Here is a 72,089-nt window from a genome sequence, read left to right as displayed (position 1 = left end):
ATCAAAACACACCACTTTCTCACCCACTATTCTTGGCATCTATGTTATGAAATATGTAATTTCTGGACAGGTCTGTTAAACAACACATATTCCTGGATTATTAAAATGCATAAAGAATAAAATGTCATAGCGAATATAATTTCCCAGAATAAAACTTACAAAATTCAGGTTATCTACATGCCACACATTGGGGGAAAACCTGTAGGATTCCAGGTTGTAAACTATATGTGGTGAGAGAGAGGACATTAACAGTAAGCCCATAAATGAATCCCAGCTCTGCAAAGGATTGCAGATTTCAGGCGAGTTAGACTCTTCCAGCATCTATGACTTTATTTATAAAATAAGATAAAAATAATGTGGTTCCTGGGAAGGAAGTATGAGTTGATTACACACAAGCTACAGAGCATCATGAGTGGAAAATGAGATATAGAATTATATAATTCTATTTTGTTATCACTATTAGCCTTTCTCTATTATTAAGCAATTAGTACAATATTATCATTTTTATTGAATTTCACTTACTGTAATGGTTAAAAATATTCTGAATAAAGTGATTTGCCAAATGTTTGCAGACTTCTCCAAGGATTAGAGGGGGTTATATTTCTTTTTAAGATCTTCTTGTGTATTTACAAACTTTCTATGAAAAATATGCAGCATTTATAATCATAACAAATGTTTTTTAAAGGAGTTGGGGATCGATACTCTGTGGTTCATATTCTTGTATCCATAAAATACATGCTCATGAATTTTACATTATAAATGGCTTCCAGTAAAGAATAACTTTCCTTCATTTTTATCTGGGAATATCACTGTATAAATGTTCCCTTTCTAGTTAAAATACACACTGAATTTATGTTATTTGAAATGTAATCTATTCTAAATAACAAAAGCACTTACCATGTGTAATAATCTTACACTTCTATGTTGGAAACAAACTTTACAATTTCTGGTATGGGGGGAGGAGTGAAGGAAGGGATAGTAGGAGAAATACAAAGGAGGGGTAACAATGTTCAACAAGAAATGTACTCATTACCTTACGTAACTGTAACCCCCCTGTGCAGCATCTTTACAATAAAATAAAATTTAAAAAACTTACACATTAAGGGCTACTGCCATTTCTTCTACAAAGAGACTATAAAGTTACTAAGAGGTCACTGATCTGATCAGAAAAACTGGGGATTTGAACTCACAAAAAGTAAACTCAGAGTCTGTGTTTTCAGCCCCCTGTGGTGGCCAGGCTCTCTGAGTTTGGGTGCTGTGTGACACTGTCACTACTTCATATCTGTCAGCGTCCTTGGTCCTGACCCTCTTTTGTTAAAAGTGTTCATGGACTCGAGAAGCACAGTATCTTGTGACTGGGTTTCTGTATAACCCATCTTCTCTCAGTTCTCACGGCGATGCTGCACCGCCATTGTATGAAGAGCTAGCTCTGTCGCAGCTAATTGATGGCTAAGTTATAGAGAGTTTTCCATTAGTACAGGGTGTGTCTGAGTGAATAAATGTCTGGGTGAATATGTGTGTGCGTTAAGCAAAATAATAGTGAAAAGATGTAGGAAAATTATTGACAACTCGAAATTCTGAAATCAGGGAAACTGAGGGATAGTAATTATCTATAAAACATGACCAGACATCATATGTGTGTAAGGTGGAAAATTTAGCCTTGCTATAATCTTACATTCTTTCCCAAATAGCTTACACACATATCCCAAGTGTTTTGGAACTTAATGGTCAAAATAATAGTCAACAGCAAATTTGATATTTGCACAAAGTCAAGTAATCTATCATCTATGTAAAATCATGTTCAGCATTTATTCTCTCCTTATAAGGCAGCTCCATAGATGAAAGCTAGTACCACTTCTGGACGCAGGTAAATAAACTGATGTTTTGCAGGGAAGAGTATGAGTTCTCTCTGTAACATGACAGAATCAGAGGAAAACAGAAGGCTACAATGACAGGCTTTCCTTGTTCATCATCTGTTCAATAACAAGAACAACTGCTTGTGCAGAAATCTTACAAGGAGTGGCTACTGTATGCCTATACTTAGTGATCTCTGAGGTCCTATGACAATGAAGTTGCACACACACACACACACATGCATACTCATATGCACACATGCATACTCATATGCACACATGCATGTACAACTGTCCTTATGTGCACATACACGCACATCTCTACATGCATAAGTAGATATACATGTATAGATCTACATATATATGCATATATCACACGAGATGTAGATATATGTGATAGATGTATATATGTTTATATGTAAACACACTAAGATACTGGATTCCAGTGTTGGTTATTTTCTATTAGATTCAAGAAAACATAACAAGGGAACAGAGAAGACAATCACTCAGGTTACCCAGAGCTGTGATCCCCATGAGAAGAGGAAGAAAGGAAGTGTGAAAGGGTTCTAAGACAGGGACATGATAATATGGGGAAACTATAAATTGGGAGTGAATTGTAAGTCCACTTTTGGCTGAGAAACTTCTTCAGCCATGAGAACAAAAGGCAGAGGAAATTAAAGTCATAAGGCGGACTGGAACCTGGAGTATAATGGTTTCAGCAAAGCTTCCAAATGGAGCAGAGTCAAGAGAGGATTAAGGAGGAGGCTGAGATAGAAGTGGAGCTGTTGAAAGGAGAAGGGAGAGAATCTGCCTTCCAGGGCTGGTTGTGTATGTAAAATGCAGCTACTATTTGTATGATGATCCCTGAACAGAAGAGGACATCTTGGGTGCTGAATACTGTTTTAAAGAATCTTAGGGGAAAAAACAAACTTTAAGGGGTTATCTTATGTATATATATATATATATATATATATATATATATATATATGTATTATATGTATTATATAATACATATAATATATTTTATATTATACTGAGGGATTATAATAATCCCTCACATTTGGAAGCATCCATCATTGGAGTTTCAATATTTCACAATGTTGTGCAATACCTAAATAAAAAAATGTATGTGTGTGTGTGTGTGTGTGTGTGTGTGTGTGTGTGTGTGTGTGTGTGTGTCACAGAACACTGCTGGCAAATGAAGGTATCTTGTGTTTAACGTGAATTTTGTTTGAATGACCTATGGATATAATGATCTAATTTTTTAAGTGTGTATGTGTCTAGAAAGGACAAAAGATGATTAGGGTATAAGTAAGAAGTCAGAGATTTAAAAAACAATGCAAGAAAGGGAAGGAAATAGACTTCCTTGCATTATGTTTTTGGTTGGTGTGTATTTTCTTCAGAGTGTACAGTAATGCATATGACTTCACATGTAAAAAGACAAATGAAAGATCAGTGGGAAGGACACTGTCAGCCCAATTCTCTTTTTCCCTGTCTTCTCCACCTTTTCAGGACTTCATGCAGTTTCTACAAAGCCTCGAGCCACAGACAACGTGTAAAGAAATAGCAGGGAAGGGCAGGTACGCAGACAGTGCAGTGAAGTACTCCTTTACATCAGTGTGTTCTTTAATCACTGGACTCTACTTTGATTTCTATTCCTTTGTTTTATTTTTTCTTCTTACTTTGAAAGTCTTCTAGCACTAAACTTAGATTTTATAGGAAAAGCTTAATATCCTTCTCCAGGAGAAGCAAAATCAAGTTGTATAGAAAAGCCACTGTAATTTACGGTTTCCAGGCCCAGGCTTCAAGGCCCCAGCCCCTTCTCCTCAAGCAGTGGTGAGTTTCCTGGAGAGGGATGATGGAAGACGTAGCAAAGCTCTGGGACAAAACGACCATTCTCCAAAGCCAACTATGATCAGAAGCAGTCCTGTCCAATCACACACAGCCTTGGGTTGCTATTGAATTCTCCTCTGTCCATCCCTTTCTTTGGACAAGGATGAAGACTCTGCCTTCCCCATGGATTCCAATCCCTTTGGAAGCTGGCAGAGCTGTACACATTTGGGCTAAATGGATTGAATGACATTGTATGCTTACTCATTATAGATGATTGCAGCTGAGAGCATTCAATGTGATTCTCACTGTTCAGAGGCTGTAATAAACACACAGTGGGGAAGGAGAACAAGAGCTGATAAAGCTTCCTGTCCAGATTCCACCCATGGCACCCAGGGCAGGCAGGGGGCAGGGAAGGCCTAGCATCTGTGGTCTCTGGTGATCTTGCTGCTTAGGATAATAGTATTGTCTCTTTCCTCTTCCTTACCGTCCTTCCTTACTCCCGTGAGAGCAGCAGGCTCACCTTTGCTCTAAAACCTTCTCAGAGGCCAGCAGGTAATCTGCTGGGCCCACATTTCTTGGTTTTTATGATATAATACTCAGACAGCATCGAGTATTATGATTAACTAACTGGTTGCTAAAAATAAGTGTTCTATAACGTCATCTGTTTTATACTAAGTGTGACAAAGTATTCACACATTTGTGTGCATTAACTTTACCAAAGCTTTACATATAATAAAGTAATTCATTTAGCTACAGTTTTAATTCTGTCTCTTGTGGTAAATGGTGAAATGTTAAACAAATAACTTACTGGCTTAAAGTGGAAAACGCACTCGGTAGTTGTATTTCAACATTGAATACAGTATAAGTAGGGTGATCAAAGTCTGTTAATGATGCACTTTTAAACCAACAAACTCTATATTCACAAGGTGAGGAAGAAAATTCCAAATAACAAACCATTAGAACATACAGGTTTTAAGAAATTAGTGAATGTAACAATACTTTGGTGAAGGACTTCTTTTATGTGACACTTCAGGATAAATATCACAATTCAAGTTGCAATGCATTGTTTCAGTAAAAATTCATGCTCTAATTTAAAATGGACTCAAATAAGTCATCTAATTTGAATTTTTGCATACACAAGAGGTTAAAAATCATTTTAAAATGAAACTATTCTCCTTGATTTTTATTAGAAAATACTAATAAAGGACATGACCACATTGTTTTCAAGTGTCTAATATCAAAATTGTGATAATGAGAAATCCCCTACACCTGAAATGATGTCATTTTATAAATGAAAACTCTGAGGTTCTGATTCTACCTTCCTCCCATCGTTTCATGCACAAAACAGATGTCAAGTTTTTAATAGTCATCATTATTTATGTTATCCCAAAGACACACATGAGATGTTCTGGTCATCAGCAGATTCATTAGTAATAAGTGCACTGCACACTCACACACACAAACACACATAACAGGTGCATACCTGCTACACACCCTTCTTCCCAGACCTTTGCCAGTTGTCAGGTCAGCTATGCTGTAGAAGCAACGAAGCATGCCACAGGTTGGGAACGGGGTGAGATGTTGTTTGTGTAATGGTTGAGAGGATGGAGGAAGGCCTTGTCTCCTTGGTAACAGGAAACCCTTGGGAATGCAATGGGTCTAAATCGTAGCTCCAGATCATTGAAGACAAAAGTCTGTCTGGGTTCAGAGCCGCCCAAGTTCTCAGCTTTAAGGCCTGTGGGGGCAGGGGGGTATCTGTAAGTTCCACAACATCATCATCTTTCACAATCTTCAAAGACCTAGGAAGAAAATGTCCTGCTCTGGTCTCCTGAGTATTGATCCCATCCAGCCAGCCAGCCAGCCAGCCAGCCAGCCAGCCAGCCATTCACCCAGGATACAGTTTGATTACCTTCTCCTTTTGGAGTCAGAACAAGCAGCTGTTCACAGGGCTGCAGATGCAGTTCCAGTAATGAGGAGGCTGAGGGCTTCCTGAAACAGTGAGAACCCATGGAGGCTGGACCTCCCTTTCATCTCCCCCTCCATGTTAACAGAGTCTACTCAACAGATCTACCTACCTGAGGAGAAAGAGGGGGAGGGAGAGAGAGACAGAGAGAGGGAGGGAGAGAGAGAGGAGGGGGGAAGCTCTTTACAGTATTCCATGTAGATCAACAAGGACAAAAAGGTCAGTCTATGAGGCACTCACCTTTGGCACTGGACAATCATCTATTCATTTTTAAGCAGGTAATGAACATCTATTAAAATTATGCTAATATAATCTGGTCTACCATACCATCATACACTGTTTATAAAGATTACTCTAGACTTTCCTATATAAAATAACAACTTCCATTTTCTTCTTAATGTAATTCTATAACTTCATAAGAAAGAAGAGAAAATAACTATGTAGTAGAATGCATTTTTTGTGTTTTCATATTAATGAGCATAAGATCCAAGGTTGTGCAATGATCATCTAAATTATTATGGGTATATTGACGTGCTTCTATGCTGAGTTCCTACCTGTTTATTGATTTGCCCAATACCCAAGCAAAATGCCGATGGCAGGTCACAGAGACCAATGATTTGGAAGAAGTATGGCCGATGTCTTTTATCTGATGTCTCACAAATTCCAAGGTTTTAATATCTAAAACTCTAATTTTAGTCTTCCTCACAACATCTCATCATTAGAGATTAGATATGTAGAGGAAACATCAGTGTGTCCATAGTGTATCATTAACACATAAAAATTGCAGTATTTGTTAGGACCTTGTGTATTCATATCTTTGCAAATCCAAGGGAAGAGTGAATCCACAAGCAAAAAAAGAGAAAAGAAAAGGAAGAAAGGAAGGTTTCTTTGTGGAAAAACATAGCTCAGGGTTCCTGCGATGTATCATCTAATTAAGTGAGTCATTAGCGCCTCATGATTCTGAGGCTTACCTACCTAAGTGTTAAATGCATTAAAAAAAATCAGGGCAGTTTTCTTGTACACTAAGGCAAGGTAAGGGAGAAAATAGTCTAGAATCACCATATGCTAAAATTATCCTTAGTTGCTAAGGAGGATGTAGAAAATAACTGGGCATCCTGGCACTGTATATCTGAAAACAAGCTCAATGAACAAACATCTACCAGACACAAATGTCTTGTTTGTGTGCTTTGCCTCATAATTGCTTATTTGCAGATGTGCCATTTTCTGTTTACCATGCCCCTTTTCTTTATAATATTATATGAGCTCTCCTCTGACTCTTGATCTCATTTAATCAACTTAGAAATAGATGTTAAGTCTTCAAAGAGTTCTGTGGCATTTCAGTACAGCACTTATCTACAGGGAAGCTGTTTATAAATAAATGTCTCAACATTGACCCCAAACATAGATAACATAGATCCTGTCTCTCAAACATAGAACTAGAGATAAGACCACTTGAAAAGGCCTTGGAATTACTGAACTATTTAGTACACTCTCGCTTTTCCCGCAGTGGAGACTGTGGCAGAACAGGCCTGGATGTTTCTAGAAAGGACCATGCGTTGTTCTGATGGAGGACAATGTGTGAAGTCAGATCCTCCTCAGATCTGCCCTTCACCCCCAGAGGTCTCCTGCAGCACTTCGCCGCTCATATCTCCAACTCCTACCTTCCCCACATTGTGAGCACAGCAGGAGAGAGAGGTTTGTGTTCATCTGGTGGGTTTTCATAGGCCTGGACATAATCATTACTGTGTCATAGTTACTCCAGGAAATTGTCCCCATTAATTTTCTGAAAATAAAATCCTAACTGGGATTCTTTTTGATTCATGCATGTTAATACGGCTTAGCACCAACCAGGATTCTTGTTAGCAACTTTGTGAGCATCGATGGCAGAGCCTCTCGTCTATGGTGGTCTCTGTTTGGCTTTGGTTTGGTTTGTTTCTGGCATTCAGACTTGAACTAAAGGCCTTGCTCTCATGCTCAGCTTTACCAGTTAAGGACTGGAGTTCTGCCACTTCAGCCATGCCTCGAGTCCAACTTTTTGGCTGGCATCTCATGGACTTCTTTCTGCCTGGACTGGCTTCAACCTACAATCCTTCAACTCTTCAATGATCAGCCTCTTGAGCTGTCAGGATTACAGGCCTGCAATGGTACTGGCTCATTATGGCATAAATTGGGAGTGGACTCACTGTGGGAAGTGTGAGGACTTCAGGAGTCTCCTCAAGGAAAATGGCTGGAGGCAATAACACAGTGAGCAGAGCTGGAACCGGAAGGAGTCACTCAGCCCGACCCCACACGAAAGGCAGGCAGCAAGGGAACCTCGGTCCACAGCAGCCAGCTGGTTTCAGGGTGGGTCTGGATCAGAGACATTGAGTAGATGTCCGGGAGCGGGAAAGAGGGACTCTCTGGTGGTATAACAGCAGCACCATCTGCCAAGGGCAGGAGAGTCTGCGTGACCACAGTCTGATAGTGGTGCTTTAAAACAACCAGCTCATCACGCAGGAGTGTTGTATTTCAGTCCTACAACCTGCGTTATGGAGCTGGGCGTGGTGGTGCACAGCCAGCACCCACAACTCCGAAAGCTGAAGCCTGAGGATGACGCCTGCAAACCCAGTCGGGGCCGCAAACAAGTAAATAACTCTGATCTAAACATATTATTTTAAAACTCAAGGCCAACTACTGTGGCCACTTTTGGCTTGTTTGTATAACGAGCCACTTTCTAAAACTGATGAGCATGGCTCGTGTTGGTACCACGTCTTAAATGTGAAGACTTCCAGAAACAAAATAATGATAAAATTCATCTCCAGAGCTGGGCGCCTATAATCCTAGCTACTCAGGAGGCTGAGATCTGAGGATTGTGATTTGAGGCCAGCCCAGGCAGGAAAGTCCCCATTGAGACTCTTATCTCCAATAAACTATTCAAAAACGCCAGCAGTGACACTGTGACTCAAGTGGCAGAGCAAAGCCTTGAGACCAAACAGGCTCAGGGACAGTGCCCAGGCCCTGAGTTCAAGCCCCAGGATGGGCAAAAAAAGAAAAAGAAAATTAATCTCCAAAACTCATAGTCTTTTTACAAATGTAGGCTACCAAATCAATAACCTTGGCCTTAATCATTCATTTAAGAGAAAGAAATATCCCTCCAACATGAACGTGATATCTTATTGGGTTCCCTGTGTTTGCACCCTTCCCCCCACACCCATATGAGTCTATTTTCTGGCCCACGTGCATGTGTCCTTTCATTCTATCCCCATGTCATTTACCCTTAGAAATTGTCCTTCTTACTACCAGCACTTTATACGCTACCTTTAATTTCATCTGTGTGAAATGCTCAGTGTTGCTTTCCCCATTCAGGCTCCTTCAAAATCTGCTCAGCAGAAGATACGAGGCCTCCTATCTGCTCCTGGAACCCAGGTTCCCTTGATTGGAAGGCAAATGCTTCCTCCTGCCTTCTGGTCCACTCAACTCCTTTCCTTTTCTTGCATTTTAGTATTCAGTAGAACACCAGATTGCTAGTTTTTACATCCTTCATTTCATAACAGAAGAAAAATATACAACAGCTTTGTAAAAATACCTCTTCTACTTGCCGCCTGCTGACTCATGGACAGCCCCCTGCAGAGCACCTGAAAACACCTGAAGCCAGTGTTCACTCACAGGACCACTGGCACAGAGCCATTGCTACCCCAAGCTCACGCAGGAGCAGAAGCAAATGGAATGTACATCTCCTTCTGCAGCACAGATCTGCTGAGCACCCGAGACAGTTCAGCATCCCCCTGCCAAAATTCAGTTCTTCAACGCGAAGATCTCTGGGAAGCACGGGGGAGAACATTATCAGGGGAGGGAGGCTGCCAATCAGCCAAGAGTCACCTTTGCTCTCAGAGTTAGGGTAGAGCCCTGCTTAGTCTAACGAGCTTCAGTGAAGAGTTTTCAGCCTTTTGTCTGTCTTATTTCAATTCCGTGACCCAAACTGAGTTGAAGGAGGGTAGTGCATATGGACCTTACTGGTACCAGGAAAATAACTAAAGAATAGAAGGAAGAAGAGCTCATTCATTCCTATGTTCTCAAAGGTTGGGAATGTTCACAATGCAGTCCACTGTGTAAACAATAGTGTAAAAATAGAATGCTTCGCATACCTAAGAGAGAAATGCCATGTCAGTTATTTTCTTATTTTTTTTCTCACCACATTCTGCTTTTTTTGCAATTAGATATAATACTATTATGGTAATATTATTTTCATATGCTTTTATTGTCAAAATACTGTACAGAGGGGTTACAGTTACATGAGTAGGGTAATGAATACATTTTCTAAAGAGCATTGTTACCTCGTCCTTTGTTTTCCCCTACCATCCCTTCCCTCCCCACCTCCCCAACTCCTCCCTACCCCCCCACCAAGTTGTAAAGTTCATTTTCTACATCGTGCCTTACTTGTTGTAGTCAGTTCTTGTTACCGCCAAAATACTTGAGTGAAAACAACTCAAACAATAGTGACTGACCGCTGTGACGGGGCACCCAGGCTCCTGTCCGGTGAGGACCATGCCCAGACCTGGTCCCGTCCCCACATCTCTTCATAGACAACAAGGACAAATGGTTCCCGCCTGCTGCTTATGGGGCACTGATTTTTTGGTGAGGAGTCCACCCTCATAACTCAGTTCCATCTTAATGCCTTACACTGATGATTAAGTTTAAACCTAAGTATTCAGACTATATACACAATTATTGCTTATATTATTCAATAAGAATGCCATTGCAAGCAGTATATAGTTATTATAATAACAATCAAAACTACAGTGTACCATCAATGTAGAAGAACAGACTTACTTTACTATCTGATGTTCTAAGTTATAATGTGTTAACTTTATTGGGGTGGTCCCCCAATATGGGGGTCAGTGATCAAAGGAACGAGACTGAAACAAAGCAAAAGTCAGACAAAGCTATATTTCGTGCCAAGCATCTAGAAACAGACTGACCGGTCAGGGCCACCTCGGCAGAGGGCGAACCCTTTTATAGGAAGGACTAACTTTAATAGGAAACAGGCCATGCAGTTCAGCTGGCCACACGCAGGTGGCCAATAGCATTGCAATACTCACACAAAACTGCGCAGTTATGTCGGGCCACACGCAGGTGACCAATGAGGTTACAACTTACCCTAAGCAGTTGCTTAAACTAGCCTACCACTTTGGTCCGTTTGGTGTGGGGGTTTGGAGCGGGTTTGGAGGGGGGGGTGGGGTTTGCATTCCTGGGTTAGGGGAGTTACATACGTGTCCACCGGGCCTGTAGGCCCTGTTATCAGAGACTTGCAATCCACATTTTTCCTAAACTTGTAAACAACAAGATGGATGCTTGACCAGGGTGGAGTCACATAGGCTCACTGGGCCCCCACATTAAGACTGGGTCCCAACAAACTTTTTCCTTCATTTGTATGCTGAACTTTTGATTTTTCTACCTGATTGGATCCAGAAGCACTAAGGACATTAATAAACCACAGCTGTGGCTGTGTTGGCATTTCCACAGGATTACACAAGAGAGGATTACACAAGGGGGCAAGAGAACCCCTCAGGTGGCAACAGTCACAGGCTGGGTGATACACTAAGCACATCTGAAAAGAGGAACAGGAGAGGGCTAAGTGGGAGCCCCCCCAGCTCCCCAGCGGGGGCTGCTCTGCACTGCTATGACCCCTGCCATGGGGGGGGGGAGAAACTTTTGAACCTGTTAACTACAGAAAACCATCCCTCCCTTAAAGTTGTTTATGTGAGGCATTCTGTCACAGTGACACAAAGAAACAACCACAGACGGCAAATGCACTGAAAGGAATCACACAGCTGCGATACACACAAATTTTGAAAATAACAAATGAAGAATTACAATGACGCACAAGTCTTGACACTTAGAACTAGCAGTGGTCAAATAGAAGAAATGTGAAACAAAACAACATAGAGATTCTACCTCAACAACAGATGCTGGAGGGGATGTGGCCAAAAGGGAACCCTACTGCATTGTTGGTGGCAGTGTAAACTTGTTCAACCACTCTGGAAAACAGTATGGAGGTTCCTCAAAGGACTCCACATAGAGCTCCCCTATGATCCAACAATCCCACTTTTGGGCATTTACCCAAATGATCACAAACAAGACCATACTAAAGCTACCAGCACAACTATGTTTATTGCAACATTACTTACCATAGCTAAGATATGGAACCAACCCAGATGCCCCTCAGTAGATGAATGGATCAAGAAAACGTGATACACACACACACACACACACACACACACACACACACACACACACATTTATATAATATATGGACATACACACAATGGAATGGTATGCTTCCATCAGAAAGAACAACACTGTCCCATTTGTTTTTTGTTTGTTTGTTTGTTTTTGCCAGTCATGGTGCCTGAACTCTGGGCCTGGGCACTGTCCCTCAAGGCTAGTGCTCTACCACTTGAGCCACAGCTCCACTTCCAGCTTTTTTTGCTTATGTGGTGCTAAGGAATTGAACCCAGGGCCTCATGCATGCAAGGCAAGCACTCTACCACTGAGCCACCTTCCCAGCCCAACACTGTCCCATTTGTAAGGAAATGGAAAGACTTGGAAAAAATCGTAATAAGAACCAAAGAAACATAAGTCCCCTGGTTTCCCTTATTTGTAATAATTAGCATATGTCTAGGATAATCTTAGCAGATGAGCAGAATAGCTCAGTAGCTATATACATATGACCACCTAAGATGACACTAAGTGAAATGAACTCCAAGACATGGACACAAGTGGTTTTTCTTTGTTGTTGTTGTTTTTAATGTACTATGTGATTTCTTGTTTCTTTTGTATGTTCTTCCCCCCATGGTTTTTCCCCTGTTGTCACTGTATTTGATTTTGGTACCCTGGTATTGTATATACATTTATCTGCACTAGGGAAGGGAAGGGGAACAACAGAATGGTGAGACCAAGGACAAGGGGGAACCAAGGCCACAGTGACATTTGCAAGACAAATTGTGGGAAATGATCTGTACAACGTGAGGGGGAGGGAAAGTGGGAGAAAAATGAGGGAGGGGGTAACAAGTTTGACAAGGAATGTACTTTTTACCTTACTTATGTAACTGTAATCCCTCTGTACATCACCTAGACAATTAAAAAATAAAAATGTGTAAAAGTCACATTTTAAAAAGTACTAGTAGTGGTAAGACAGTGCATTATTACAGAAATCTGGGAAATATAAACCAATGTAATCCATCTGAGTACAGAAAAGGACTCATAATTCCACCATGGGGAGAAAAGACATTTCCCAAAGAAGAATACATAGTTTTATCAACATGCATCCAAAAAGTAATGAATATTCATATAAAATAAACATGCATGGATGCAGTCTGAAAAAATTAATATAGACCTTAGGAAATATTGTACTTACAAATACAGACCAACCAACTTTGTAGAAAAAGAAAGAAGACAGTTTATTCTATTATGTTGAAAGATTGTACTTATGTAAATAATACAGATATCCTCGATTCAGAGCTAATAACATGACATTAACTAATGCCCAGAAGCTTAGGTCTTAAGAATTGACTCGTAAGAGTCAATATGAAGTAGCTCTACTCATAAGACCTCTGATTCCCAAATGTGGAATCTAAACTATAAATAATGCAGAGGAATGCACAGGAGTGACTCTTTATGACCTTAGAAAAGGTAAAAAGAAAAAAAAGTTCTTAAATACAATACCCAAAGCATGATCTATAAAAGACAAAAAAAAAAAATTGAAAATGCGTCCTTGAGACAAATCCCATTCCAGCCTGGGCAATAATGTGTGTGAGGCACTGCTGGATTTGACTTGCTGGTATTTTCTTCAGATTGGTTTGCCATCAGGGAACTGCAAAGCAATAGCCAATATGAGATCATCTCAGCCCAGTCAGAATGGCTTTGAGCACTGAAGATGCAGCAAAAGATGGAAAAGAGGTAGAGAAAGGAGGACTATTAGACACCATGAGCAGGAATGTAGATTATGAAAATACTATGGAGGTTTGTCAAAAAAATTAGGAATAAGTCTACTGAGTGTCCAGCTGTCCTACTTCTGAATGACAGACAAATCCAGACAGAAACCTGCAGCCTGTGTGCACAGTCCCAGTAAGGAATCCACTTTCATGCCTGCCAAAGACTGAACAGAGAAAAACAAGACAAAGATACATGGAATCTTATCCAGCCATTACAAAGAAGGGAATCCTGTCATTGGATGACAAACAAATGGAACTAGAGGATATTATTTCTCTTTTCTTGTATGTGAGGGCTTGGAAATTTTGATCTGAACACAGAATAGTCAATAATCATCACTAGAGGAAGGAAGATTTAGGGGAGAAAGGATAGATAACAGGTGCTAAAGTTCAGTTTGTTAGAATTGGCGTTGTCATGCTTTATAGCACGGATGGTTATCATTCACAGGAGCTCATTTTATATTTTATGAAGAGTGAGCATTCAGGAGCTCCAAGGCTGCAAGTGTGAAGGAATAAAAGGGGATGATAGATAGATGTCAGTGGCTCACTCCCATAATCCTTGCTAGTCAGGAAGCTGAAATCTGAGGATCACAGTTCAAAGCCAGCCAGTTCAAAGAAAGTCAAGGTGGATTTGTATCTCCAACTAAACAGCAGAAAGCTAGAAGCATAAGTGTGGCTCAAGTGGTCAAGCACCAGCCTTGAGTGAAAAAGCTGAAGGACAATGCTCAAGTCTGGAGCTCAAGCCCCAGTGCTGACCACAAAATCAATCAAAAACTAATAAACAAAAAAGAGATGGTAAAGGTAAACAGCTTGATTTTATCAGTACACATCTCCACATGTGTGGACATCTCAAACTGTGTGTCATAAATATGTAAGTCATTAAAGGTATCAATGAAAAATTTTAAAGAAATAAATACTGATAATAATGAAGAATATTGGCTGCATTAGACAAGGTAAAAGCCAAACTAAAAATGGTACATGTTAGAAGTTTCCATTCATGGCATAGTCTAGGAAAGGCCAATCACAAGGCAGTAAAGAGGTCTGTGATTTCTAGAAGCTGGGCATGATGGGAAGGTAGCAGTGTAGAAATATGGAGGAGTGGAGGACTTGGAAGGAGAAGGAATTTTGGCTTGACTACAGAATATGGTTAAAACTGGAAAACCATGCTCAGAGACTGGGACCGCTGTATGGAAGCTATTTCTTGAGAATGGGAAAGAAATATTCTACAAGTATTTTGTTTTAATGTCGACAAAGGAGATATATATCAAAATTAAGCAAGAAATATAGAAGGCACCCATTAGTTTGGAAAAATATTTGTTCATAAAGTTACCACCAAATCATTTTTAGAAATCTGAATATACTTATGTGTCGACATCAGCTATTTTCTTTGGAAGCTCTCTGAACTGTGGATGGAAAACGATGACAAATTAGAAGCCGAGGCTGGTTGATGGGCATTTCTTACCTGTTCCGTGACAAGTCCATGTCATCAGTTATTTCGAGAAGGTGTGTAGAAGATGAGTGACTAAATGGTATACTCTATCTATCTATCTATCTATCTATCTATCTATCTATCTATCTATCTATCATCTATCTAATATATATTTATATATGTATGTATACCATCCATCTCATTAGAGTGCTTTACATTTTATTACAGTTCACTTCCTACTAGTGTAAGAACTGATCTTCAAACAAAATTAAAATGTTTTCTTTTCATGTCTGTTATGGTTTGAATGTTCTTACCGTAATCCATGGGGAAATTCATTCTCCACTGTGGGATCTTCAGTGGTGACACCATGGGGTGACGGCCCATAGGAGTCCTGCCATGGGCAGTGGTCCATGGGTGGATGGAGCTGTGGATAGGCTGATGGGGGACCTCAGGGTGGGTGTGCTGTAACACCCCTCTGGCTGTGTCTCACACACGGGCTGCACACGGTGCCCTATTCTGCATGTGGATGTGGTATACAGTTCTTATAAATTAATATCAGGAGATCACACGTGGTTCAAACCCTCACCATGTGGGCTCTCTCAATCCCATGACACCTGATCCATGAGAGAAATAAAAGGTTTTTTCTTTAAAATGATCCAATCTGTTGTACTGTTTTAGAACAGGAAAAGAGAAAGACTAAGCTAAGGTCCTAAGGTCCTCTGATGTCCTCCCTCTTCTCCAGCACCCCGATCCTTGCTCTCTGGCTTCTGCTGCCCCCTAACCGAGGCATGGTGCTCCCAGGACAATGCCGAGGAGCTCAAACCTGCCCTCTGGTCTCACCTTCCCGAGAGACAGCGTCGATGCCCCTTGTAAGTCTCTGGAGCCTTCCACTTCCCAAAGCACTACCACGTTTTGTACAGCATAAGAATTCCAGTACACTTATCCAAATCAATCCAAACCACAAGCTCTATGAGTTGGTAATTTATGTCCTCCCATCCCAAGGAACTTACCCTAATTAATAAATGAGTAAACCGAGCCTTCGTGGAATACATATTAAACCATCAAGATAAGTACTTCAGTGTTTGGTTTAATTTGACATTGCATACTTGGCCAAATATTATTAAATATATAAATTAAGCTTAACCTCAGAAATGTGTAAACTTGTAAATGTAATAAATAATTGATTTATGGAGTGAAAGGAAAAACTTTTTGCAAGATCTGCATCTGGCCACAATAGTCAATTAGAGAAAGAAGCTTTCAGACCTTATTGAAATTTTCCGATGCTAGCACTGACTTCTGCATGATGTCATGATCTATTATTGCATGGATCCCTGGCTGGCCAGTCTGGACTGGGGACAGTCAGCATGGGAGCAGGAACAAGTTAGCTTACCTCCAAGACTGGCATGGTCTGACTTCCATAAATATGTCATTTCCACCAGGGACTGCTCATTCCCCTGTGACAAACTTAACACATGCAGATCTCATCAACAATAGCAGATGCCATCATTAAGACTGATTTTATTTTCATATATTTTGAGTAGAGTTTGAAACCATTTTAGAATATGAGAAATGGAGAGTGACTATGCACAACCAGTTAAGACGTTAAAAAGAGTTTAATGCCATGTATTAGCTACATTCTCCAATGTGTCTCTAAAATGTAGTGTTGCTTGTTGCCAAAACCTTGCATGGTGTGTAACCGTTCCCCAGTTTCCAGACTAAATATGTTACATCAGTCAATGAATCAAATTAGATTTGACAAGGAATATTGAACCCTCATGGTTGCAGATTCAGATTTGTGTCTTGGATCTAAAACAGGATTTAGTTAAATACACAATAACCAAGTTCAGGAAGCGTGCTTTGGTTTCAGAATGCTGACTGACCTTGACAGATGAAGTTTGTTCATCCCAAGTGCTTCTCCCAGAACGATAATGCCTCTTTCCTCTCTGACCTCCACGAGGTACAGTGTCCACAGATTTGTCACCTATTGAAGGTGCCTCTTCTACAAATCAGAACTGAAATATGTCTAAGGTGCAGAACATTTGTTTTAAAAAAGTGAGATATGAATCATGTGGTGTTTTCAATTTCTTGCTTTCTGCATCGGTGCCATTATTTGCACTCACTGACATCCAAACATTGTCACCACCAGTCACGAAGTTCCTCCTTTATCCCCAGGACTCTCACTTTGACCACTTTATTCTTCCCCATTTTGTATTCCTTTCAGGACTTCAGCCATCTGGACACCTGCAAACATCTGCCAGTCAGCCTTCTTTTCTTTGGGTTCTGCTGTTTGCACATTTGCTGCATGCTATTGATGAATTAACCAGTCTATGACTCCATTTCCATTGTGTTGTCCATGAAAAATTATCAGTTAATTATTGCTAGACTCCTGTTCATGCTTGTAAAGGAATTAGGGAGCTGAAAGGTTGTAAATGCTGGGAGGAAAAGAGGGCTGTGGAGGCCTGGTATATTACTGGAGAAGGCAGACTGGTGTAGGTGCCCTGGACAGAAGGCTGGGGGTAAATCAAACTTAGCACACAGGGCACACTGAATCCAGGCCAGCAGGCATGGTGTGGGTGTGGGCACCCAAGTGACAGCGTGAGACACAGACACCTGCCTAGCAAGTGTGGAACCCTGATTTCAACCTCCAGTCTCGTCAGTAAAGTTAAATAAAGTCCCTCATGGCTACAAGAGAGTAACTCAACAGCAGACTTTATTAGCAGATCCTAGCAAAATGGGATGAATTTCTGGTTTTTCAAGGACCCACACATATCCTAAATTTCCATTCTGCCAGGAAATGACTTCCCATACTTAATCCCACTCTGGATGCCCCTATAAGCCAGGAACCAGGTTATTTTTCTCTAGAGATCTTTGCAAGTATTGACTCCAAAGAGCCCACCGAAAGTCCCTAAAACTGACTATCATCTCAAATAGGACATCCAAGTCAAAGCCTTGCCAGTTGTCTTGTTACAAAGAGGACAGATTCTTATCAAGCAAATACAGAGTTGTGTTGTCAAAAATTCAGGAAGACTCCATGAGAGTTTCTAAATTCTGTAGGAATTAGCCAGGAGTGAAAAGTTAAATGTTAAATTTCTGTTTATAGAAGTATCATCTACTAAACATTATGAGTTATAGTTGAAAAGAAAAAAATCTAAAAACCGAAGAGTTTGTTATATCCAGAATCTAGATCATGAAAGAACCAGCAATTTTCCAAACAAAAGCCCCCCAAGGCATACTACCTCTTCACCAGTTCCCTCAGACTTATGCAATCACTTCCCATTTGCCCCATCCATGGTGGATGCGTTCAGAGATCACTCAGCATCTCCACCGGAGTCCTGCAAATCCTCAGCCTGACATCAAATGCCTGTGCGCAGAACACCTGTGCCTGTCTGAGTTTTCCAGTAGTCTCAGCACTCCCTGTTGAGTGGAGAGGAAGCACTATGGCCAGCAGCTCATCACAAATGCTTTGGGAGAAGGAGATATTGAGGGGGGGGTCAAGCATTGGTGGCTCAAGCTTCTAATTCTACCTCCTTGAGAGGCTGAGAATGAGAGGACTGTACTTCAAGGCCAATCTGAGGAGAAGTGTTCACAACACCTCTGGGTCTAGGGGCTCCACCAGTCCCCATTAATTATCTAGGAGGTCGAGATTGGGAAGATTGAGGGTCAGCCTGAGCAGAAAATCCAATGAGATTCTACCTCCACAAATGGCAGCCAGAAACAGTGGTCCGTGCCTGTGATATCAATGTTGACAAGCCTAAAGTGGGTGGATAAATGCCCTGAGAAAGGAGTCAAGCCCATATCTGTGAAATGACCAGGACTTACACTGCTGGAGGCGAGGCTCAAGTGATAGAGGGCCTGCCTAGCAAGCTCAAGGCCCCGTGTTTAAACTCAGCACTGCTCAAAACAAAAAGAGAAAATTAGAATGAAAGAAGAGTGGCTTTGTTAAGGATTTGAATACTTCACTTAACAAGAAGATAGATGGATAGATAGATAGATAGATAGATAGATAGATAGATAGATAGATAGATAGATAGATAGATAGATAGATAGATAGATAGATAGATAGACAGACAAAGAGACATTCTGAAATTATAGTACTACTGTGCCAAAATAAATATATTATGAAGTATGTTCTAATTCGATTTGTGAACCTCAGAAAATTTCTGAACTGCTTAATTAGTACCATTTACTCTATAAATGTAAAAACAGTTAAGCGTCCCTTCCTATGGGTGTGTTCCTGGGACTGAACAGACCAGACAGGCTTCCTGTTTCCAGCATCTTCCTTTTTCTAACGAGAGAGGACAAATCCTTTGATATTTTTCAGGTTCCTCTGGGAAACCTCACGGCCAGCTCACCTCCATCAGGAAGAGTTCCTGTGGGAGCTGATTCTGGTAAGTAAGGCAAATGTAAAATATATCACAAGTTTGAACTTTTAATTAAATAAGATCCTCAGAAAATGCTAATTAAGCTTCCTATTTAGCCATAGTGATAATAAAAATAATTCAGAATACAGACATAGCATAATTGCCCACAAAAACACAACACAAATTCTGTTTAAAAAAAAAAGTAGTAAGAAGACCCAATTTTCTTAAATAATCAAGGACAAAAAACATCCACATAGAAAACAAGGAACCACTCTCAGAAGACACTGACACTCTTCCGAACAGGCTAAAGATAAACAAAACTTCCTAACCACAGAACACAATCCAAGAAAATTTATTTGAACAGAGAAGACCTAATTCTTGTGCAATCAATATTAAGCATTAAAAGAGGTCCAAAAACATTTCTAATAAACTGACTGATAAAACCAGAAGGACGTTTGGGTAAATTGCTATATTTCTGTGAGGTTTAGGAACATTTAATTTAAATAAGCATTGAGTGCCATAAGGCATTGGAGTTGCGCTTCTTTTCGGGGGTTTATGAGTTCATTGCTAATAGCGTCGAGAGGCAGAGAAGTATCACACATTTCACTAGTCCACACTTATCTAAGCTTACATGCAGTGCGCTGTCAAACCTGTAGAAGGGAGTTCCTAGCAGCCTCTCTCCTACACGCAGGGAATGTGAGGCCCTATGCCAGATGCTAAAGCAGAGGCTTCCCAACGGAGCTAGAAATTTCTTGCTTAGAGGTTAGACTGGAGATTCCTACTCCAAAAGGGCCAACAAGATGTTCTGGAGGTCCATCCTCAGACAGACCTGGGGACAGGGACACATCCTGAGTTGTGCCATGTGCCTTTTTAGACTCTTGAATCACTTCATGAAGGCCCAGAATGGGTCTTGTTGAAAAGAGAATCAGAAGAATTGGTTTAGATTAGGTAAGAAGAGTGTGTCTGTCACTATCAAACCACCAAACAGTTAAAGTATCTACTATCTATGTATCTGTCATCTATGTACACATGTATGTAAGTGAATATCCATGTAGCATCTATATATTTATCATTTATTTATCATCAATGTATCTATCTATTCAGCCATATATATCATCATCATCATCAATATCATTTATCTACTCTACCAATCTATCAATCCATCTATTTATTTAGCATTATTTATATCATCTATGTACCAATCATTTGCATATCTTTCATCTGTTTGTCTTCATCATTTATTTCTCATCTAATATATGAATGTATCTATCCATCTGTCATTCACTTATCATTTATCGTCCCATTGTATTCATCTATACATCATCTTTATATCAGCATTTTTTTCAGTATGCTCTGTTACATTTTTGACATATTAATTTTTAATAGACCAGAATTATTCTAGTTGCCAAGTGCACATTCTTGGAGTCATGTTCTGGGCCCACCCCAGTAGAAACTGCCCCTGCCTTCTGAGGACAAGGCATCGCCCTGGCCCATCCCCCGCTGTGGCCACAGCCTGACACATCACCTGCTGTCTGGTTATGGGAACTCTCAGATGTTTTGTAACTAAAAGAAAAACCTCCAGAGTTGGCATATACAGAACCTTCTCTGGTGCCAAAACGCTATCAATAAACCACATCAACATGTTCTTCAGTAATAGCATTAGAAAATAACATTGATTATCTTACGGGCCACTATGCTCAACTTGAGAGTATTTAATTTGAACTTATCTGTTTCAACTAATCTTTAAAAAGATTATCAGTATCTTATGGGGAAAAAACCAAAACAGTGAAGATCTCAACTTACTTTGCATTCATTTGAGATTTTCTTAAATCACCTCAATTCTTTGTGAAGTAAAAGCTGTCTATACCTGGGCTGGCTTCCCTCCCTGGAGGATGGGTTGGGTGTGTCTCAAGTGGTAGAGCATCAGTGTACGGCCCAGAGTTTTACACACACACACACACACACACACACACACACACACACACAGACACACACACTTAGTGCAACCACTTGTCAGCCTGCTTTAGCGTCATGTGCTCATCTTCTGTTATGCAAGTTGTGATCATGCCACTTGTGTGATTCTAGAGGACTTCTGGATTCACTTCTCCAGTCGGAGGAGGAGGAGGAGCCAAAGCTTCGTGAGACCAGACTCCTTTGCGTCTTGCACTTGGCTTCATTCTAACCAGCAATCTGTGCCCTTTATAGAAGACACACTGTCGTTGCACAATGAGCTGTTTATATTTATAAATGGGAGCTCTTTTGAGTTTGTCTTTGCTTAGGCAAGAGGAATAAAAGAAAAACATTTCCATGACCATTTTCTCCATGGGGAATGAAGACTGAACAAGTGGGAAACCAAACTTCAAACTTGATTGTTTCTGACGTAGACAGCTTAGTAAATTTATATTTCACTGCAGCGATTGCAGTATTTCTGATATCATTATGAGAGAGCTACATTTAATATCTGCAGCCTGTGAGACTGCATTTTTGAACAATGTGTTACTGAAATAGCTGTGATGCAGATGTGTGCTTAGTGGTACTGCACAGCTGTTGTTTCTTTGTTTGTTGTTTGCTGGACAAAATGATTGTTTGCATAAAACCTATGTGTTAAGATGGTCAGTCCAGTCCATTCTCTGAAGAGAGAGTCCAAGATTCAAACCCCACCTCTGAGACTTTGACCAGGCCCTTCAATCACGTTAAGCCTTCTAGTCCCTATCTGGTGATGAAGAGTGAAGACACAGGACGGTCCTTGTCTAGCCTCATAATGGTGACCAGCTCCACTGGAGCTGACCCTCAGCCCCACCTGCAACCACACTCCTGGCATCTGCAAAATCCTGCAAACAAAGAGAAGGCACTGGGACAGCACAACCATGATGCTACACAACGTTCACGCAAAGACCCGAAGCCCTCAGAGGCAAAAATGGGAAGACCATTCAGCCCATCTTTCAAGTAAGACTGCATTTTGTTTGCACTTTTTATTTCAAAGATGTTTGAGATATGAGTAATGGAGTCCAGAATTAATTCCTTGACCTCAAAACATCAAGAAATCTTTCTGAAGTCTTGAAATTATGCAATTACGCCCATTTGCATTTGGCAAAAATAAAGCCACATGTCTCTCTCCCTCCCTCCCTCTCTCTCTGTCTCTGTCTCTGTCTCTGTCTCTGTCTCTGTCTCTGTCTCTGTCTCTCTCTCTCTCTCTCTGTCTCTCTCTCTCTCTCTCTCTCTCTCTCTCTCTAACTTGATGTATGGGAATTCCCAGAGGCCCCTCTCTAGAGCTTTTTTGCATACTAATTATCCAATGGTTTAAATCACACCAGCAGCACCATCTATTGGGGAGTTTTTGAGTGTTTTTTCCCCATCAGAAACAAATGATTCTACAATTCTGAAAAAAAATAAGCAAAATAAATCAGAAATCATTTCAATATTTCATTACAATAAATTCATTTACATAAGCACTTCCTTCTTATGAACATATGCAGGAATTGGTGAGAATCCTAAGTAAAATCACATGACATCCCCCTCCTATTTGGTACCATATATTTGAGACGTGTTTTTTTTTTTTAATTTTTAAAAAGTAATAGGCCTTTGGGGAATATAAGCCTTCCCTAATTACCATGATCTAATGCACGCAAGCCTTTTGCCTGCTAATAACTGGGGAGATGTGGAAATTTCCTTTTAAAAATCCATCCCTCGTCAGTCTTTTGTGCCAAGGTAATTCAGATGCAGGGGACAGAGAGCAGGCTAGGCCACAATCCACTGATCATAACTTTCTATTGGATTTATAGCACCAGATGGCCTAATTATTCTCAACAGTTCTCAATCTCTGTCTGTCAGGGAGACCAGATGTAATTTCCACCTTCTGGCAAAATAAATTCCTAAGATTGAATACCAGAAGTAAAATGCAAAACACCAGATCAAATTATTGAAATAAAAAGTTAGGGGAATTGACCCTACAGACACATGCATGTAATGGCACCTGAGTCCATCATCCCAGGGATGGACGGAGTGCTCCGTGTAGGGCTCAGAGCCACACACAAGAGGTTGAGGAGATGATTGTAAATACTTCATGCATTCACACACACACACACACACACACACACACACACACACACACACACACACACACACAAGTATGCATGATTGCACAAGAACAGGATACACAGAAGTCATGTGTGTGTTTAGAAACATTCAATTCATGAAGTTAATATCTTGCAAAACTGAAGGCCAACATGACAAGCATGCACCCCATTCAATTCTGTATAAGATGGACTTCAGGTGGTACTGTTTGTACTGAACTACAGGCCTGCTTCTAAGAACCCTTCCCAGCAAGTCTCTGTCATTCCCAGACACACGCTACACAGAAGGCAAGCACCAACAAGGCAGCTTGCGTGGTTAGGCAGCACTCCTTTCCTGCACTGCTCCTACCCACTTGACCTTCAAGATCACATGGTGAAGTGCGTGGCCACTGGTTTGTCAAATACGGGAACTTGAACAGTATGGGAGGAAAGCGAGCGTGGAGGTTACACTTGGTAAAGCAAGAGAGGTTCACTATCCACTGGCAGTGCCAAGACAAAGACACTTCTTCCTATGTGATCAGAATGCTCTCCCACACCCACTCCAGCCCAAACCTGGCTGCTAGACTCTGGCCTCCGGGTGTTTCCACACGAACTATGAGCTCTAGCTGCACCCTGAGAGTGCTTATTTCTCTCTCCATCACTACTGTCAGCAGCAATAGCAACATGCTATCGAAGGCAAAGGAAGTATCTGTACCCTTGGCCCAAAAGAATAGATCAAGTTTTCTAAGCAATACAGGGTCCCCTTTCTTGGGTAGGTTATCATTTCAGAACCAAAACTACATCTCGACACAGTGCTGGGAATGGAAAGACAAATCACATTCTCATTGTAGGGTCCTAACTTCATTTTATAGGGTTAGACTACTCTCAAAAAACATGCATTTATGATCTAATAGTTACAAGATCGTAAGAACTAGCATCTCATAGATAAAATGCTTGCGAGTACTACTCTTAGATGGAATCTTTAAGTTCCATGTACTAATATTATAAGTGATTTTTTTTGGCCATAAGAAGAGCTTGCCAAATATGATTTAATTATATTTGAGATATTCATTGTACTAGGACATTCTGTTTCATAACAGCAATGTGCCCACAATCAAAACAAATGTGCATTGTATGTGTGTGTGTGTGTGTGTGTGTGCGTGCGCGCGCGCCAGTCCTGGGGCTTGAACTCAGGGCCTGAGCACTGGCCCTGAGAGTTTCTGCTCAAGCTTACTGCTCAACCACTTCCAGATTTTTTTGTGGTTAATTGGAAATAAGAGTCTCATGGACTTTCCTGCCCAGGCTGGCTTTGAACCATGATCCTTATATCTCAGCCTCCTGAGTAACTAGGATTAGAGACACAATGTGGGCATAATGTGGGTTTTTCAGTAAAAGGTCACAGAAATAACAGGATGCACAATTTATAGGGTACTTCAAGGAAGTAAAAGACTGGTTTAAGTATTTTTAAATGAATAAGATTAAATGGACATGCAAAGTAGTCAATATAGTGCAGCCCTCGAAAATATATCCTTCTCCACCCCAAGGTCTTTTACAAATGGATACAGAACCAAAAGGAGAAACTAGCATTCCTGAAGAATGGGAAGGAACAATGAGAATCCTTAGGGCAGGGCTGGTCAGGCTCTGTCACGAGGACCCCGTCTGCTAGGCCGTCCTGTCCTGTGTCATGCAGCCTTCCGACCCCGGGGAGTCCGGCTGCAGGCAGTGAGAGGTGGGCATGAAGATTTCTTTTCCAAATTAAGTTGTCACGGAGCTCATTTACTCCACACAGGGAGTGTGCGCAGGCCAGCTGATGAAGATGATTGATTTACGACACGTGAGATATGGAAGCCATTCTTGAGATAGGCGTCCAGCCAAACTCACTCAGGAAGATGACACAGGACCTGTAACACTGGGAGAAGGTGGCACTGCAGTGTTTGCCCTCGTAGACTTTAGCGTTCCGTCCTGGCTGGAGAGTGTGAGGAAAGATCATTTACTGAAGTCAGAGTTTAGTACAATGTTATTAGACAGACTCAGATGAGTGACGTTTTTCAAGTTTGTATTCAAGGGATGTTTTACAGAAGGGCTTTTAACCTTTGGGAGCATGGAACAATTCTGTCCAACTGCTTCACAGAGAGCCCTGATCCATCACGCTTAAGATACCTTTCAAAATGAATTGTATGCATACACACAATGTATATATTTTAAACCATATATATGTATATGTACATATATATGGTTTAAAATTCTAGGCAGACACACAGACTTTGCTAAGAATTGTGGCCATCACCAATTACTTTCTTCGCAGTGTATCAGAAAAGAGCTGCAAAGCACAGAATGAGGGAAAGGATAAAACCAAAAGCAAGTCCTGGTACCTTACTGTAGCACATTTAGCACACTTGCTCTTTAAGTGAGAGGACAAACAATGTTGTGAATCACATGAGCATGTGTAAGTTTTGTACTGAAAGTTTTAAATTCCTTCATAATATCCCACTTTAGTAGCCAAATGCCAGCTTAGGACTTAGCATCTTAATGACAAGTAAATTTCCATGAAGAAAGGCAAAGGGGCAAAGCTCATGGCAATTCTACAGTTAATTCTCTGGCTTTGCCTTTTATACAAGTATTTTTTAGAGAGTCTTTAGATGAATCTTTAGAATGATTCAATGCAACCTGCAGATTCTATGATCTCCCATATATTTTCATCACCTTGAAAATAATGTATTTTCATTTCATTTGCATGTTTGCATTATGAGATTATGATATTCTCCTATGTTATAGAAAAAGAAACATCATTACTTTGTTCACAGCAAAATTATCTTGCTAACATGTTTTCTTATAAAATATTGCAAAATATTGTCACATGAATTTCCCCCTCATATTCCAGGAGAATGTAGCCAATCTATTTTTAAAAATAACAACATCATGTTAAAGGACCAGCTATATATGTTCATGTGTTCACAGGCAGACAGCATATAGGTAACATTTACTAAGTATGTGAATACTGTCATTTCCTTGAGTTCAAGACGGTATTGCAAGCAAAATTAAAATATTCAGCAATATATATATTTCAAATGCTCAATATAACTAGATTTTGCTAATTTTGTCAGATGAGCTAATCACATCCTGTAGAAATGTAGGTAATTTCACTTATACATGAAGACACATATCAAAGATATGTACAAGGATACAAACAAGGTTCAGGAATCTAGAACTGAGTCATCATGGTTATGTTAGCAAATTAGAATATATTTTAAAGGTTATGAAAATATTTCCTTAAAAGCACTTATAATTTAGTAAAACTGACATTTATTGACCAGAGCAACTTACTACTACTAAAATGCCATAACATTAATTATATACATGATGTCATTTTTGCTTGCTTCAGAAAATCTATAATTGTCTACTGATAAATGTTGGCAGTATGTACTGGAAAAGAAAAGTGAGCACGTATTCCTCAGGAGCTAAACAGCAGAACTGAGGAAGGACGTAAAAGGTGTGGATCGTGACACTATGATCACCATTAAAAATCAAATTAAAGACTTCAATATTGTTTCGTAGCTTTAAGTATCTTTTGACACACATGGAAAAGTTCTTCCATTCACGAGCTCCCTTCTGTCAGCAATTCACTTAAAACTATCTTCATCAATCACACTGTGTGCTTTCCCCGGAACCCCCTCCCTGCTGTGTTAACAGAGTACATCTGGGGGCACTCACTACCGCCCCCTGGGTGGGCTGACCAGGCCTTGTTGCTTAACATTGCTCAAAGATGTTTAGCCAAATACAACCCAGGCAGATGCAGGTAGACCAACTTCAGAGACAAAATCTGAAGGCCTGAGTCTAAAGTAGCTTCAAGCATTCATACCAAGAAAGGAAAGACAGAAGTAGTAGAATCACTTATCAATTTTATCCCTAATATAAAATAAACACTAGAAAACTTATTTTCAAATTGATCAGATTAGTATCTTATTATCCAGTATAAGTAGATAATAATCTGTATGGGATAAAAATGCTAACACCAAGGACCACTTACATAAGTGATAAAAGTAGATACTTATGAAGGATATAAGTACTCAGAAATCCTTCTGAAGTACAATATTTTCCTCTCAGAAGCTTCCTGTTTGTGTTAAATTGGGCATAAAGTTAAGTATGTGAGGAAAAGAAGATTAATATAAACGGGACACACTGCAGCTCCTTTTCATGTCGCCAGCATCCATAAACAATGCTCAGGTTTAGAAGTATCCTCTAGTTACAGAGTCTAAGTACCTAAATCCTTTTTTTGGTTGATTTTTTTACCCCTCACCAAACAATAGTATCCTACTCTGCTGTTCACTGCAAGACAGCGGAACTTAATCAAACTATAGATTTCCTCATTTACCCCTCCCCGACAAGCATGTGCGTGTGCGCACCCACACCCACACCCACCCACCCACCCACACACACACACACACACACACACACCTAATTGAAAAAGAAACCCAGGACTTGTCCATTTTCACACAGAAGTCAAGTCTCTCATATGCTGGTGTTTTGTTGTTTTTTTATATCACTCATCACTAATGGAAATGTTAGGTCTTGTTTATACCACCATCAAAGACAATAAATGATAAAAGCAAACCACCTACCCACAAAACCTGAAGGCTCTTATGTATCCCCTCCAAACTTTCCAGCTTGAAAAATACCAAAGTATCAACTCATGGGGTTTCTACTTGGGTCATATTCATCTAAACTCACAGTAGCCTCTGCACACTCAGGAATCTCTGTCTGTTTGTGTGCTTTTTAAAAAGACACAGTATCCTCATGCTTTTGCTGCTTGGATTTTACTTCCTCTTATTAGGGAGACGGTGTAGAGGGATCAAAGCAAGCCAGACATCAAACCCATTTATTCTGAATCTTAAATTATGAGTTTTATCATCAATATTTTGGTTACACTGTTACACAAAGGACAAATTAACATCCGGTTTGAGGTCTCTTTGATTGCTTTGGGATTAGTGACATTTCCTTGGCACACAAATCCTGCACCCAACCCTCAGCTGCCTCGTGAAACACTGAATCTGCACCAGGTGCCAATCAAGCAAGATTTGTAAAACCACTCCTGGGTTAGCGGCAGCAGCAGTACCTTCCGTGCTTGTGACTTCCAGTTGGCTTCCAGCCAGGTGCATCTGAGAGAGTGTCAACTCATTCCTGTCCTTGGCAGACCAAAAGAAGATCGAAGAAGAGGGGCTGATGCTCTCTCTCCGCCACACCTGACAGCCGGGCACGCTTTCAGCGGTGGATCCAGATAAAACGAGACACACTGAGGAGACACTCTCGGTGGACAGGTGTTTACGGGATTTGGTTATTACAGCTCCACTCAACTTATCGGGTTCAGTCCCTCCCAGACATGCCAGGTTCTTAAAGGAACCCAGAGCATAAATTACAAAAATAAAGCAAAATCCAGGTTGCGGATTCTAAAGGTGCGTTTCAGAGAATTTCAGGAAGCAGCAGCAGCAGCAGCAGCAAAAACGGTCCCTGTTGGCTATTGACAACTTTGAGAGACAGGTCCTTGTTTTGTGGTGTGTTCCCATCCAGGAACCAAGAATGCAGGTTTGTGTTTTGTTTCCTTTGATCTCATCCAGGAACTCCACATACACTTTTCACTTTCCCATCCCAGCATGAAAACTAAAAGTGGGATAGAGGAGGGGAGAGCCAAGCCTGATAAGAAAAGTGAAGCTGCTGGAAAAAAGAAAAAAAAAAAAAAAAAAGAAAACACAAACTATACAAAACGAAAAGTCGCAGTCCAATCGTGCAAAATTTGCTTCTGTGGATAAAGCACTTGTCAACAGGTTCACGAAGCCCCGCCCCCTCCCCATCCTCCCATCCACCCAGGGGACAACACAGAATGCAAGTGAAGCGGCTCTTGGTTCTTAAGGCTACACAGACACACACAGAACACACGGCAAGGGCTGTCTTGCTCTGAGTCCTGGCCATCACCCGCTGTCCACCCAGGGTCAGCAGCATTCTTCCCTCAGCACAGGGACACAATGTACAAACAAGAGGAGGGACATCCCAGCAAGAGAATCCCCTACTGACTTTACAATCACAGGTACAAATTGCTCCCATGGATCACTTCATTTCTCCTTGAGACCTTGTTGCCTAGACCTAACAAGAGGCCAGGTTCCCGAGGACGTGTCCATATTCAAAAGAATATTCAAAGCTTCCAGAGGAGGTCATTCCACTGCCACAGTCTGACGGGAGGTGACAAACCAGTTGTCCTTGGCGGGCAAATTCGGGGTGTCACGGGGAAAAGGCCAGGCCGATCCTCGGGGGCGGCCTGCAGCAATCCCACCGTGCAGGTGGCCTGCGTCTATAGCGGAAACACCAGGAAGCCGGAGAACGTGGAGTACTTCCAGCCCCCCATGAGGTTGCCCCGCTCCAGCTTGAGATGCACCTTGTCCTCCCTCTCCATGAGCAGCAGGACGCCATTGCTGGCTGCCTCCCGGGTCACGTCCTGATCCCCGGCGAATGCCGAGATGACTGGGTAGCCATTCTGCATCAAGCTGACCTGCAAGGCACAGAGGAACACTCAGCAGATCACCCATGACCCCAACCCTTGCAAGCCTGAGCCCGATCCCTCCAATCCCTGCCTTTCCTGGGGAGGGGTCCACGGTGAGGGTCTGACCACCAGCACAGCTTGCTGGGGCCTCAGCCATGGGCAAAGCTTTCCCAGGACGATGGGCGGGGGGGAGGGGGGAGGAGGGCGGCAGTGCTCATGGCTACGCACCTGGATGGTTTGTCTGTTATACACTTTGACCACGTGGAAGCTGAAGCTATAGATCCCTTTGCGGGGGGCTACGAATATGCTGGAGGCAAGGTCAAAATGGTTGCCAATATTGACTAAGACCTGAAAGAGAAGAGGGAACAGAGCTGGCACCTCAAGCCCCACCTCCGCCCGGCCTCTGCTCCCCATCAGGATCACCAACACCAACACCAGGGTGCCCAGAGCCTGCACAGAGACTCAGCACTCACACGGTCCTCCTGGGGAAAGGCATGACCAAGGTTAAGCCACAAGACAGCACGGACACAGCCCACAGGTACTGTAATGGGTTCTAATTAGTAAAGATCTGAGCACATATTTTATTTATGTACTAAGAAAATGGATGTGAATTTTCTGTGTTCGGTGGTAAGCGAGGGAGAGAGGGAGGGAGGGAGGGAGGGAGGGAGGGAGGGAGGGAGGGAGGAAGGGAGGGAGGGAGGAGGCAGAGAGTAAAGTCAGAAAATGCACTATAAATGCAGCCTGATCCTGGGGACTGATTGTGGTCATAGGAATTGCAACATAATGCGCTTTCACAAACAAGGTCCTTGCCAAATGAAGAGAGAAAAGCCAACGGAGCACGAGGCCAATTCAATGAGGTCACTCCTGTGAGATCAAGCCCCAGACTAACCCTAGAGCAGACGCTATGTCCCAGGCCCTCAGAGCACACAGTTGGCACTTGGGAATGGATGTGGAGTGGAAGGACTTTGTAAACTAGCACTGCTGCTCCTGTAACTAACCCTGAAAAAATAGGAGTGAAATGGTGGCCCACATAGCCTGAGCTCTAAGGGAAATCCAGCCTGCAAGATTAACAACAGAGCCACGCACCCGACAGACCACAGGAGCTCATAAGAAGGATAAGCATTCCACAGCGTTCCAGCAGAGTTGGAAGAGCAGCAAGGCCCTCTCAGAGGACCTGGTTTTCTTGGAGATATGTTGCTGAAGACAGAACCTGGCCATCTTGTGTGGTGTCTATCCCTGTTCTTCACACACAAATCACCACACAATTGATTGAACATGTTAAATGGCCTACTAGGGGTTCTTGGAAAGAGTCAATGTCTAATTCCTTCCTGGCTTCCCGATAGTCACGTGATCAGGAAATAGGCCCCCTGCCGTGGCCTCTTCCACTCGCAGCTCCCCCAAAGGCAGGGGCTGTGGGGCTGTGCTGCCAGTAACCACAGCAGTGGCAGGAAGCAGTGCGGCAGCCTCCGCCAGGCAGGTGCATCTCACACACATTCTGCTCCTCCCCTGCTGGGCATGGAGCACCTCAAGCTGCCAGTTCCGTGTCTCCCACAGGCCATGTGCCCAGTGCCCAGCGCCCAGCACAACCCTTCAAACAAGCTTAAAGCATTCTCTGCCCGCCAGCTCAGAGCCGCTTCTTCTCTCCCCCTCAACTGAGAGGCAGGTTTCCAGTCTGGAGAGGTTATGGTAAGTCCCTCAGAGGTGGTAACAGAGGACTGAACCTCAGTGCCTCCCTGGTGGAGCCAGCCCAGGGCAGGTCCTCCCACCGTGGCGGAAGACAGCTCCTCTGTAACCTCAGAACCACCCCTACTGGGCCTGACCTGAGTCCCAGTCGGCTGGGTACGCCAACCGACCGACCTGGTGGTGTGAAGACCTGTGAAGATGATTAAGGCCCTGGCAGGTATAAATTAGTATGTTATAACGGCAGCACCTTAAGAAAAATGTATTTCCTGGATGCCTATTTCACTAGTCTTCCCTTATCTGGAAGTGAATAGATTGCTTTATGCTTTGTAAATAAAAACGTAACCGTAACGGCAGAAAATTATTTTTACACACACACACACACACACACACACACACACTCAAGCAATCCTTAACTACCTGGTGAGTGTCAATCTTTGTACTTAAGGTTTGAGTAATGTTAATATGTCTATACTTGGATCCTGTGCAGAGACATGCAGTAATGGCCCAGAATTCTATTATTTTATAAAGCGACCATATTGGTAAAAAGATTTGATTGCCCAAAGTCTAAAAACTACTATAATATTTTCAACTTTTGTGGGGGAGTAGGAAAAAAAACAAGTTGGAGGATCATGCACAAAAAGGTCATGACCTTTAACCCTGAGCATGAACCATCCAGAGTCACTAACACCTAATCATGGCTGTAGCTTCTGCAGAAGTGACTTAAAACACTTAAGCAACCGTTCTCACCTAGGTAGCCGGATTACTTATTCTCTCCAAGTAATGGGTGTGTGCACAGTCTGCCTTCCACTGACTGGGCAGGCTTGCGGTGCATTTGCACATCCTCTTGGTGTGTGTGTGTGTGTGTGTAAAATCATCCCCGCGCCTTTCCCACTCACTTTTCTTGGAAATAAACACTCTCTTCCCCGCCCAGCGGGGAAGCCAAGCTATGTACAGACGCCCATCCATCTTCCCAGCACGGTGGGGTGGCGGTTCCCAGTGTCAATGCCAGCCAGCCCCCCCCCCCGCCACCTCACCCACGGGCCCCCTCGGGGAGTCACGCTTCGGACCCGGGTTTCATGGGCGTCTCAGGACGCAGGGGTGGGGGGAGAGCATGGACATGCGGGCGTGGGGCCCGGGACGCCGCTGACCTGGTCGAAGTAGATGGTCATGGTGCGGTTGCTCATCTCGGACGGCTCGTGGTTGGTGCTGCGCGTGGCCGAGAAGGCCACCTTGGCGCTGCCCGAGCGCACGGAGATGCCGAGGGACGAGGTGACGGCGCCGTCGGCCGACGGGCTGGAGTCGCACACCACCAGGCACTTGCCCTCCAGCACGATGGGCTCCGTGTCGTTCTGCGCCCGCACCGGGCGGCCGGCGGGCAGCAGCAGCAGCAGCAGGGCCAGCGCCGCCCCCAGGCCAACGCCGCCACCGCCACCGCCGCCACCGTCGGCGGGGTCGCGCGGCGCCCCCCGGCGCCCGGGCATGGTCAGCCGCGCCCGCGGCGGGGCCGCGGGGAGGGAGGAGCGCCGCGGGGCGCGGGGGCACGCGGGGCCCGAGGCGCCTCGGGCCTGGTCCCCTCCCCGCTCTGAAGGTCGAGGCCGGGGCTTCTCAGAAGGACGGAGCCAGCGGACCTGTCGGAGCACAGAACCCGAGCCTTAGGGCTTGCGGGGGCGCACTGGGGGCCCCGCCGAGGGCCGGTGCCTGGATCCCGGCGCCGCCACCACGTCCCCAGCGGGCACAACAGGTCCCGGGCGGCGCGGGGAGTGCCGGGGCGCGCGGGCCCCGCCGAGCCGCAGCCCCTCTCCCCTCACCCCGGTCGGAGTCCTCAGCGCCGCCCCCGGCCCGCCAGCCACCGTCCAGGGGTGCGGGTGCGGGTGCGGGACGCAGGCGGGAACGAAACGCAGATTCCCTCAGCGTTGCCTGGGGATCCGCCCGAGCGCCCCGCTTCCTCACCCTGACCCCCGAAGTGTGTTTGCAGGAGATCCGTTTGGTTAGAGCAAAAAGACAAGCAATAATCCCACTCCACGCACCATGGCAGGGCGCGAGGAGCTGGCAAGGCGGGAGAGGAGCCGCGGGGCGCACGGAGGCCACGGGGCCGTGGGGCCGGACACGAAACCTCCAGACACAAAACCCCCGCGACGGGCGCGACGGGCCCCGCGCGCTGTCCGCGCCCCCCCCCCCCCCGGCCGCCCTTCCTTCTCCGGCCGCCCCGCGGGCGCCGGCCCCGGGCTTCGTCCCCACTCCGCAGGCGGCCGGTTCTCCTCGTCTCGCGCCCCGATGCCCCTCTCCCAAGTTGTTTCTCCATCAACGCCCGATCCTTCCCCGAGGACAGCGAGGCGCCTCCCGCCCCGGCTCCGGCTCCAGTCCCGCCCGCCGGTCCGAACCAGGGCGCGGGGCCGGGTTCGCTTACCCGGAACCTCCATGGCGAGCGAGCGAGCGCGGCCGTCCACCAAGTTGTTCTGCTCGGAGAGAGAAACGAGGCGTGCGGGAGCCGGCGGGGGACGGCGGGGAGCGCGGCCCTGCGACCTGCGCCCCGCGCGCGCCCAGGGACCGCACCGCCCCGCCCCGCCGCTTCGCCGCGCCCGGCCCCGCTCCGCTGCGCACCCCGCCCCGGCCCCCGCCGCTCCCCCGGGAAGTCCCCCTCCGCAGGTCCCTCGCGCCCCGCGCGCACACCGGGCCCCCCAGCCCCGGCCTCCCCTCGGGTCTCCAAGTACACTGCGCGCGTCCCGGGTCCCCCGGCCCGGCCGCCCGCGCCCCGCGGGTCCCGCGCTCACCCCACGCCCCGGGCCGGGCCGGGCCGGGCGGAAGCCGCCTAGAAGCCTCTCCGAGCCCGCGCGCCCCGGGCAGCGCCCGCCGCGTCGTGGTGTGCGATCTCCCTCCGCGCGTCCAGGGTGAACGGCGCGGCCACGCTCATCCTGAGCGAGGAAGACAGTTTCCCGCTGACGGCTTCAAGAAAAAGCAAAATGGGGTGGAAAGAGAGGGAAGCAACACCCAGAAAAGCCGCGGAGGCTCGGCCCGGGCGCCCCGGTGCCGCCTCCCGCTCAGGCCCCGGCCGGTCCGCGCGGGGGCGGAGGAGCCGCCGGCGCCTCGCAGGCTCCGGGCGGGCGGAGAGCGCGCTCACGCCGAGCTGGGTGACTCGGAGGCCGGCTCGGGGGTTCTGACGACCCCGGGAGGCGCGCGGGGCTCTGAGCCGCGGCGCCCGGAGCGCGGGCAGGCGCGCAAGCACGGGCGCCGGGCGCCACCTAGGGGCCGCGGCGCGCTCCTGCCGCGGGCTGCGGGCGGGAGAGTCCGCCCCGGCGGAGCGAGGGGCCGGCCCCCGGGACGAGGACCCGGGCTCCCCCCACCCCGTGTCCCCAGTCACCCCCTCCCCAGAGCAGAGCCGGGCTCCGGCAGAACGTGCGGGCACCGGACACCCCGGGCTGCCCACCGTCTTCCCCGGAGTCGGCCGCGCGCTGCGTGCCTCCGCTCCGCTCCGCTCCGGGGAGCTCGGGGCCGCGGCCGCCGCGCGTCCCGGCTGCCCGTGCTTCCCGCGCTGTGTCCTCCGCGCGCCGCTGGCGGGCGCTGGGCGGTGCGGGCGCCGGCCCCGCCTCGAACACGCACCCCGCCGAACCGGAGGTGCATTCGAGAGCCCGAGCTCTCAGAGCGCGGCTGGCCGGTGCCCGGCGCCCGACTCGGTCGCCAGTGAGCCCCTGGCCGCTTCCCGGCGCGGTTCCTGGCCGCGGACCGCGCGCGCTTCTCCTTCCTCCCGCCTGCGCCCCAGCCCGCCCGGCTATGCCGACGCCGCCCCCGCCCCCCGCCCCGCGCCGGCTCCACCCCGGGCCCGTGTGCTATTGGCTCGCGGGACTCTGCTCCCGGTTGAGCCCAGCGCCCGCAGCCTCCGGCCCGGGGTCGAGGCCCTGCGCCTCCCGTCTGCTCCGCGGCAGGAGGTGCGGGGCGCGCGCGCATTGCACGCGGTTCGGTGAGACCCAGGGCGAGCTGGAGGCGGGAGGGACGGGGGCTCAGGAAGTGACCCAGGGCCTCTCAGCCACGCGCAGTGGGCGACCCGGCGTCCGTGTGTCTGCCTGTCCCTGAGGACGGAGGACTGGGCTCTCGGCCTAGCGATGGAGCAGAAGCCGAGGGAATGGAACGGGACGATTCTCACTGGGTTTTTACAGGAGGGATGCATTGTATAACGGGACCTCCGTAGCCTGTCTTCCTCCCATGCTCCTTGCTGGGTGACACCTTCAGGTCGTCACATCTACCGAGTGTGCAAGTCACGTGTTTTATCTAACACTTGATGTCATACGAGGGACAGGGTACGTGAAGAACTTCCCTGGAGCGTTGTCATCGGAGGGGATAGAGCCGTGGGTGCTGGCCAATCAGCGTCCGCCTCCACGGTCCCGTCCGTGGCACACACAGTATTGGGGCAGCACCTCGGGACTCGCGGGCCCCTAAGCAGTTCGCTTAAGCTAGACTTCCAGATGGAGGCTTTGCCGGGGGCCATGGTCTGTCTGTCTGTCCATTCCCTGAGACAGACCTGACTCCTGCAGGCTGAGGAACACATGCAAACAACGACGGCGTGCCGGCTCTTTCCTGGATTTAGAAACGACCCGTTTACCGCCCGGTGTGATGGGTTTCCGTGTGACAGTTCACTGCACGTCTGCGCTGTGGAGTGGCGCATCAGGGTTGTTAGCGCTTCCCTCTCCTCAAACACTGCGTGCCCGCTTTGGGTTGATATGCACTAATGGTAGGTATTGATGTCTTGAGACATCAAGCGTGCAGTACGGGGGGGGGGGCGGGGGGCAGGGTATGGGGCTGGAGTTCTAATGGTGGCTTTGGCCCAGGACCAGAAGATTTGTCACCATTGCAGGGTGAGTGACTTGCCAGTAAACTATGGATGGGGTAAGTTTTAACCCGACATAAAGTAAATGGAACGCTTTCATCGCCTGGATCTCCGTAGAGCCATTTCTTTCTCTGTGGTGGGTTCTGAAGACATTTGGTAGCAGAGACTACATTATTTTATGACTGTGATGAGCTCTTGATCTCCAGCCTTCTTTGCAGCGACAGTAGCCAAGGAGAATGTCCAATCAACTCTCACAGGACTGGTCGGTGCCAGGGAGCAACTTGATGGGCAAGCTAAGAGGAGCTGGCTGTCCCTTGGGAGCCATTCGTCTGACACAATCCTCGATAAAAGCCATTTTATGCTGGTCATAAGTTTTTAAGAGAAATGCGGTCATCCTGCACACAGAAGTCAGAATTCAGGAACAAGCACATTGAACAAATGATCCAAGTCTCCACGTGAAAGCCCGGCTTCCAGTCAGTCACTTGGAGAATCAGCAAGCTGGACAAAGGTCCATCTTCCTCCTGACCAGGCACCTGAAGTCTCTGGGATTCAGGAATTCCCCCGGCCAACACTCCACCAGTTTGCTTCACTAGAAACACTATCTGTCTGGACTCTCCCTTGACCATGTCCAACTCCACAGCAAAGAAAAAGAGGCCATGCCTTTGCCGCCTGGAAACCTTGTGTGAGCTGCTGGACAGTTCTCCCCTGCCACCTCCATTCCAGCTGCTCTTGAGTAGCTGAGACCCAAATCTTCTGTTCTTGGGGGAACATTAGCAACACCTGAAGAACAATGTGAACGTCTTCAACTAAGACATCTAGGAGCCAAGTGGGCTTAAACAAAATAAACTCACTTTGGAGAATGGCCAGAGGATGATGAAATGAACACTGAGTTGATAGTCAGCAGGATGATGGTGTAGCTGCTCTCTTTGCTGACAACTTCTCTTTCTGTCCCTCCATGTTCTCAGGTTTGCCATGCAGCATTTCAGGCATGCTGTTTCACAGAGACCAAGAGATTTATGATTTCAAGAAACATTACTTCAGGTTCACATTAAAATCTTATACAGCATTGTCTGTTTTTACACTACTAGGTACAGTTTGGGCAAAAAAATAGAATCTAGATTAGATTCAGCTCAAGTACGCAGGCAAATGTTTTCTTATAATGCAAGGAGAGAAAATGTAGTTTGTTTTCAAATGAGTTAGTAGCCCTCTGCCTCCTGAGTTCCAGGGTCTCACTGTTCTGGAGAGCAATGGTGAAGAAGACTGGGAGATTCGTGTTTGAATCTGCCAAGAAGTGGTAAAAATAGAAAGGCAGTATGCAAATACAAAAGCATATACTCTCCTAGTTGTAACATCAAAATATCCTTTATCTGAAACTTGGGCTCTCCTTCCTCACTGCCAGAATGTTCATAAGGTAAAAGAATTTATGTTCAAATCAGCCTCCAGTGTGGTAAACTTCATCCGTCAGAAACAAGCTACAGCTGTATTTGAGACGCCATTGCACTGATTTCTTATGGCAATCGACAAGAACAAGTATTGATTTCCCTTCAGGAGCCTCATTGTTTCCAATAAGAATGAACTTTTGTTAACTTGTTAATATATCAGAGACAGAGAACTATCATTTCTCCCAAGAAAGCTTTAACCATACAGGGATGTAAGGAAGATGTCAATGAATCAAAATGCAAAAGGCCCAGACAGGGCTGATTGATGGTACCAGAAGCTCACAGAGAGAGGCAAGAATCAACTTTCAGATCTGACATTGTGGTGTAGATTTTCTGAAGTCTGGCCTTGGATAAAGAAAGACAAGCCCTTTCATTGCTAAAGTGATATTCAGATTAAGTTTCCTAGACTCTGAGCCCTAACAACCAGAAATATGTTTATATAGCTTTCAAAAGTACAAAATAAAAAGTGTGCCTTATGGGAAATACTGTAACGCAAATTGCTTTACATCCCAGGAAGAATTCTTTCAATAACTTTGGAAATCTTCTGTGTGTCTTCAATTCCCTAAAATAATATATGGTTATATTCTTAACATTCATATTATTCGTGTGCTTTATTGTGCTTATGCTGCCTTCCACAGGAAGATTACTTAGATGCATCCACAAGTTGCAAAGGAGCGCCACAACTTCTTTTGTTCAGCTGTTTTCCAACACATCCAGCACATCTTTATCTACCGGGAGACGTGTGTTTGTGAATTGATTAACTGACTCTGCTGCTCATCATATATTAACTCTGTGTGTTTCTGTTATGTTTCTCGTGCTGGTTGCTAGCAGGTCAGTTGGGGCACCTATCCCCCTAAGACCTTGTATCCAGAAGGAGAAAGTGCTCTGAAATCTTATTAGGAAAAGAAATCAGAAAATAAAGCAGCCTTTTATTTCACATGATTCCCAGGGAAGATGAACTTCAGTTCATCTTCAGGGTTCAGACATGAGCTTTGGGTGTACATAGAAAAAGAAGTGGCGGGCAGCAAAAGTATGCTCAGCTTAAGAGTCTGGTTACCAGTGTGGTCTTTTCTTCCATGACCTCAGTTCTGGATTTCCATCATTGCAGAGCAGTTATTTCTGCTGTCATTGTTCAAGGGGAATCAGTCTGTTGCCATGAGATGATTAATCAGGCTGCCTGGTGTAATCTGGCCATTGGGGTGATTTCTCCTCTCTTGGGGGGGTCTGTCCTGCAAGGCTCTGCTTTTCCTTAGGGCTAGTCCCAGTTCCTTGTCATGCAAGTGTCATGGTGGATTTCTTCTTCTTTTTTTGTTTTCTTTCTGGAACCAAAGGTGGTTGCAATGTGACCATGGAAATAACAGCTTCGTGAAAGGTGAAATACAAAATGGAAGCCAAAACACCAGGCTTCTAGTTCTTGGCTGCCAAACCAATTTAGGTATCTGCCACAAACACACTTTGAAAGATGGAAAGTGGGTTGTCCTGAAGGTGAGAATAGTAGCTTTAGCCTTTTGGTTTGAAGACTTGCTGAGATCATGGAATTTCCTAGCTCTGGGTCCAGCATACAGAATTGAGGTCACCTGTTGCTCGGGAAGTTTAATTCCAATGTTTTCTCTGAGACCTGGGATCTTACCCCAATAATCTACTTTCCATTGAATAACCACTCAACTACAGCTAATAGTACACTCACCCTCAGAAATGTTTGAAGAGGAAAATTATTTATAACTAAAACCAGAAGTTATGTTGACATTGCTTTGAAAATTAACCCACCAATGTGAAGCCAAAGATATTTCTATTTCTTCAGTGTATTTTTTGGCTTATAGGAATCTGATATTTCTCCAGTCTGGCCAGAAGATACCATGGTAAAGTTGCAGAATCGGAACCCACTGGGATTCTGTGTTTTCTTTTGGTGTTTTCCTATCTCTGAAAAGTCTTAGTATTGCCTGAAATACGTGGGATACCAATTATAGAATTGCATTATAATTGCAGAAGCGGGAAGATGGAAAACTTCACAAAATTTGATTTTCCTCTACAATGCCTTCCAAACCTACACCATCATTAAGGAATTAAGGTCTTCGTAAAGCAGGTTTAACAGATCAGTCACAGCAGAAAACCATAGGGGAGGGAGATGAGTCATAGATTATTGATTATGGGTAGTAACACATGCTGAGGTTGTCCCATTATGTAAATGCCTTGAAATTATGTGAGTACAACTTTGTATGTAAAGCCCATATTTCCTATGTAAGTGAATATTAATACTAGAGCTCTTGCTGTATTATTAATTGTTGTACGTTGTCTATGTACATGTCCAAATTGGAATGGAATGGAAGTGTAAGGCCCTAGGACCGCTTCTTCTGCTGTGATTCTATGACTCTATGAATCTTTTTATAAAACAGTCAAGCTTTTTGGGTTGTTTGCTATACTTTATTTTGTTTGGTAGATTTAGGGTCTACTTCCCACATTCTGTTTTCTTGCCATTTTGCTCCTCTTTTGCCTGAATGTTTTTGTGTTTTCTGAACTTCAGTGTACATTAACATGTCACCAAAGGAATGACCGCTTTTAACAAAAGAAAGAAGTTTAAGGTAACCAATGTACAAACAGCTATATGTATATTTGTTTTCAAGAGGCAAAACTATTAACAATCTCTTGGGTAATTCAAAGCAACCATTTCTGTATTATAAATGCTAAGTCTCTTCATATTGGAGAAATAACAATGGGACTCTCAAAATACAGAGGGAGAACATGTAATGCTAACATTCTCCTTTTCATTAAAAGTAAGCAAACTAGCCATTTGCAAGATACATAGGTGAAAGATAGATAGATAGACAGATACATACATACATACATACATACATACATACATACATACATAGAGAATTAGCATAGTTATGGTTTAGATATTACACATTCCCCACAATCCATGTGTTAAAGATTTGGTCACCAGCCTGTTGCATAATTAGTAGGTGGTGAAAGTTTTTGCAAGAGGGCAAAGCAGAAGGAAAGGGAGACATTGAAGGAAGGAACGGAAGAGGACATTGTGTCCATTTTCTTGTCCTCTGTGTTCCCCTCTCCCCTGTGCACTTCCTGCTAGTGATCTACCATACTGAAGCCCAGCTCCACGCAACTGGGAGCCAAGAATGAGCTCAAACAAACCTTTCCATCTCTTCAGTTGTTTTACTCCTGTAATGTATCCACAGCAGGAGCATATATTGTGAATGCATACATATCCACCCATCTCAGGTAAAGTGAATGTCATAAAAATGTCATGATCAATACACTAATGGAAATATCTTGCCTTGACCTAAAAATCAGACAATTCTTTTACTCTTGGGTAATGTCAGCAAAGATGGCTGCCATACCACTTATTAGACGTATTATGTTGGATGACACAGATGAGCTATTTAGTCCAGATAATGGAGTTTGGGATTCAGGTTTGGAATAGAGTAAACCTCAGATGACAGGCCGTATTTTAAGCCTAGAAAGCTGGGGGAACATGATAATAAATTGACAGAAATCACAGTTCATTTTGAATTATGTCTTGAGCTGTAAGAAGCAGCCATAGATGGAGGGAAACTTGAAGCGTTTGGCTAACACTGCACGTGAAGACAATTGCATGTGGGCCCGCCTTCTTGGTGTGCCACACGACTCTGCACAGCATTGTTATGATCGTAGGAAGTGTATACGCCCATAATAAAGAAACAGCACCACAGCTCCAGTTTCTCAATCCTGCAGGGAGAGAATTAATAACAAATCACATAATCTCTTCTATAATTTATTCTAGATAATCCTCAGAGTATAGCATGACTAGTAATGTCAAAGGGAAGAAAACTAATAAGACTACTAATATTTGTTGTTTTCATTGCCCGATTCTTGTTTTGGTTTGATTGTGATCAAAGCAGGCCATTTAAATTATATAATAAAATCTGAAATTTATTCTGACTGATTAACCTAGACGCTGCTCAGAAGGAAGCGATAAAAATGAATATTTTTAAAGCAAAACAAATACTTTTGCAACCGGCCTTTTGGATTTCTGCCAAAGTGCAAATAATAAAGTGTATGATAATAGAAGAGTTTGAAAATTATTTCTTAGGTTTCTTTATATGGGGATATTGTTCCCTTTCTATGTAAGCTTTAAGTATTGGAAGTAAGTCTTAGAAACTGGAATTACCCTTTAGAAGTGGTATATTTATGTTAATTAACCAGATCTGATTATTCCAGATGAATTTCATGTAATCACAACCCAACATTGACTCATATTCTATAAAACACATATCATTATTACTTGAAATTTAAAATTTCTGTGAAGTGGTTGTTTTCATGAGAGCATATTAAATCAGACCATTAATATCACATTCTTTGGAGCTCAAATAACTCACCAAAAAAGTGAAATTAAGTAGAAAAATATCAAACAAACTTAAAAAGGCAATGACAAAAAATATTCCCTGACAAAAGAATGAGTGAAAATCTCCCCAGACTGTAAGCAACCTGCCAGCGAAGCCCAGAGCGACAGGGCAGTTCATCACCCACCTCCAGGTCTCCTGGCCTCAAGGTTAGAGGGAGAGGCTGGGTAAAAACAGCACCTGCCGTCCTGTAGCCTCTGCTCAGTCCACCTGCACAGAGCTCAAGGCAGCACAGGGAGCCGCCAAGGGGAGCTGGCTTCTCTCGGAGTGAGTGCCTGCCCGCTGGACGTCAGAGACTACACAGGATACCAGACACCTGCTTTCAGTCTGTAGGAAACCAAATAAACACAAGTTGTTCTTGTTGTTGAGCATGCCCCACTTAAGGAGTACAGCTGTTCTGGAGGGATTCCTATAGACAAAGCTATTGTGAAAACATGTGTGTGTGTGTGTGTGTGTGTGTGTGTGTGTGTGTGTGTGTGTGTGTGTGTGTGTGTGTGTGTGTGTGTGTGTGGACAATGAAGAAAATACAAGCATAGTCTTATTTTACAAATACTGCAATCGGTTTTTACATGATATCTAACAATCTACTTTTCCCCCCAGTTAATTTATTATGGGCATATTTTAACAGACTTCAGTTTAAATCTGAGATTAAATAATGGATTAGCTACCCTGCCTTCTGCAGACACAGGATTTGAAGCTCAGGAATGGGGTTTGCTCACGATCCAGCTGCAAAGCAATAGCCACGCTGTGTGAAGCTCAGTGAGCGCGTGCCGTGCGCTCAGCGCTCTTAGGCTGCCGTCTTGTGAAGTCAGACATGACTGTCAGTGGCCAGGACGCACATGTCTCTGCACTCAGCAGGAGCTTTCCCTTGGGGCCTCCGTGGAGGTTGGGGAGAACATCTGTCAATAGCACGCGTCAGACGTGGGCGTCTTCTCCCTTGCATTAGTCTGGGACTCCTAACGGTCACCGCCCCATCGACACACACGGAAGAGGACCATGCCATCCTTGTGCATTGCTCAGGTTCTCAGCTGGAATATTACACTGTACCTTAGCCTGAGCTCACCGGAACCATTTCCCTCATTTAATCTTTGATACCGTCTAATACATTTGGAATTCTGATAGTGCTTATGTGAAGCCAAGGAAAAAGAAAAGAAAAACACTTAGGAAGACTGGATCAGTTGTCCAGCAGGGAAAATATCAGACCTGTCATTCTAGATGTGACCTGATTATTATCAGTGTTCCATCGACTCTCCAGTGTTCTGCAAGGGGACTCCAGCTTTCAATTAGTAATAGAAAGAAAGCAGCCAGGATGGTAGCTCAGTGGTAGAGCACTTGCCTAGGCTCTGCAGGACCCTGGCTTTGATCCCTGTCATTGCCACAAAATGGGTTTTTAGAACTGCTTTGACGGTCTCTCGACAGCGGTAGGAACGGCTTAAGGAAAGGTGGTGGCTACTGAGCACAAACTAGTTCCTCTCTGTCTGCATTTCTGTGGAGAAGCAGTAAGCGCACTGTTGTGATTTGGGGCAATGAACACTTTGCCAGGGAAACCATGGGTTCTGAGACTAAAGATAACTCAAGGTGATTCACTGGACTGTTTTGAAGAAAAGTGAAAATTAAACCTGCTTACAGCAAATTACTGACAGGTGGCTTCTGAGTGGGTCGTGAAGGCGTGCATAACCATCAACACAGAGTGGAGATGACAGGCAGGGGTCAGGGAGGAAGCTGCAAAGCAACACGGAGTGGAATTTTAGGATCCGGAATAAAAGAACCCAATTATGTACAGATGTATGCTTTTATATCAGTCCTATGTAACCTGAACGTGTTTGCTTCCTTCTTCTACAGACATCCAGAGAGTAACTGAAGAAGAAAATATGTTATTTTCTACCCGTCAACATTTTGACGTTTTTGTTGGGCGGGGGGAGAAATCATGTTTATTCACCTACAATATTAGCAGTGTAGGACTTACCATTGTTTGCCATATAAACAAATAAACATAAGACAAGAACACTACCTGTTTAACTTTTAATCTGATTATTTTAAAAAATAACATTTGATTTTTCTACTAAAATGAACTCAGTAAGTAAGGACAGGACTTGGAACCTTCGAAGAGCAAACAGACTACGGAGCTCCTCCAGACCAAACACAGGCAAACCAATTTCCATGTGGAATACTTCAGGAAAGGGCTCTCAGGGGCAAAGGGACTCGGGGCCAGTCCCAGAAGTCCCCTGTGGACTCCCTGCAAGAGGAAGGACAGGTTTCCCCATTTTTCTCATTAGCATCAACTAGTGGTGCAGGGGTTTCCACTGTGACTGTTTGTACATGCAGATGGTGTACCATGATTGATTCGCCCCTTCCATCCCTCTCCCTCTCCCTTGCTCCCCCTCCACAATGCCTCTCAACACGCTTCTCTGTTCCACTTCATACATGCAGGGCTTTGATCTTTTTCCCATTTTGTTACCCTGCCATCCACTCTGCCCCCACTGATACTGACGGCCCTACCGGAAGGACGATGGCTCATTTGTCATCCCGGCACTCAGAAAGCTGAGGCAGGGGCTTCCGCTTTGGGGCCAGGCTGGGAGATCTACAGGGAGATCCTATCTCCAAAGTAAAATGCTAAAGTAATAATAAAATAACAAAACAAAATCGACCCTCACCAAAAATCCATGTGGATGGTGTGATTTGTGGCGTGGATTCTGAAACACCTGTTATCACCCCCAATGGCCCAGAGACTCAGGTGAGACATATGGAGGTGACCCAGATCTGCGTGACCGTCCTCAGGAGGAAATCGGGACCACAGAGCTCAGTGGGGACCCTGACGCGCAGGCCCCATGGTTGCTGTCATGAAGTCAGTACCGGTCAAGTGAGTTCAATGGAGGGGGCCACCAAGAGTCTGCCCCGTCTCCTCTCTCTTCCTCCTGACCCTGGCACTTTTCCTGCTGCTGGATTCAGTTTTTGTTCTGTAACTGTACTAAACTAATTGTGAGGCCAGCAGGCTGGTCAAGCTCTGTGACTCCTTCTGCAGAGTCTCTGACGGTGATCTTGCTTGTCTTTGGCTTTGCCTCTTGTTCCAGCAGCTGTTATACTCCACCGCTACCCTGGCGTCGCGGCAATATGGTCTTGTGAGGCGACCAGTCAGACTCAACCCTGTAGAACAGATGTGTGCAGAAACACGCATGCCTGAAACATCATAGAACTTCCTTAGTAGCCCTAGACGGTTTTCAGAGTAGTGCCGTCAAGTCTATGTATGGAAAGCTTAAAAATATCCCTAGAAGTATAAGCTACTATCTGATCCCACACACAGCCCACGTTTATTCTCTTAGGCCTGGGTCTCTATCCAGCAACTCATTTGATATTTCCCAAGCTGCATTATGATCATCAGTAAGGCACCAACTGGCTTCCCTTGGCAGTAAGCAAGTTCCCTTTCTATGGGGAAAAAGACAACTCTCATCTCCTGTCGCCTGTGAGGTCCGGTTGACATGCGCATTCAAGCAGCCTGAGCACCAGCCTGCATCCATGGGGCTTCAGAGAAAAGCCTGCACCCGCTGGGATCCCACACTGAGCCAGTGCCATTTTGGATTCGAGGGTCTTTAGGAGTTGGGTTGCTTTTTATCCTTATCCTATAGAATGTCGTTCATTTTCAAATATTTAAATTAAATAAAGGCCCTTCCTTGGTAATCACAGCAGAGAGTGACCTGAAAGACAACGATAGAAAATGTGCTGGTCAATAGGGGGCTGAGGTGTGTTTGAAAGATTTGGAGAAGACGCCTTCCCCCCCCTCCCCTGCCTGCAGCCTGCAGTCCGACGGCAGCCATCTGACTTTCTTTTTTGAGGACACTGCAAAGCTCAATGATACACAGCTGACATTATTTTTGTTTAGACTTCTAAAGGGCACTTCATATGGCATTGGAGATAAAAAGCCTTCTTGAAATGCAGTCTCTTGGAGTTGCTGAAATCAACAAAGTGCATTGAAAAGCGGCTAAAAGAAAAGACACAAAGCCCCTTGATTTTGTGGTCAGTCCAAGGCACCCTTCCCCCCCTGGCATTTGTTAATATTTTATATGTGCACTGATCAAATATCTATCATTTTGATCCTTTTCTCCACAGGGATAATGGTGTCGTCTTTCTTCCCATCGAATGCAGGGGTAGAGACCAGCTTGTGTCCTGGGCTCTCTCTTCTTGCTGTTTTATACACTGCTCACTGAAGGACTCAGCAAAGCCACTGTTCGTAGGTGAACAAGCCTGCACATACACACTTACCTGCATCTAGCAATATGACTGCCAGGTGATAGCGTCCCCTCCTGCAATCAGAGACAGGCCTGTCACAGAGAGCCACCACCTCACTTCTATCTGATAAGATGTGCAAACAATCACATTCAGAAAGAGGAGCAGACTGACATGATACTTCTCAAGTGCAAAGTTGCCTGCTCTTTCAAGTACAAGGGAGGACCCCGAAGCCTTCCAAACACACCTACAATAACCTCACAATTTACAGGGAAAACATGGGATAAGCTTTGTTTTTCCTTGGGACAGAATTTTACAAATTATGAGTCACTGGCACAGCAAAATCTGCTCTCTGCTTGCCAATGGACAGCAGAACCAGTGGGCGGGGCAGAGACCGGCCTGCCCACCCTCACCAGTCCTTGGCAGACACATATGCCCATCCCTGTCCTGTTCTGTATGACACATGCTCGTATTCTGACAGTTTAGATCTGTGTGAGTTTTAAAATATATTTACATCAAGTGTTATGTGTGCATTGTTAGATGTGTCAATGACACTCAAATAGAAGATGGATATAATAGTATGTATGTATGTGACACAGGTATATTGAAAAGATGTATGCATATTTTAATGCTGTATAATTTCATTAATACAAACTATTAAAAAGTAGAAATATCACCCCAAACCAAGCAAAGTTACCCAGATAGTTAAAAATTCTCCTCATTAAGGTTACATACAATATAACAAATTAATTTTTAAGTAAGAGGAGAAATGAAAGATAATATTTATGTTAGAATAATTAATGGTTGAATTTTTTGTAGGATTATTTAAAATGCATCATTTTAGATCCTTACAGCAAAAAAATAGAATCCATCTTTATTTTCTTCTTCTTTTCTTTTCCCTTTCATTCTTCTCTCCCAACCTCTTCCTCACTCTTCCTCCCTCCTCCCACCCTCCCTCCCTTCAATTTAATAAAGCACTTCTCTGATGATTTGGCACAAATTCTCCCTCTCACAGGAACTTAAGATTTGGTATCTATTAACAGTGCATACATTATTAACTTGCACCAGGAGTAATCCTTAGTTGTCAAGCTCAAAAAGCTGCAGAAAATTATCATACTACCACCACGGCATGCACTGCTTCTCAGTAGTTCATGACAGAGGGAAAACATCGAGAAGCCAGCTCTGCTTCCTGACAGTGGGACACAAAAGCATGACCAATGACTTCTTTCATTCACAACCCCTCCCCTGTCCGTGCAGCAGTCACCTGTGCCATTTGCCTGTGAGCTCCTCAACACACAAATATCAATCTCCAAATGCTGTGGGGGCTCCTAGGAATGACCATGTGTCTGCAAGAGGGAAATAAAACAGTGTCCCAAGACACTCGGGCTGGTGCTCGACAACAATGTGTCACACACTGGTTGTTAGGTGGCACCGTTCACCTGTGGTAACCCACAACAGACAGGAGTCACTCGGAGCACTGTACCCCACATGCATACCCTGGTTTATGCACCTCCTACACCCCCGGGGGAGCAGCAAGCAGGTACACGGTTGAGACTTCATTTACAACAGATGACAGCTGTCTGGAAGGAGCGAGGTATCAGATCGATGGCGTGTAGAGCGCGTGGTGGGTGAGGAGGGTGTAGGGAGACCGTGCTGGTGCTACAGGGCTGAAAACATAAAAGAGGAATGGGTGGAAGAAGGCAGAGCTCAGTTCAGCTCCAGCTCAGCAAGGAAGTCCTACACGAGAAACGCTGGGCTTGTGGATGGGGAGAGCTATTTTCTCGCCCCAAGGATTCATCCAGAAATTTCTATTGGCTCCCAACATCTCCTTCCATCATTTATTTTATTAACGCAGAGGGAGTGCAGCTGACCTGCGATGCCTGTCTTTGGCTACCTGTGATATAAATAGTGTGTGATCATTTTATCTCACTGGTTTGTTTTACTCAGGAGTTAGGAAGAATCCAGGATAGCACAAATGCTGAATGCATATTTAAAGTCTTTGGAAACAGACAATAAAGGAAAATGAATCCCACTCTTAAAAGAGGCTGTTTGAAATTTTACTCTGCCAAGCATAATTTGGGTTTGACATTATGTAAAGAATGCTCTCATGATTCTCGGGGTTCTCAGACGCTGGCTCCCGTAGTGATTTTATTTATCTCTCTTATGCTGTCTGACAGGTGAAATGTGCTTGGGTACACCTGCTGCCAGTTGCTAGTTTTAAACCAGGAGATATTGAAAATAGGTTGCTTCTGGGATACTGAACTTACAATTCCTCTTCTATTTTAGTAACCAGTGCTCAAACAGTGTAAGTACTCTCGTTGTAGGTGGCTTGCCTTCATGTAAAAGGCCTTACACCCAAAACCAAGCCTCTTAGATTGTTGCACAGATCTAAATGGAGACATAGACATGTGTAGATTGAAAACTGTGTATACATGTGTACACACACACACACACACACACACACACGCACACACACACACACACACACACACACACACACACACACACACACGAGATTAAATCACAGCTGAAGAAAGCCAGATTTGCATGATGAGGAAGAAAAATGAAAAGCACTATAAACTCAGATTATATCTGAGAATTGATCAAATTGCCACATTTTAGGTCCACTTAATGAGTTATTAACATTGGCATTTCATAAGAGCCTGAACACTGGGTGGGAAATGTTTCTGATTGGATAAAGGAAATGGAAGTCAGGATGATTAGGGACAGAAGAAAGGAGGGAGGAGGGGAAGGAAAAGAAACGCAGTAAATGAGATGGAAGCATCCTGTATGCTGTGAGGAAATGCCCCGATGCAACAGTTACGTTGCCCCTTAACACCTGCTCACAGAGACATTTAAAGGAAAACCAAAACAGGATTTTGGTAGTTCATTAAACCATAGGATCTTTCCTTGGCATGGCTGAACGATGCATTGCCTCCAAAAACTCCATTTCCTGGATTTTAGAAGCCCAGAGCTGTTCTAAAATTTCCACGAGTGTTTGAAAATGGGCAGTCTGTCAGTCATCCCTTACTCTTAATTTATTCATCTACAGGATTAAGGGTTAGTCTCTCATTCCTCCAACCTCAGCTCATCTCCTCAGACTCTCCTCTTTCACGGATGCACACACACACGTGCACACACAGAGTTGCACATGACACACATGCACAGAGGTAGACACATATGCACACTCATGCATACATAGAGACACACACACATGCACACACATGCAAACACACACAAAATCGGTGTACAGGAGACACAGCTGCAGAAGATAGAAGTGTGAGCTCCTCATGACCCAGGCACTTTCTTCTTTTCATGTCTGATGCTCTTCTTCTTCACTCTCCAGCCTGTACACTCCCTCTCTCTTTTTCCCCTTCCTCCTGAATTACTTACAGAACTCCAAAATCTCCATGACACCCGGCCTCCCCATGCCTTCAGGCTCAGCTTAGACCTGTTTTGCATTTCAAACCTCTCTAGAAGTTTACCAGATCAAAAGGACTCTCTTGTAATACATCTTAGAAAGTAGTTACAATTATAGGTTGCAGTCATATTATCCATTGCACAAGTTAAAAATCAACCTAAGAAATGTATTTCTTATGAGTAATGAAAGGCTTTGTAAAAGTATTGTTATGATTCGGTTTTTAAAAAACTAAAGCAAATTTATTTCTCATCCTTTTCTCACCCAGAATATTTCTTTTCACTTTGAATCACTTTTTACTATATATATGTATATATATATATGTTTAATATATGTATATATATATATATATATATATATATACATTAAAGTAATGCCTGTGTGGGAATGCTGAGATGACAAATAGGATCATATTGCTCTTTGATATTGACTTATTCTATTAAAAGAAGCTAAAGTTAAAAAAAGACAACACTATAAAACAGACATGTTGTCTTGTTCATTTAAGAAAGTCAGTGGCAGTTTAAATTTAACATCTATTGAATCTGTTGCTTTTAATTAATAAAACCCGTAAGAAAACAAAAGCTCCAGGGAATAAACTTCTAATGTTCAAAATTTACCTATGACCTGATTCAGCCTGAAGTTGCACATAAAAAGGAATCCAGTTCTGACTCACCCATTTGTGGTTCTCGTGTATCTGTGCATTACTGTGAGCTCTTCCGTGCAGAATTGGTCATTAGATGTCTGCCATGACATCTTGGAGTCTTTACCACAGTCATCAGGAGGTGGGTCCTGGGACTGGGGGTTGTTCCTGAGTTTGTTGTTGTTGTTGTTTGAGGCTAGTGGTCTACTACTTGAGCCACAGATCTACTTCTGGGTTATTATTTGTTGTTGGTGTAGGCAATCGGAATTAGAGTTTCCTGGACTTTTTCAAACCACAGTCTTCAGATCACAGCCTTCTGCGTAGCTAGGATTACAAGCGTAAGCCGCCAACAGCCGGCAATTCACCAGCATCTCATCCATCATATATTTCATATGTTAGACAAAACCTAAAATGACCAAAAGGAGGCTTTTAACTTTGATTTCAGAGAGCAAATGTACCATTATATCTTTGGTGGTAACTTTGACATAGTATACAAAAAGATTTTATTATATTTAAAATATAGTAAGTTCCCCTGATGTTGATATGGATACTTTGTAACAAATAAAATGATAATGTAAATATCATGACCATTGTTGAACCTGGAGTGACCATGTGTGCTATAGGCTTGTTCTTGAGATGTCTGTTGAAGACTTTGGCCTGCTTTTGAATCTGATGGCTCCTTTTCTTATTGCTGAGCTTGTATGTCCTCCCTGTGTTTAGGATCATAATCCATGCTCAGGTATGTGATGTTCTCATATTTTTTCTCCAGTTTGTGGCTTTCATGACATTTTTTCTTGATAATATCCTTGTAGAGGAGATTTCTCCATTTCCATGAAGTTTCATGGACGGTGCATTTGGTGTTATGATTTGAAGAACCATCACTACATCCAGTGTGTTTTAGAAACCTCTTTTTGGCATCATGCTTTCAAGGGAATAAAAAAGGAAGGAAGAACGGGAAGGGTGATGGCTGAAGTTGGTGAGGAAGTCTGGGATTGATCGGAGCAGCTTTGTCAAGGCCGGGGGCCTGCGGAGGCACACGGGCGCCTGTGGTGATGGAATCATCTCCCCGACCAGGAGACGCCTTGGATGGGCTCGGGGCGCCGCGCCTGCTCCTAGGCGAGCAGCTGGAGTCCAGAGAACGTGGGTGCAGATGCTCGAAGCCGTGTGCATGTGACAGGGAGACAGCACCGTTCTATTCTGAAGCCGGCTTTTCTCAGTGCATAGCAAATTGAGCATAAAAATGGGAAAGTGCTGCTGGGGATTAGGGAGTGGAGAGCAGAAAATGGGGGAGTAAGAACAAAACTAGGGAAGTATGACAGGGCTGTCATGACTCACCGCAGGCCACGTGCGGTGCTCGGGGGTGGATGTCAGGGCAGCCTCTGTGCTGCTCGCTGTGTGTGTTCCTCCAGCCCGAGGCTCGGGGGACCTCGGCTGGGGGGGGTCTCAAATGAGCACAGCAATGCAAGAGCTGGCCAGGAGTGGAGCGCGTGGCCAGGAGTGGAGCGCATGGCCAGGAGTGGAGCGCAGGGCCAGGAGTGGAGCGCGTATCCAGGAGTGGAGCACGTGGCCAGTGGAGCACGGAGCCAAGAGTGGAGCGCTGGGCCAGGAGTGGAGCGCTGGGCCAGGATTGGAGCACTTGCCCAGGAGTGGAGCACATGGCCAGGAGTGGAGCACATGGCCAGGAGTGGAGCACGTGGCCAGGAGTGGAGCGCGTGGCCAGGAGTGGAGCGCGTGGCCAGGAGTGGAGCGCTGGGCCAGGAGTGGAGCACATGGCCAGGATTGGAGCACTTGCCCAGGAGTGGAGCACATGGCCAGGATTGGAGCACTTGCCCAGGAGTGGAGCACATGGCCAGGAGTGGAGCGCGTGGCCAGGAGTGGAGCCATGAACAGGAGTGGAGCGCAGGGCCAAGAGTGGAGCCGTAAACAGGAGTGGAGCGCATGGCCAGGAGTGGAGTGCAGGGCCAGGAGTGGAGCCGTGAACAGGAGTGGAGCGCATGGCCAGGAGTGGAGTGCAGGGCCAGGAGTGGAGCACGTGGCCAGGAGTGGAGCACGGGGCCAGGAGTGGAGCACGGGGCCAGGAGTGGAGCCGTAAACAGGAGTGGAGCCGTGAACAGGAGAGGAGCCGTGAACAGGAGTGGAGCGCAGGGCCAGGAGTGGAGCGCAGGGCCAGGAGTGGAGCGCAGGGCCAGGAGTGGAGCGGTGAACAGGAGTGGAGCGCATGGCCAGGGCCATGGCTAGGCTGCTGAGGGATTGCAGCCAGGCGCCTGGGAAGGGAGGGAGGCCGCAGGGACTGCAGAGCTGGCAGGCGTGGGACGTGGTTGAGGGGCGGCTGCAGGTGATTGCTGCAGTCCCAGCAGTGAGACAGACGGCACTCCTGGGGCGGGGCCCACGTGGAAGTGGACCTTCAAGCTCACCAGCACAAAGGCGTTGAACAGCGCCCTTCTGAAGATCCTCCCCGTGTCCAGGCCAACCGGGGCACGTTTAAGTCAGGGATATTTGGGGCCAGAGGAGCAATGAGTCAGGAGCAACAACAAAATAAAGCCAGGAGCAAAGAGAGAGACCACAGGAAACAAGCACGAGGAGGAGAAAGAGCTGGGAGGTCCAGGGCTGGCTAACAGGCGGAAGAAACGGGGAAATTTGCTGGTGATCTTGCTGCTGGTGGAGCAGGATGTGCAGGGTCAGGAATCGGATGTGGAGTTTAGGAGAAATGAGATGAAGAAAAGAAGTTCCGGTTGGAGGCAGATGAGGAATGACTGGTTTCTAGAAAGTTAACTGTGTGTTCGTTGATGAACATAAGCCCTCAATTCTAAAGCACACCACTGGACGAAGAAATGAGGCAAGTGCACGGAAAGTAGTCTTTTTTAATCACAGCACATTTCTTCTCAACACCCTGGACCTGAATCTGGTCTTTCCACATTCTCCCAGCAGATAGCTATGTGATTCCTCCTTATTGTATTTCCTCTGCCAGCTTCTATAGGTATGACTTAATGGAGATGTTTGTTCTCGATCTTTTTTGAAAATTTCAGAATACAGTCCTCCAGAGGCATGCGCAAGAAGCAAGGACACAACACCGGGCGTGTTTTTACCCTTAAGTATTTTATTCGACTGTTCACAAATGTTAACAGCAACTCTGTATTTGCACTAAGCCGCAGTCCCAAGCTTTTCCAGTGCTTGATGGGCACTTTCAGATAAAGACAGAAAGTGCAGTGGGGAGAACTCAGTAAAGAATTCAGTGGATATCCTACAAAATTAGGAAAACTGAGAAAGGGGTGAGGTTGGGAGGGATGGAGGAGAGCGAAGGGGGAGAGTGATCATGAGGCACTCATACACTGTCCCGTTGAAGGGCAGCTCTTTTGTATAACTACTTAAAGATCATCATAATAATAATAGAAATGAAAACATGAGTGTATCAGTGTCTTACACATCAAAATGGCCATTACAATCACTTACCGAAAATCTGGGGAAGCATCAATATAGAATGTGCCAAGTTCTGTGCTGGAAGAAAGGTACACACTGCATGATGCTTTTCCTACCACAGCTTCCTACATTTTTGGAAACTTCATCAGAAATATATTTTCACAGGTTTAAAGATGACTAGATTGTTGTAGATCGATCAAAAAAATAAATAAAAAAATAAAAACGATGACTAGTTTATTTTGCTGATGTAAAGCTCCCCATCTAAACAACTAATAGAGTAATCATTTTATAAAATGAATGTAACATGTACAATTTTTCATTCTGGAAATTATAGATTGATGGATAGATAGATAGATCAACCAAACCGCAGTTGAAAGCTGAAATCATATTAGAAATTGTTCTTTTTAGGTCATTCCAGTTTTCCTACACAGAATTTTTTCTTTTTTAAAAAATTTTTTGTCAGTCCTGGGGCTTGAACTCTGGGCCTGGGTGCTGTCCCTCAGCTCTTCAGCTCAAAGCAAGTGCTCTACCACTTGAGCCACAGCACCACTTTTGGTTTTTTAGTGGTTTATTGAAGATAAGAGTCTCACGGACTTTTCTGCCCAGGCTGGCTTTGAATCACGATCCTCAGATCTTGGCCTCCTGAGTAGCTAGGATTACAGACACCCGGCTTTTGTTTTCTATTTAAATGATACTACTTAGCCATCCTAAATTAGTTTGATAAATATTTTTAAAACACATTTTGACAGGCACAGCCAATGAAGGAAAATTTCTCTTTTGGTACCACATTTAACTGTACTAGTGTGCCATTCTAGGAGACCATGCAAAGTAAATAAGGCCCTCTGCTCTCCTGACATCTGAATCTTTAATAAGCCCACATCTTTGCTTTCCAGATTTTCAACAATGGAGAAAAACAACTGCAATGGCACCCACCGTCGAGATGGCTTCATCATACGTTATTTAAGGAGCCCTGTGATTTCTCTGTTATGTGACCCTGCAGGGTAGCCTCTCGGCTGAGAGATGCCCTACGCCAGCTTCGCCTGGCACTCCCTTAATTTCTGATACTGGCTGCGCTGCATCCATCACAACTGATTATGGTTTCACCTCACAAGTTGCTTATTTAAAAATACACAAGCATAATTTTTTCTGTATGCAATGAATTCTTATCCTTATACTAAGAATAATACCATTGCAATCACTAAGTTAGCGCTGTAAAGTGACTAAAGCCAAATAAGACTTTGAAAATCCTACTTTTGATCGTTCACTAATAAGGTGCTACAGTGGTCTTGGTATAAGTTTCTCGTCTCTGAAAACAGCAATGTAAGGGAGGAGCAACTTACTTTGGCTGGTGATTTTAGAATTTTCAGTCCACCATCACCTGGCTTGCGTTGGCTGCACATTCACCTAGATGTGAACCACCGGGTCAGTCGTAACATCATGGCTGAGAGCCAGTGGTGTGCGTTTAAGTTCCTGTGCTATGCAGCACAACACTAAGCATTTTGAATAGGTGCTCTGTGCAAGCGTGCCATCATCGTGTTATTTTCACCTCGAGGATTAATGTCTGATTGCTACTCACCTTTCTCTGTGCCCCTTGCTGGCCCTGCCCCATTGGTTCACCCACAGTGCTTCCTTCCATTGAAAGGCTTTCAGACAAGGCTCCCCGGCCTGCCATGCCTTCACACATTTGGATCTTCTTTCAAAGCCTCCTCTTACACAGGCCTCCATGACTTCCTAACCCATTTTCTGCCTCCATTCTTTCTCATGCCACCCTTCCCAATCTCCTTAGAGAACCGGTTGCTCTTGAGGGGTTACCCACTTTATTTAAGAAAGAATGAAGATCATCTGTCTTTCTAGCTGCTCAATACCAGTAGGAAGCAGTCTGTTTGGGACATAGTAGATAGATAGTCCATAGTTACTTGACAATGAAAGATTGAATACACAAACCTTAAACTATTCTGTTTCCATCCCCCCTTTTCTCCCGTTTCATATTATTTCTTTGTAATTATGCCTGCTTTGCTCTTGATCTTATCCTTTTTCTTTGATATAATACACACACACACACACACACACACACACACACACACACACACACACACACATGAAACAGGCAGAACATTAAACTCAATACACTACAGGTAGGGAACATGGCTGCAAATTTCTTCTCCCACACCATTTTTTCTGTCACTCTTCGGATGGAGCCATGGGACCTGCTGGGCTGGCCATGGTGGCATGATGACAGTACAGAGGCTCTGATGCCACCTGTGAGCTGGTCTTCCCAAAGAAAAATGGAAAGAAAGGAAAAGTAACACCCTCCTTCCCACAAGGATTCCCTCTTCTCATTTTAATTCATGAAATGTTAAGCATTCCACTGAAGCTAAACTTGAGCATTGTATTGATTTGCTCAGCACTATTCGTGAAGATCATTTGTACTCACAGGGTCGGCTGCTCACTGGCGTTCTTGGTGAAAATGGAATCCAGCTGAAAGGGGAAAAACTAGACACATATTGGGGAACAATTACCATATAAATAGACATTAACTATCCAAGAGACTTCTCCAACACAAAATAAGTGAAACAGGTCTTTTGGAATGTTTTTTCTGAGATTTCAAGTTGAATGCTATTTCAACTCTCATTTATTTCTGCACTAGCACAGGAAGAAAATCTTAAAAGAGAGGTGAAAATGTTCAGCTGCCCATACTATAGCGCGGGAGTATTATACAACCGCTTTCCAGTGACAGTGTGTAAAATGATAGGCAATTTTAATATGGAAATTAAAGTAGCTTATCATTGAAGTTCAAAAGTCACATCACAGATACATATGAAGGTTTAATACATTTGTACAGAATTACCAGTACTTGAGGGCTTTAGTTTCCCTGTCCATTGTTTAAATTTACAGAGGAGTTCCTTGAAATCAAGTCTGCATAAGGTGTTGATATTTTCATGATAATAAAATGTGAGAAGAAATAAGTTTTTTTGGGCAGTAAGTTCTAATGGGAACTGAAATACTTACATGGGTTTTCCTTGCTCTTAATTTAAAATGTAGCAGGGGAGACATTGTTCCTTTGCTTTGTTCATTTAAGAAATAAGTTAAAGATATTACAATAAAATATTAGTTTAAGCCAAGGGGATAACTATTGCAGTTATATATTATTTTTTTGCATATAGAACTTTTCTGTAGCTCCCTAAAAATGAATTAAGGTTGTTTATCTACAAATATAATTTGTGAAAAAGACTATGAAGTTACTGAGTGCTGGTGGCTTTCGCCTGTAATCCTAGCTACTCAGGAAGCTAAGATCTGAGGATCACAGTTCAAAGCCAGCTCAGGCAGGAAAGCCCATGACACTCTTACCTCCAATAAACCACCAGAAAACCAGAAGTAGAGCTGTGGTTCAAAGTACTAGAGTGTAGAAGAGTGTAGAAGAGTGTAGAAGAGCTCAGGCACAGCACACAGACCCTGAATTCATGTCCCATAATTGACAAAATAAAGTTTATGAAGTTAATATAGTCATCATGTTTCTCTCTCTTTTATTTATACATTTTGTTGCTTATGTTTTTTAACATCTCACAATTCTGGCTTCCTTGTTGAAGGAACATGTTACTCCTGTGTTTGAGTTCAGAGACAATGATTCGTTACATTCAATGGTGTGAAACACTCACATGGAAGCAGTAATAACTCTCCAAGGAACATGTACAATGGAGCCAAAGTCTGAAAGTTAAGTCAGAGGAATTATAATACCATTTGCTGATAAGTCTTCAGACTCCAATTCATCAGTTACATGCACAAAACTAACCTACATCTGAAGTCACCAGGCTATTAGTGAATTATACCTTTCCAGACATTGGCAATGGAATTGACTGTCTTTAAACCTTATCCAAAGCGATATTTCATTTTACTTAATGTTTCTATAGTAAATATCATAAGGGTTGTGTTACTTTCTCTCAAGACGCTGGAGTTTATAAATAGCTGCTAATGAACCTCGGCTTATTAGTTAGGAGTAAATGCATGGCTTGTTCATTGGCTACATTATCTCCTCCTAAGTAAATCAGACCAGTCTTTTCTAGTCCTATCACTTACTCCAAGCTGAAACTTTCAAGGGCATCTGTTTCTATATTCTTTGGAAATTCCAATAATTGAAGAAAAAAAACCAAACAGGAACGATGTGTTTCAGATACATATTTATACTAGTCAATTGAGTCTGACCTGCAAATGGTGTCAAGTCATCTTTCTAAATTTAGGCTTCATTCACATCTGACGATCTCTGAAGACCAACAAGGACTCATCCATCCCAGGAGGGCAAGACAAGCCTTGCCCCGCAGAATGAAAGCAGTGACTGGTGAGAGGTAAGAGCAGCATCCTATGTTCAGTGAGACCAAAGAAGGACATTTTCAGGAGAGGATCACAAGGGCTCAATAGCTATGTGCATAAAATGATGTTTATCAAAATGAACTCCAAGAAATGGAAATAAGATGGTTTTTTTATTGCTTTTTTTCTCCTTTGTCACTGTTTTTGATTTCTGGACCTTGTGTCTTGTAAGTAAGTTTATCTGATTTGGGGAGGTGAAGGATAAGCACAGAAATGGTGGGACAAAGGTTGAACAAATGCAGCCAGTGATACTCACTACTCAGACACTAGGTTGAAAATGAACTTTACAACTTGTGGGGAAGGGGAATCTAGAGGGAAAAAGCTGGGAGAAAAGGAAGAAAGAGGCGACACTGTTCAAAAAGACATGTATTTATTACCTGAATTATATAACTGTAACCCCTCTGTTCATCACCTTTACAATAAAAACAAATAATAAAAAAACATTAGTAATTACAATTACTAATGAGAATAGTCTACCACTGAAGATACAAAAAGACAAGGCATAAACATTGTGTGATTACTTTGGGCACCATGGCTGACAAGAAGGAGAAGCAGGAACGAAAGGATGCCCTAGTGTTGGTGGGGGCCTGGAATGATCTGAGACCTTTCCAGCTTGCAAGTTTCTATAGTTTTTGTCTCAGCAAGTGGACTAGAGAACACATTCAAATCAATATGTCTGTAATGAATTGATTGTATTGCAGTTTTATAGAATTGACTACTCCTTAAACACACACATACCCCCCGCCCCCCCCCCACACACCCTGGTGGAAGAATTCTGTCACCATTGCATGGATTTGATTTGGGATTGGATATCTGTGATAATGGAGCACCTGAAATTCCATACATGTTCTTGCACAGGCTTCATCTTCTCAACGCACCCATGATGTGATAATAAATCTTCAATTCTTTCCTGAGCAGCTGCAAGACCTTGTCAGGAAAGAGTAAATAGAATAAAAAAAATACACAACCAAGTAGTTCTACTATGGCATTGTATCTGTCATATCCAGCCTGTATCATTTAACTTCTCCACAAACACCCCTTGAATGTCTATTCGTCTACCTTTGTAAGGCATTGCCAAAGACAAAGACTGGCTGCTTTTTACATTTTTACTTTTTTTCCCCATATACAGCCAATTTCTAGCTGAAAGGATGTGTCTTCTGAAGCTAATCAACAATGTGCCAAGAGCAAATATGATAGGTGTTTGGCATTCAGTAGAGGTTGCAGGTAGAGAAGGTTACAACCAATCAACTTTCATCATGTAATTGATACTCCAACGATCCAGCAATTGATTTTAAGTTTCAAACCACAGATACTCTCAATATGGCGTCCAGTGTGATTGAAGGAATTTGGGAGATCCAGACTCAGGGAATTACTTAAAGTGTGAGGGTAATTCCTGTGGGACTCCAAATTCCATTTATATAGCAAAGCATGTCATTAGAGTTTAAGGTTTCAAAAGTGAAAAGCTCATAGCCTGACATTAAGAGGCCATTAAGATAAGAGAGCGGGGCTCAGGAACTGGGAGGAAAGGACTGGAAGATATTACTTCCCTTCAATGTAGTATTCTCCCAAGTTTATGGAGGGTCCAGGGAGAGGAAAACATAAACTAGATTCCAGACATCTGATTCACAGATGCACTGTGGACAAAAAGAATAGGTTATCCTGATAGGATAAAGGAGAGTCCTTGTAAGAAATGGTTAGAAGACTTTCAGGAGCTTTCTGTGCCCAGAGAGGTATAAGGAAGAGAGTACGTGCCTGAGAATGATTAAACTCATCAACACTCTGATCTTCTGCCCACATTTCAACTCAATTCTGCAGAAGAGGGAGACAGTGCGGTCAGCAGACTGCTAACAGTCTGTTTGCTTCCAGGGTCTGAAATGGAACAACTAATGTCCCTTTCAAATCCGCCCAGCCCCCCAACACCACACCCAACTTTTTCAGAGTTGGGTTCAATTCTCATGAAAACGTCATTAGAGCATTTCTTCCTTTAGATATATTTTAGGATCACATACCTCACTGACAAGAAGGGGGTGTGTGGTGGATCACAAACTCGTCACCAGCAACAGCTGGGCTGCAAGCCCAGACAAGGCCTGGCTCCGTAACATCGCCTCCATGTTACCCTGCTGCCACGCTCCCTTCCAGGGGGAGTTTCTCCATATCCAACAGTTCCTCTTTTTGTTTCTCTTTCAATATTTTGCACATGTAGCACCACCTGGGCTGCTTTTTTCATGCTGAACTCTTACCGGATGCTCAAACCTATGCTTTGCTTACTACAGGGTATGTGAGAGCCAGATAGAATAGCATCACTTCCTACTGCCCAGGTTGCATGGGCAACTCCGCCATCTATAAATCCTGCAGGATAAAGTTGTCATCAGGGCTACTGGGCAGATGAATTGGCGCATGCCATGTACATTACACACGATGAGGAGAAATCTGCCTACAAGTATCACTTTTTTTTTTTTGACTTTGAGATTCTTTTTTTTTATTGTGAGAATACCGTACAGAGGAGTTACAATTACATGAGCAAGATAACGAGTACTTTTCTTATCAAGCATTGTTGCCTCCTCGTTGTTTCCCCTTCCCATCCCTTCCCAGACTCCTCCCTACCCCCACCCAATCCTCCCCTTATCCCCCAGCCAAAGTTGTCAAGTTTGTTTTTCAACATAACGTCTTGTACATCTCATTGTTGCAATGGGTCCACCTGTATCCCTAGTTAAACGATTTGTTTTTTCCCTTCCCCTCCACAAATTATACCAACATCAAATACAGTGAAAGCAGGGGTTATACTGTGGGGAAGGGACATACAGAGCAACAAAGAAATCATCTTATAAATATGTTAGAAACAATTGCATGAAAGGGAAAAACCAAAAAAAACCATTTGAATACTTATCTTGGGGTTCATTTATCTTAGTTTTCCTTCTATTTACACCTTTGTTCTCCTTGCAATATACTTTACAAGTCCTATTTTGACTCTTCAAGAGCTTTTCTTAGTTGAATTTGCAGTGTGCCTCCATTATAAAGCAGCTTTCAAATAAATGATACCATGAACTATTTGAGGTCATTAGACTTTTTCACCAGACTTCTGTATTTTGTCAATTTTAAAACAATAAGTGAGAGCTGTGTGGTTTTTCCTTTGTGAAGGATTCACAGATTAAATAACTAAACAGGTATCACACTGCAATCGATAGGCAAAATCCAGCCATGGTACATTCTTGAAGCACAGACTTCGGAGAATCTCTTTCAATGTGAATCTGGTCATTCATGCTTTATTTTTTCTGCTCTTGCCTTGGCCAAAACAATGAAATTTTGGTAAGAAGTATTATGCTGTTTCTTTTCTTTTGCTAGGATCTGTCTCTTCTGTCCTTACATCCCCATGTCACCACCTCCATTTAGGTAGATGTCTATCCTTCCCTGCAGGAGCTATTAACTCCAATGCTATGCCCACTCACCACCAAAGAACATTAAGTCATAAAGCCCAAACTGAACTATAGTACATCTAAATTTCATTGAGAAACCGAAACCAGAAAATGTCTTAAGAACTCAACGAGTTATCAGCTAGTGCAGGGAATGGCCTTCACTACCAACTTTCTCTGAACAGTAAACCTGATGCTCTCTAAAAAGTGGAACAGAGTCTGCACAGGTTTCCCATCACTGCCCAGGATCACACAACAGGCTGTGAACATTCTTGGTCCCAGCTTTGGTTCGATCTGGTTACAAGGATGAATTCTCACATGGGTCCAGAAGACAAGATCTTTCAAAGGCCCTGTTACATTCAGAACAAATAAGCCATTTGACTTTCCCCAAGTGTGGTTCGAGGCCCACCAGGACAGTATCAGAGTCCTTGTTAGACCTCCAGAATCAAGATGAAATCACCACTTTACTCCTCTGCTTGTGCGGATCAAACATCTGCCCTAATTTCTTAGTTATTTTCTACCTGATAAGGATTAATGATCAACATTGTTTAATAATGTAGACACTACCCAACAGATTACTGTTTCTTTATATTTATTGTGAATGATTCTATCTATCTATCTATCTATCTATCGATCTATCTATCTATCTATCTATCTATCTATCTATCATCTACCTCTCTTTCTGTCTTTCTGTTTGCTCACCCATCCATCTGTGCTTCCAACTATCTGTCTATTCATCGAATAAGCTAGCTTATTACAGTGGAATATCCTAGGTTTTAGGAGGCACACAGTTAATTAGACATATTCTGTCTTTAGAGATGTTTTCCATCTAGATCAGGAAGAATGGCATGTACTTAATTATAATACACAGCTAAAATGCCATTCCTCAGACCTCAACCTGACATAGAAAAAAAGGAACCCAGCAGATTAGAGAAAATTTTTCAGAGAAATGTCACCTGGTTTTGCATCTAATTAGTTCCTTGTCACATCTAAATACTTGACCCTATCTTTCACAATAAATTAACACCTTTGCATTCTTCCTCTTTTAAAAGAAGTCTTTTTAATTGAAATTAATTCACAATCAAGCGAACTATGATTGCTTCATCCACTTGGCACTTGCACCTCAATTCTTGTAATATAAAGTGACATTGGAACACGGGACGGAAGGATGTGCATCCTTGTGTTAATGCACAGTTCCACGCACTTTCACTTCACACTACCCCCTACAGAGGTGCTGTGTGAGTTTTTGAAACGAAAGGCAGAAATTAATTACTGACCTCTTATTCAAACTGACAAGGAAGTTTAGAAACAGAGCCCTACTGGCTTGGACTAATTGTTTCCCTGCACCTTAGGACCAAGGCACAGGGGGCGTACAATAGGAACAATGCATTATATTCATGCCATTTTGGACTTTAGAAAAAAGGTCAGATAATGTGATGTTAGGAAAATGAACCCTTAGATATGTATTTTAATGTTTTTTTCTTTCATGCATTTGTTTCTAACGCATTTATAAGATTATTTCTTTGTTGCTTTGTATATCCCTCCCTCACAGTATAACCCCTGCTTTCACTATATTTGATGTCAGTATAACTTGTGGAGGAGATGGGGAAAAACAAGTTGTTTAAGGATACAGGTGGACCCGTTGCAACAATGAGAAGTACAAGTTGTCATGTCGAAACCAAGCTTTACAAGGTTGGTGCGGGGTGGGGTGGGGAGCATTGGGTGGTGGGGGGAGGCTGGGAAGGGATGTGAAGGGTAAACAAAGGAGGAGGCTGCAATGCTTGATAAGAAATGTACGCATTATCCTGCCCATGTAATTGTAACCCCTCTGTACAGTATGTTCACAAAAAGAAATTAAATTAAATTTTAAAAAAAGAAAAATTGTGGGTTTTTTTCCTTCATGAAAATCTTGTCATCAAGCTGGCATTCTCAGGAATGAGAAAAGGCAGATATTATAAGGACCTGGGAATTTTTTCCACAGTTCCTTGAGGAAGACTAAGCTGGACAGGAACAGCACCTTTGGGAGGAAATCTCAAGTGTGAATTCTGATTTTCCCAACTTCTGGTGCTCCATTGGAGGTAGTCAGTACTAGATCCCAAAACAAAGACACTCCACACTCCTAGAGTTCCTACACCGCTCTTCAGTACAACCTTCATCTCTGTCTTCTCTGCAATCCAGGTACATAGAGACTAGATCCTTCCACAGGTAAATGCTAAATGGGATCTGATGTGTGCTCTATATGGCTGTGCTTTAGGTGTATCTGAAGAATATTGTGCCCTCTGTCATTTTGTATCTGGTGTTCATGGCGGGCACACGCTCACGCCAAGGCCTGTGCAGCTGACCACCTGGTCTCCGCCAGCCAGTGCCATGGGCAGCGAATTCATTCACTGCCACTTTTTCAGTCACTGAGCCTCGAAATTTCTCCCCGAGGAGAAAGCGCCTCATAGTCTTTAGGATTTCTTTTTCATACAATACAATTGTGTTTCACCAAAGTTTTTTTTTTCTTGTGTTTTAAAAAACCCCATCCTAGTACAAATTGCAGTGTTTTCAGTTGGCTACTAATTCTTCACCACCACTGAGCTGTCTCAGTGTGATAATCCTCCCAAAGCCATTGCCGACAATTTGTATTTTCTTACTTATTGGTGCAGAGGAGAGTAATTACAGACTGACATAACATTAACGAATGCTCAGAGGCAAGTTTTCTATATCTTCTTGTATGGCCGTATGGTTTTTCTTGGGTCAGGGTGGCAGATCCTTGTACACTCCCCTGGACATGGCCCAGACATGAGAATCGGAAGCCTGGTCTGGAAGTGGTGATTCCGAGTACACTGCAGTCTGCTCTTGGCTCTGTTCCTCAGAACTCAAATCTCATTCTAAATCTGAAATCTCTCAGAGGCGTCGGTCAAAGGCCTGGGTGGCTTCCAGCGAGGATCCGCAGATGCAGGTCTCCTATGAAATAAAGCATTGGAAAGGGCTGCTTGCTTACGAAGAAAAACACAGTGGCCCCAAGCTGGGCTGATCAGATGCCGGTTCGGGCAATGGCCCAGGCTTCAGTGTCCCGGGACAGGACTCAAGGGCCCCGCAATGCCTGGCTTCTGGCATCAGTTGAAGAAGCCATCACACACGTTTGTGGATAGCGGGAGGGAGAAATAAGTGGACCCCTCAAGTGAGGAAATGCACCCTGCGGCTTTGTGCCTGCATCTCATGCTCCTGCTTTGGACTGTGTCCATACTGAATCCATACTGAAGTCTGTGATGTCACGTGGACACAGTCTCAACAGGGGTATGCAGGTAAGACCAGTCCAAGGGTCCACCGTGCCCTTAATTAAAGAGGGCAGCCTGGATGCTGGCATGCTGGGTGGAGGAGACCTGTGAACGTGAAGCGATCATTCATGTCAGTCCAAGAGGCTCAGAAGGGACCAGACCTGCTGACATCTGGATTGCAAATGTGTACGTACACTTCGGAACTGTGAGACACACTGTGTGTGTGTGTGTGTGTGTGTGTGTGTGTGTGTGTTGGCACCATGTTATGTCTGTAGCAAACTTGGAAAGCCCTTGGGCATGGTCGGAATGACATCCTTAGGGACAGAGGTGTTTCACTGAGACATGCATCTGGTTTCCTTTCTCCTTCAATAAACAATCAGCATCTTTTCTCTGTCTTTACTATGGGATCAATTATGGCTACTTTTATTATTATTACTGTTATCATTATTATTATTATTATTATTCCAACCAGTACAGTCTGAAAGCTGTCTTCCCCTTTGCTTCTAGGCTTCCTCTTCCAACCAGATCTCATAGTTTCCTTTCAGACATGTTATGCTAATAACTTCTTTATTCTACAATATTCCACTTAAGTATGTCACCAAAATGAAGAGTTAACCAAAATAGCAGCTACCAGAGCTACGAGGATCTCTTTCTTCTAAATTTAAAAGTCTGAGCAGGGGATTGAGTCCTTTCTCTCCCTTTCAACTGAGTTTTTGAAGCATCATTCGCTGTCTCCTCCCCAATCAGCCTTCCATTTCTCTAATCATGCTGTCACTTTTATTGGGAGCATTAAACGTATTATGAGCTTTTTTTTCCCCTAACGAGGTCTCGCAGTCATCTAATCAATACCTTTCTAGCAGCTGCTTCATTTCCAGAGAGGATCTCATTTAGGCGAAGTCCCTGAACTCTTTCCACAGCCCCACAGCCTCTTATCTGACTGTTTTCACCAAAATGAGTCTTCCATAGATCAGTACTTCTTTTCTGCTCTCTGAGGCTTATAGGGCTGCAAAGAAATATGTTAGAATTATTCCTGGTGAATTTATAATAAGAGTTCCCACAGCACTATTCATGTGGCAACTGCTTTATTCCTAGTAAACACATCTTAGAAAAAAGAAATCTTTCAGAAGAACCTTTTTTTTTTCCTTCATAGCTCTTGAAACACGGTAGAAATCTTCATTTTAACCTCTGGTGAATGCAGGGTCAATGAAAATGCCAAGAATTTCTGACCTTTTAATATAATCCTCTCCTCTCCTCTCCGCATCTCTCCTCTCCTCTCCTCTCCTCTCCTCTCCTCTCCTCTCCTCTCCTCTCCTCTCCTCTCCTCTCCTCTCCTCTCCTCTCCGCTCTTCTCCTCTCCTCTCCTCTCCTCCCCTCCCCTCTCCTCCTCTCCCCTCCCCTCCCCTCCCCTCCTCTCACCCTCTGCTCCTCTTTCTTCCCCTCTCCTTCCCTCCTCTTTCCTCTTCCTGTCTCCTCCTCCACTTCCTCCTCCTCCACTTCCTCCTCCACTTCCTCCTCCTCTACCACCACCTCCTCCTCCTCCTCCTCCTCCTCCTCCTCCTCCTCCTCCTCCTCCTCCTCCTCCTCTTCCTCCTCCTCCTCCTTCTCCTTCTTCTTTTTCTCTTCCTCCTCCTCCTCTTTCTCCTCTTCCTCCTCCTCTTTCTCCTCCTCCTCTTCCTCTTCTTCCTCCTCCTCCTCCTGTCCTTCTCCACTTCCTCCTCCTCCTCCTCCTCCACCACCACCTCCTCCTCCTCCTCCTCCTCCTCCTCCTCTTCCTCCTCCTCCTCCTCCTCCTCCTCCTCCTCCTCCTCCTCCTCCTCCTCCTCCTCCTCCTCCTCCTCCTCCTCCTCCTCCTCCTCCTCCTCCTCTTCTTCTTCTTCTTCTTCTTCTTCTTCTTCTTCTTCTTCTTCTTCTTCTTCTCTTCCTCTCCTCCTCCTCTTCCTCCCCCTCTTTCTCCTCATCCTCCTCCTCCTTCCCCCTTCTTCTCTCTCTCCTCTGTCTCTGTCTCTTTCTCTCCTGTCTGTCTGTCTGTCTCAGTCTGCATGTGTTTCTCTCTATCACGCTTCTTCTCCCGTTGGACACCCTAAAGAGAGAGTTTGTTCTGTTCTCAGCCTCCATTCAGGTAAGAGTTGATTTTCTTTTCTCCAAGAATGACTGTGAAGCTATGTGCCTGTTTGTGGGGGCTGTTTTAACAATGTGTCCTCAGCTCGGGTGGTGAAAACAATAGTTTCTTGTCTCTCTGTTCTGGTGATTAGAACTCCAGGCAGAAGATGCTGGCAAGGCTGCTGCCTTCCCTGGACGCTGAGGGGCAGTCTCCTCTGCATCTGTGTCCTGCCCTCGGGGCTGGCTGTTCATCCCCGGTGGTCCTCAAACGCTCAGATCCCCGGATTTATTGATGCACACTTGTCCTGTAGACGCGACTCTGCCCATATGTTCCCTTTTCATACAAACATTTGTCCTACTGAATCAATGCCCTCACTAAATAATGCATGACCACCTATGCAAAACCCCACACATGTGCATGTACAAAGGAGTTAGGACTTCGTGGTAGGATTGTGGGAGAGGTGCATTTCACTGCACAATCATCTCCTTTGAAAAGTTTCTCCTTCCCTTTCTTTCTAAGTTGACAGCCCCCTGCCTGCTGGATGTCACCTTGCACCTGGTGGATGTCACAGGTAGAGATGTCATGCCTATTTTGTTGCATGCTAGTGTTTCATTTCTTCAGAAGCACAGGAACTTTCCCATGCTGGAACATACCTAGTAGTCTACAGCGTCTTCTTATGTTCTGATCACTGCGTGGACTTTCTTCTTACGCAGGGGAGTGGAAGGATGATCATGTAATTCCGCTTTCCTCTCTGGGTGCTTCTCTCCGTGAGTGACAGCTCCACATAAACTGTCATTACATACAATAACCTCACTGCAACCTGCGCTGGGATCAGGGGCAGGCAGGCCAAGATGGAACTGAGGCAGAATCAACAATTTCCATCTTATTCAGAATGCAGAAAACCACCCACGTGAACACACTGGCTGCTGGGGGTTTGGGACCTACTTATTTTTCTCATCAAGGTATATTGCTCTATTTCTATGCAAACCTCTCAGATCTAGGCTTGATGACTCTAGAAATGAAATGTCAGGTTTAGTCTCATACATTTTTGCCTTTCAAATTCACATTATTGAGTTATTTTTTTCAGCCAGCGGCTTATGTGATTCATATTCCAAACGTGTTCTAAGATAGTATATCTCTCTAGGCCGGCCATGTGGCTGATGTGCTTTTGTGAGATAGCATCTCTTGTGTCTTCCTGTCAAAGGTATTTGCAGGTGGCCGCTGGGGTCATGTTTCCACTATGACAGAACTTTCTCTAGCCCTGCTTACAGCCCTCAGCTCTGCTGCCGTGTCCCATGATTATGGAGAAGCTTCACACACAGAGCGAGACCTCTACCTGTGGAATGTGAGCAAAACTGTTAACAGAAATGAAGGCACACATTTGGCTGAAAAGTCATTTCTTTTCACAATAAAACAATTTATGTGGGGGCTGGCTGGCTCATACGTTTAAACCAAGATGGCAGGGAGGTAGGGATGTGAAAAGTAGTGGTTCAAGGATGGCGTTTACCAAGAGTTCAGGAGACACTCATCTCAATAAAAAGCTAGGTACAAGGATGGCTGACCGCCATCCCAGCGAGGCTGGAGAAGCACAGCCCAGGCCGGCTCTCCCCAAAAGCTAGACTTTATTCAAAAACTAATTGACAACATGCTGGAAACATGGCCCAGGTGGTAGAGCACCTGACTAGCATGCACAAGGCCCTGAATGAGAGCCCCAATAGTAAGCTGATTACTGGTGGCTCATTGTAGTAATCCTCACTTCACAGAAGGCTGACATCTGAAGGATCGCAATTAGAAACCAGTTCAGGAAGAAACATTCTAGAGATTCCAGTTAACCAGCAAAATTCCAGACTGGAATTGGGGCACAAGTGGTAGAACACCAGCAGTGAGCAACAAACTTGAGTGAAAGCCCAGTCCCTTGAAACCAAGTCCTGGAGCAATCACACACACAAAATACCACGATTCTTTTGGTAAAAGGTTGAAAGTGAGTTTGCCGGGTGCTGTTGGCTCACACCTGTAATCCTAGCTACTCAGGAGACTGAGAATCACGGTTCAAAGCCAGCTCAGGCAGGAAAGTCCTTGAGACTCTCTTTTTGTTTTTCTAGATTTTTTTTTTTATTATTTTATTTTATTTGTGAACATATTGTACAGAGGGGTTACAATTACATGGGCAGGATAATGCACACATTTCTTACCAAGCATTGCAGCCTCCTCCTTTGTTTACCCTTCACATCCTTTCCCAGTCTCCCCCCTCCCCCCCCAATCCTTCCTCCCCCCACCCCCACCAACATTGTAAAGCTTGTTTTCAACATGACAACTTGTACTTCTCATTGTTGCAACAGGTCCACCTGTATCCTTAAATGACTTGTTTTTCCCCATCTCCTCCACAAGTTATACCGACATCAAATATAGTGAAAGCAGGGGTTATACTGTGGGGGAGGGACATACAAAGCAACAAAGAGATAATCTTATAAATGCGTTAGAAACACATGCATGAAAGAAAAAAACGTTAAAATACATATCTAAGGGTTCATTTTCCTGACATCACATTATCTGACCTTTCCCGCTTGACTCATACATATACTAGATATTGCAAATAAGGGAAACCATGGGACCTCTGTTTCTTTGGGCCTGGCTTACTTCACTTAATATAATTTTTTCCAAGTTTTTCCATTTCCTAACAAATGGGGCAATGTCATTCTTTCTGATGGAGGCATAGAATTCCATTGTGTATATATACCACATTTTCTTGATCCATTCATCTACTGAGGGGCATCTGGGTTGGTTCCATATCTTAGCTATGGTAAATAATGCTGCAGTAAACATAGTTGTGCTGGTAGCTTTAGTGTGGTCTTGTTTGTGAACATTTGGGTAAATGCCCAAAAGTGGGATTGCTGGGTCATAGGGGAGCTCTATGTGAAGTCTTTTGAGGAACCACCATACTGCTTTCCAAAGTGGTTGAACAAGAGACTCTTATCACCAATTAACCTTCAGAAAACCAGAAGTGGCGCTGTGGCTCAGAAATAGAGCACTCAGCTTGAGAGTTGAAAAGCTGAGGGACGGCGCCGGGGCCCAGAGTTCAGGCCCCAAGACCAACAAAAAAAAAAAAAGAGAGAGAGAGAGAATTGAATGACACCCAACTAATTTTTGCTATTTCTATTCACTTCTATCAGGACAAATGACTGAGAGTTCACTGTGTAACATCTTCGTCCTCACTCCTTCTCAAGTAGAGCCTGTCTTTTCATTTAATGCACTAGAATTACAAAAAAAAAAGTCCTATTTTTAGCTATGGAAAGATTTCAGCACAAAACAAATTCAACGAGAAGTAGAAGACATTCCATTGCAATGATGTCAGGGTAGCATGTGTGAGTTGAAGAAGCCAAGGATTGATTTTCGAAGTAAATATTTCATATAACATATTCACATTAATTAAACTATTGGCATTACAATGCAGGGTATGTGAAAGTCTCAGTTGTCAACAGAATAGCTAAGTCTCTCGTTTAACGCCAAGTTAAATGTAAAGTGACTTGAGACTTTGACAAATTACTGTATATTTAAATTTATGTTATAACAGTCATTCTTTTTGTAGAGTTCTGTGATTTTTCTTGTTGCTTACAATGTGCCTTCACTAAGCTAACCACACAAATTGTTTCAGAAAAACAACTTCTCTGGATTTTAAAGAACTTGTCATTCATACTGACTTCACTCAAGTGACATAGTTATTGCCGTAGGGTACTAGCCTGGCTCAGGCCAGTCTGTGTAGACATGTCAGACAGGTGAACTATGACCCCCATACAACAAGGAGATTGAGTACATCCTTTAAGCGTCATCAAGAAACCTGAATGACTTCTCAATGATACTTGCTTTTACTCTACCTTACTACAACTTAAAGTGCATTGCACAATCAATTCATCAAGTGTTTCTCTTTCATGATTATCTTAAAATTTACAAATGGAACAATTCCAATTTAATTCATGATCTAAAGAGAATTTCTACCTTTGGCAAATGATATAGCATGTAACTGGGTGAATCTGGAAAGCAGGCAGACAGTACAGGCTCCTTCTCTAGGTCCCAACTATACTAGCTCCTTCACATCTGAATAGAAGGTGCAGCAGCTCTATTAGATTTTTAAATATTTTCCCAGAATAAATCTAACCTTACTTCTGACTATCTTCCTCCCCTATTTATGGCTCATTTTTTTTAATCTAAAATTTTCTGGTAACTTTTTCTTCTTTTTTTTTTTCTGTTTTGCGGCTGAATTTATTATATTCAAATATAGTTAGGAATGAAAGTAAGTGGCTTTATGCTTAATTTGATCTTTGTACATTCGTTCCTTTCCCTACACTTGCATTTCTTTTTTTTTAATTTTATTTTATTTTATTTGTGAACATACTGTACAGAGGAGTTACAATTATATGGGCAGGATAATGCGTACATTTCTTACCAAGCATTGCAGCCTCCTCCTTTGTTTACCCTTCACATCCTTTCCCAGCCTCCCCCCTCCCCCCCAATCCCAATCCTTCTCCTTCCCCCCCTTCCCCCCCCACTTTTTTTTCTTGTCGAAAATGGGGCCTGAACTCTGGGCTTGGGCGCTGTCCCTCAGCTCTTCAGCTCAAGGCTAGTGTTCTACCACTTGAGTCACAGCACCACTTTCGGCCTTTTCTACTTATGTGGTACTGAGAAATCGAGCCCAGAGCCTCATGCATGCAAGGCAAGCGCTCTACCACAGAGCCACCTTCCTGGCCCATCTGGTAACTTTTAAATGTGAAGAATCTTATAGAATTTTTCTAGAGGAATTAAATGTTTAGTTGTCTTTATTTTTAACACCCTTAAGCCTGGGTGATAATGAGTTTTGCCTGAGTCCTGTGTTTCTGGTAAAGAATTAAAATTTAGAAAAATTCCTATCCATATTTTTTTTAATTCTTCAATGTT

The 72,089-nt window shown here is 44.0% G+C and overlaps 2 protein-coding genes across 2 annotated transcripts; both read right to left on the bottom strand.

Moving 5' to 3' along the window:
* Window positions 1-28,323: 28,323 nt before the first annotated feature.
* On the bottom strand, window positions 28,324-33,222 carry Cbln2 (cerebellin 2 precursor). Its single transcript, XM_070028969.1, has 3 exons — window positions 32,822-33,222; window positions 30,219-30,338; window positions 28,324-29,999 (listed from the first exon to the last, which is right to left on the bottom strand). The coding sequence occupies exons 1-3, from the start codon at window positions 33,152-33,154 to the stop codon at window positions 29,802-29,804; spliced, it is 651 nt and encodes a 216-aa protein (XP_069885070.1). The 5' UTR covers window positions 33,155-33,222; the 3' UTR covers window positions 28,324-29,801.
* An 856-nt stretch (window positions 33,223-34,078) lies between these two features.
* On the bottom strand, window positions 34,079-36,153 carry LOC138831533 (uncharacterized). Its single transcript, XM_070028603.1, has 4 exons — window positions 35,956-36,153; window positions 35,098-35,497; window positions 34,445-34,616; window positions 34,079-34,129 (listed from the first exon to the last, which is right to left on the bottom strand). The coding sequence occupies exons 1-3, from the start codon at window positions 36,151-36,153 to the stop codon at window positions 34,483-34,485; spliced, it is 732 nt and encodes a 243-aa protein (XP_069884704.1). The 3' UTR covers window positions 34,079-34,129; window positions 34,445-34,482.
* Between the last annotated feature and the right edge of the window lie 35,936 nt (window positions 36,154-72,089).

The sequence above is a fragment of the Dipodomys merriami genome, unplaced genomic scaffold (genome assembly GCF_024711535.1).
Source record: "Dipodomys merriami isolate MVZ:Mamm:240054 unplaced genomic scaffold, mDipMer1.0.p SCAF_2, whole genome shotgun sequence".
NCBI classification, from domain to species: Eukaryota; Metazoa; Chordata; class Mammalia; order Rodentia; family Heteromyidae; genus Dipodomys; species Dipodomys merriami.
The sequence above is the reverse complement of the archived record's forward strand: the minus strand, read 5'-3'. Positions and strand labels throughout refer to the sequence as shown.

Excerpts from the sequence above, each read along its gene's own strand:
- Cbln2 (XM_070028969.1), bottom strand. The coding sequence starts at position 33,154 with ATGCCCGGGCGCCGGGGGGCGCCGCGCGACCCCGCCGACGGTGGCGGC. Across the intron at positions 30,339-32,821 it reads TGACCATCTACTTCGACCAG|GTCTTAGTCAATATTGGCAA; the intron begins GTCAGCGGCGTC and ends CTTCTCTTTCAG. Across the intron at positions 30,000-30,218 it reads ATAACAGACAAACCATCCAG|GTCAGCTTGATGCAGAATGG; the intron begins GTGCGTAGCCAT and ends TGTGCCTTGCAG.
- LOC138831533 (XM_070028603.1), bottom strand. The coding sequence starts at position 36,153 with ATGGCCCCCGGCAAAGCCTCCATCTGGAAGTCTAGCTTAAGCGAACTG. Across the intron at positions 35,498-35,955 it reads CTTCACGTACCCTGTCCCTC|CACACGGGCCCGGGGTGGAG; the intron begins GTATGACATCAA and ends GCGAGCCAATAG. Across the intron at positions 34,617-35,097 it reads GGCCGACTCCGGGGAAGACG|CCGTCAGCGGGAAACTGTCT; the intron begins GTGGGCAGCCCG and ends TTTTTCTTGAAG.